At 47.6% G+C, this 72,089-nt stretch overlaps 1 protein-coding gene across 1 annotated transcript; it reads left to right on the top strand.

Moving 5' to 3' along the window:
* The first annotated feature begins 20,895 nt into the window (after positions 1 to 20,895).
* Positions 20,896 to 55,135, top strand: LOC146356440 (extracellular calcium-sensing receptor-like). The gene is made up of 6 exons (XM_084830116.1): positions 20,896 to 20,979; positions 39,052 to 39,082; positions 41,984 to 42,183; positions 49,198 to 49,425; positions 54,870 to 54,996; positions 55,107 to 55,135. The coding sequence occupies exons 1-6, from the start codon at positions 20,896 to 20,898 to the stop codon at positions 55,127 to 55,129; spliced, it is 693 nt and encodes a 230-aa protein (XP_084686242.1). The 3' UTR covers positions 55,130 to 55,135.
* The last annotated feature ends 16,954 nt before the right edge of the window (positions 55,136 to 72,089 follow it).

Raw genomic sequence — 72,089 nt, 5'->3', positions numbered from 1 at the left:
AGGCTCTTGAGATCCTCTTCGCTTTCTGCCATTAGGGTGGTATCGTCTGCATATCGGAGGTTGTTGATCATTCTCCCAGCAATCTTAATTCCGACCTCTGATTCATCCAACCCGGCATTTCTCATGATGTACTCTGCATATAAGTTAAATAAGCACGGTGACAATATGCAGCCTTGTCGTACTCCTTTCCCAATTTTGAACCACTCGGTTGTTCCATGTCTGGTTCTTACTGTTGCTTCTTGACCCTCGTACAGGTTTCTCAGGAGACAGGTAAGGTGGTCTGGTACTCCCATCACTTTAAGAATTTGCCACAGTTTGTTGTGATCCACACAATCAAAGGCTTTAGCATAGTCAATGAAGCAGAAATAGAAATTTTTCTGGAATTCTCTTGCTTTCTCCATGATCCAGCGAACGTTGGCAATTTGATCTCTAGTTCCTCCGCCTCTTCGAAACCCAGCTTGTACTTCCAGTAGTTCTCGGTTCGCATACTGCTGAAGCCTAGCTTGTAGGATTTTGAGCATCACCTTGCTGGCATGTGAAATGAGCGCAATGGTGCGGTAGTTTGAACACTCTTTGGCATTGCCCTTCTTTGGAATTGGAATGTAAACTGACCTTTTCCAGTCTTGCGGCCATTGTTGAGTGTTCCAAATTTGTTGGCATATTGAATGCAGCACTTTAACAGCATCATCTTTTATAGGTTATTAGAAATAGGAGAATTAAGAATCTCTGTAATGTGTCTCCAAATTTTGTCCGTCTGTACCTGTTAATATCAAATATATGGTGGCAGATCATTGGCACCAAGCTATGCCTCTTGTAGTATTAATAGATAGATCTATTTTTCTTTACTCCCACCCCCTTAATAGAACAAGGCTCAAGTCCATTAACATCCTTCATGCTATTAAGGACTGGTTAATGTTCCAGAATGGCTGAGTGGCTGGTGTGGAAATTCTTTTTATTTAAATGCTTGGTTAAAATGGGGTAAAAACCAACAAATACCTTATGGTTCTTCTGAGGCATGCATGACAGACTGTTTTCCGAGAGATGCTGAACAAAGAGGAGACATGATCCTCCAAAGTAGCACGTGTAAGTCTAAGGGGGAAAAAATCCAGGCAAAATCTGTCAAACTGCTGGAGCTCACCTATCAAAATTTAACCTCATAGAAAAACGCAATTTCTTACCAGTTCTACCTCAAAATGGCCACAGGCCATCCTCAAAGACACTTTTCCTCTGCTGCCAAGTTTCAGACTGATCCGTTGAGCCCTTTTCATAGAATCATAGAATAGTAGAATCATAGAATAGTAGGGTTGGAAGGGGCCTACAAAGCCATCAAGACCAACCTCCTGCTCAGTGCAGGAATCCAGGTCAGACCATGCCTGATGGCTGTCCAGCCTCGTCTTGAATGCCTCCAGTGTCGGGGAGCCCACCACCTCCCTAGGTCATTGTTTCCATTGTTTGCTCAATATGAGACATAGAATTTACTCCCCCCTTAAATATCTGGTTAAAATAGAATACGATTCACCCAATTCACACCTACACAACTGGGGTGGGACAGGAGAAAAGGCCCTTATCTTGGCATCCATCTACCTTGCTTCCTTTGGCAGGGGCTTCTGGAGTAGGACTGCTAAAGCTGATGTCAGGGTCTGGGTAAGTGTATATGGGAGGCGATGATCCTTCAGGTAGCATACGAAATAAAGTATTTTTTGGCGTGTATCAATAATTGAATTTAAATGTTGAGTGTGTGGCCTTTTACACTGGTCATGATTCACTGTTGGACACACTGGGTTGTAAAAGGGCAAATCCAAAGTCCCAGTAGGCTCCTGGATTAATGGAGGAAAGTGGTGTTTATTGGCTTATTCTCCTTCCAGTGTGAAGATGGAACAGTCAGGATCATCTGAGGACAAAGCATCCATCCCAGGCCTGGCCTCAGGGGTGGGCGAGCTGGGTGGTTGCCCATGGAGCTGAGCTGGGCGGGGTATGAGCTGAGGGGGTGCCAACTTGAGCTGAGGGGCTGTGTTTTTTTTAATGTACTGTCTGCAGTGAGCTAGTGTGGCAAAGAGCAAACGTCTGTAACCTTTCTTTCAAGGTTCTACAGGTTGTTTAAGTACTAACTACAAAGATTATCTTCCTTGTATTAGCTTTGAAGTGTGTTTCTTTCCGAATTTCCACTTTGATGTTATTTGTGCTAGGTAAAAATCAGTGGGACACAGCTTTACTTTGAGGCAGCAGTACTGAGCACTTCAAATGCTGTAAACAATATAAGCACTATGTAGGTAATAATAAAATAATTGTTATTTTTATTTATACATTCCAAAACAGCATGCATAGGAAGGCATTGTTAATCTATGACTCCCCCCTCCCTAAATTGGTTACTTTTAAACTTCTGTGGGTGATATTCGGTAACACAACTTTGCAAAGCTAAAAGAGAAATGATTTAAAGATAATTTGGGGGAAAGGAAAGATTGAAGCTAAACTCACACCAGAAGTAAAATCTCTTGCAACACAGAGAACTATGCAGGCAGGAAGAAGCAGACACGCAGACATTCTTCAAAGCATTTACTTACTTTTAAATACCCCAGCCTAAATACCTAACCAGTAAATGTCCCACCAGACAAATTTCCCAGTAGATATCCCTGGCAAATTAGGCTTTTTTTTTTTAATGGCGAAGGTCATTTTGATTCCCGCTGCCCCTGCAAACACCAGAAAACTTGGCATGATGCAGAAAACAAACTGACCACTGCAATGAAAACAAGGCGTACAATGGCTGCAGATTTTCTCCCCTTCCTCCGCAACATTCAAAGTCAACAGTGACAGGCACTCCTATTGACCTGCATACATGTTAAAAAGTTTTTTTAAAAAATTATATTCCACCATGGAAATCATCAATGTTTTAGACTTAAAAACCCCCAAAAGAAAACATTGTTTTTTTCACAAATTCTGGTAAAAAAAGGTTGCTGATATGAACTCTCAAAGTCACTTAGGACAGAGGGAGGGTTTTGTTTGTTTGTTTACCTGCCTTTTTCTTTAAACTGCTCTTTCTCTCTCAGTATTTCAGCAATAGATGGTGGCAATTTCATGCTATGTAAACCCAGCACTTCTTCCTGGCACCTGTACATTTCAAAAACATTGGTGAAACTGTTCCGAATGATCCCACAGCTTGTTTGTACTGATAAGCCTTAATGAAGGATCCAATTGTGTGTTTGAGTGTGTGTGTGTGTGTTCCTTGAAATCTGTCAACATCCCCTCTCAAGGAATGGGATACCAATATCTCCATCTTTCCTTTTATCAGGTAAATGGATACTCAATTCCTTGCAACATGGATATGTTCGCTGCCCCCTAGGAACTTCCAAACCATTATGCGATGATCGGCTCTTCTGAAATTTAAATTGCATGAAAAAAGATTATAGGGGTATAACAGAAAGAAGCATATTGGTTTTCGTTCAGTGGAGAATGGCAGTATGAGGCACAGAATATTATTTTTATTTATTGTTTTGCAGTTTGCACGGTACAAGGTACTGGCACATCCTGTCCTTCATGTTTGCCATTCAGGAGATCAACCGGAACCCCAGGCTCTTGCCCAACATCACCCTGGGCTACAACCTCTACAAGTCCTTCTTCGATGGAAGATCCACCTCCTACGCCATGCTGCAGCTCCTTGCTGGGGGCAAAAGCAACATGCCACATTACAGCTGTGGGAGAAAGAATCACCTGCTGGCCATTCTTGAAGGGGCTGAATTGGACCTCTTCCTCCACATTTCCTCCATGTCGAGCATGTACAAAATCCCTCAGGTGTGAATTGGGAGTGGACAGGAGGCCAGGCGCATAGATAGGGGAGATGAGCACTGCTTGGGCTCAGCTCTCACTCTACAGTGCCTGTGCCTGCTGGATATGCTTGTCCTCTGCAGTGTGTGTTGGAAGCGAGTCGTGGCAGCAGTGGAGCTCTGGAATGGGAGGCCGCTCAGGCTGGGCATCAAACAGTGAAGCTGGAGGAGGACCATAACCAGTTCTGGCCTCGAGAGTTGGAATGGTTGGGAGTTTCTGAGGGAGAAATGAGGCTGGAGAAAGAGTACAATCAGGGGTCAGCATGGTTGGACAGGTGCCAAGAATCCACAGGCTCAGGAGGTCCCATACCCCAGTCCTGGCAATCCCTGCTTCTTTTGGCAGGGATTGAATGGAAACAAAGCCAAACAAGCCCTTGGCCCTCTTCAGTGTCAGCTGCCAACCATGTTCAATGACACAGTTAGCAATCTTCGGAGAGAGCAATCGTGTGGCTACTAGACGTTGTCGAGGTGGCCATAGGAATTTTTGGCTTCTGGCAACCACACTCCTCTGAGCTCGGTTGCCAGAAACTGCACACCCTGCTCACTCCCCTGCCCCCTGTAGCTTGCACTGAGAGAACTGCTCTGCTCATAAGACAGAGCACGGAGGGGCAAAAAAAGGACATTCCCAGGGGCAGGGTTGGCAGGAGGCCACGGAAGCTGTTTGAGACAGCTTCCGATGTGATCTCCAGCCCTGTTCCTGCCGCCTTCCTGAAGCTGCACTTAGACATTTGAAAATGTCCATCTCTAAACCAAACTGCAGGGCTGCTGCAGCAGAGGGAATCCTCTCCTCTGCGCTGCTTCCACCCTGCACTGGAATGGAGGTCGCCTCCAACGTCAGAGGAGGTCAGAGGCACCCGTGTTTCTCTATTGGATTGCACCCTTCAGCATGTCCCAAAAGGATCTTCCATTCAGACATTGCAGAAAACACTAGTGGCTGACAGGAATGAGAACCCTCCCCAGAAATTTTTGCAGGACCCACATGAAGAATAGGCTGAAGATGAACCCTGACAAGACCGAGGTACTTTTGGAGGGAGACAAGAGGAGGCTGGGGGATGTTGACCTGGTGTTGAATGGGGTACGGCTACCCTTGAAAGACCAGGTCCGCAGCCTGGGGGTCATTTTGGACTCCCAGCTGTCCATGGAGGCTCAGGTGTCAGCTGTGAGCCAGACAGCGCTGTATCAACTCCATCTGATACGGAGGCTGCGCCCCTTCCTTCCCAACCATCTGCTCCCATCGGTAGTACATGCCCTGGTCTCCTCTCGTTTAGACTACTGTAATGCGCTCTACGCGGGGTTACCCTTGAAGACGGTTCAGAAGCTGCAGCTGGTACAGAATGCGGCGGCTCACCTGATTAAAGGCAGCCGCCGGTGAGATCACATCACTCCAGTGCTGAAGGAGTTGCACTGGTTACCAGTTGTTTTCCGGGCCAAATTCAAGGTGCTGGTTTTGACTTTTAAAACTATGGATGGACGAAAGTCCCTTACCTGTCCTCGAAGCTTGATTCACGGTGGGGGGGAGGTGCTTCGCTTATCCCCCGAAGTTCATGCAAGGGGGGGGAGGCGCCCCGCCTCGCCTGGCCGAAATTCAGGATGGGCGGGAGGCACCCCATCCCGCGGCGGCGAAATTCAGGCCGGGTAGAAGCGCCCCGTCTACCCAGCCGCAAAAAAACCCCCCAAAAACACCACCCCCGTGATAGGCTACGTAACAATTTACGTAGCCTATCACGGCTAGATTTCCAAAGTCAGCCATGATAGTCTACGTAAATCGTCACGTAGCCTATCACAGGTGACATTGAAAAAAAAAAAAAAGAGCACGTTCCCATAGGGAGCCGCCATTTGCGTTCCTTATTTGGTCCCTATAGTCTAGGTAAAGATTTACGTAGACTATGGCGAAAATAAGGGCAACGCCATAGTGTGACAATATGCAGCCTTGTCGTACTCCTTTCCCAATTTTGAACCACTCGGTTGTTCCATGTCTGGTTCTTACTGTTGCTTCTTGTCCCACATACAGGTTTCTCAGGAGACAGGTAGGTGGTCTGGTACTCCCATCTCTTTATGAATTTGCCACAGTTTGTTGTGATCCACACAATCAAAGGCTTTAGCGTAGTCAATGAATGTAGTCAATGTAGTTCTTGGTTCACATACTTAGGGATGTCAGAGAATTCCGTGACGGGTCTCGGTGAGCTGAATGCCAGTGCAATTCATCGCGGAACGGCCTACCCCCCCACCCCCCGCGGATCCCCCCAGGGATGAGACTTACCTGGGGCAGATGTTCCAGACAGCGGCAGCTCTAGCAGCGGCTTCGGCGCTGGTGGCGGCAGCAGCTAGTCTTCCAAAAGGCTGCTGCAGCTGCCATTTGCAGTCTCTCTTCCCTCCCCCCCATTGACGTGATAGGCTACGTAAAGACTTACGTAGCATATCACGTCTGGGTTTAAAAAAAAAATGCGTACGAAAATGGCGGCAGCTATGGCCGCTGCCATTTGCATTCCTTTTTTTTCGCCGTCTTAGTCTTTGTCAATATTTACGTAGACTAAGATGAAGAAAAGAAATGGGACGCAAATAGCGCCCACTATGCATTTTTTTTTTTTGTTACCCAGAGCCCTCTGTGGCCGGAAGTCTGGCTGTGGACGGCCCTGGCCTGGGCCTGGCCGGCTGCTCTGTGGAGCCACCGTGGAGCACAGCTGGCCATTGAGGATTCTGGGGGGAGGGACGGAACGCCTCCCCCGTCACCATGAACAGAATCCACGAAAAGGTAAGTCACTTTCGTCCATCCCTACACATACTGCTGAAGCCTAGCTTGTAGGATTTTGAGCATAACCTTGCTGGCATGAGAAATGAGCACAATTGAACGGTAGGTTGAACACTCTTTGGCGTTGCCCTTCTTTGGAATTGGAATGTAAACTGACCTTTTCCAGTCTTGTGGCCACTGCTGAGTGTTCCAAATTTATTGGCATATTGAGTACAGCACTTTAACAGCATCATCCTTTAGGATTTTAAATAGCTCAGCTGGAATACGGTCATCTCCGCTAGCTTTGCTGTTAGTAATGCTTCCTAAGGCCCACTTGACTTCACTCTCGTGGATGTCTGGCTCAAGTTCAGTGACCGCAGTATCATGGCTATCAGGGACATTCAGATCTTTCCTGCATAGTTCTTCTGTCTATTGTTTCCACCTCTCCTTAATCTCATCTGCTTCTGTTAGGTCCCTGCCTTCTTTGTCCTTTATCATGGCCATGTTTGCACAAAATGTTCACTTAATATCTCTGGTTTTCTTGAAAAGATCTCTAGTCTTTCCCATTCTATTGTTTTCCTCGATTTCTTTGCATTGTTCATTTAAGAAGGCCTTCTTGTCTCTCCTTGCAATTCTCTAGAACTCTGCATTCAGTTGGGTATATCTTCCCCTTTTCCCCTTGCTTTTCGCTTCCCTTCTTTCCTCAGCTACTAAAGCCTCATCAGACAGCCTCATCAGACATAATCAATCTGATTTCGATATTGACCATCTGGTGATGTCCATGTGTAGAGTTTTCTCTTGTGCTGTTGGAAAAGAGTGTTTGCTAGGATCAGCGTGTTCTCTTGGCAAAACTCTATTAGCCTTTGTCCTGCTTCATTTTGTTCACCAAGGCCGTGCTTGCCTGTTATCCCAGTGATTTCTTGACTTCCTACTTTAGCATTCCAATCCCCTCTGATGAAGAGGACATCTTTTTTTGGTGTTAGTTCTAGAAGGTGTTGTAGGTCTTCATAGAACTGATCAACCTCAGCTTCTTCGGCCTCAGTGGTTGGGGCATAGACTTGAATTACTGTGCTGTTGAATGGTTTGCCTTGGATTCGTACTGAGATCATTCTGTCATTTTTGAGATTGTACCCCAGTACTGCTTCTCCCACCATTTTGTTGACTATGAGTGCTACTCCATTTCATCTAAGAGATTCTTGCCCACAGTAGTAGATATAATGGTCACCTGAATTAAATTTGCCCAGGCTTGTCCATTTTAGTTCGCTGATTCCCAAGATGTCGATGTTCAATCTTGCCATCTCATGTTTGACCACCTCCAGCTTACCTTGATTCATTGATCTGACATTCCAGGTTCCTAAACAACATTGTTCTTTAAAGCATTGGATTTCTTTTCACCACCAGACACATCCACAACAATAAAAGATACAACATAAGGTGGAAGAATAAAACTCCATGTTAAAAAAAATAAAAAAATAAAAAGAGAAACAAACAGAATCCTGATACAACTGTGGCTGTTCAGCCAAGGAAGGCTTGCTGAAATAAAGATGTTTTCAGGGAACAGCAGAGTGTTGGCGCCTGCCTGACCTCCAAAGGCAGGGAGTTCCATAGAAAAGGGTTCCATAGAAAGTGGAGTGTATTGGCCCCAGGCCTGTAACCCCACGTTAACAGTAGTTTCACAGCGGCTTGGAGATCTATAGTGCTCTCTGCTTTGGTTCGTTTTTAGTGCAATTCTCTTGCAAGGTGGGCCTCTTGGCTGGTAAGATGAGTCAAAGGTCGATATCACCACCTCAGCACATCCCACGCTAATGAGCGCTGGTCTTATCAGGGTCTAGGATGTGCCTGGGAAGTGAAGCTTGTTTGTCTTAAAGCTACAGGCATCTGTGCTGGGAAAGTTCTGATTGTTTTCATTCTGACCAAGCACGATTAGTCTATGCTGGGAAAGTTGCAGATGAACGCTAATTAATGCTTGCTGCTGTCATGCTGCCCCAGTGCTGACATGTATGGTATAAAACCCATCTTACCCCATGGCTCTGGGTTCAGAGAAGCTGTCTGATCCAACCATTGGGTATGCCTGTGCGCTGTAAGTACTCAGTAAACTCTTCTTGTAAGCAAACTTGGACCTGGCTTATTACAATCTTGGCACCTCTAAATTAGGAGGCCTACTGCACAGGCAATACAGGCAGCTAAGGCTGATTCGGTCCTGTTACCAGGTCAAAACCCACAGTGGGCTGCTTTTGTACTCATGTTGCCCCCTCATGGCTTTAATTCTTGAATAAGGTTCCTGTGTGCTCCCCAAACAGCATCTAGAACATAGTTGGGGCAGGGCTAAATCTATCCTCTTCAGTTGGCTCACGCGAGGCAGCGAGCAGGTCTCACCTCCATCGATTGGTTCCTGAAGTGTATCACTCTACAGCATTTTGAATGCATGAAAAGGACCCCAGTGTTCCTCTTGGGCTGCACCACAAATGAGGACTGAGATATTTTTGCACTCCCCCTCCACGTATACCACTTCATAGTGACAGGCATTGCATTAGATACTAATACTTCCAGGCTAGTAAATATTTGACCTTCATGCTGAAAACAAACTGAGACTAAACTACAGTCTCTGACTTTACTTTGCTCCCTAGATCAGTTATGGCATTGCTACTCCTGTTTCTAATGACAGAAGTCAGTTTCCTTTTGTCTACCGCATGGCCCCAAAGGAAGAAACCCAGTACCTGGGGATCGTCCAGCTACTCCTGTTTTTCCGATGGACGTGGGTTGGTCTCTTTGCTCCAGACACTGAGAATGGGGAGCGGTTCCTGGGTGCCTTGACACCCCTGATGATTGGCAGTGGGATTTGTGTTGCCTTCTCAAAAAGGTTACCACGAAATATCTTACAACAAATATCCCAGATCGACCTATCCATCTTGGGGAAAGAAGTGAAGGTAATGGTTTACTATGCGGACTCCTACTATGGCTGTCTTCCATTTATGTTAATACAAAGAACACTGGAAAAGAGAGAAACTGGGGCAAAAGTCTGGATCACACCAGCTTTTCAGGACATCAACACGAACTTGTCTTATGAACCTAATTACTTCCATTTCCTCCATGGTTCTTTGTCCTTTATAATTAAGACTAAAATAATGACAAAATATGACTCCTATGAACCAGGCTCCTCTGCTCTGACACTGTTTTGGGATGAAACCTTTAACTGTTCCAGTTCAATGCATGTTTTGTCCATGAAAGTTTGGACAAGTTGCAGAGAGAAAGAGAAACAGGCAATCCTGCCCCAGGAGGAGATCGAGAGAGTCCTGTCTCAGGACAGCTACGTTACTTACAGCAGTATCCAAGCTATGGCCCATGCCTTGCATGCTGCATATTCATCCCGATCCAAGCAGATGTTCATGATGGGTGAAGGAGAAAGGCAGGAACGTCACATGCTGCAACCATGGCAGGTATTCCCCTTCCCTTCTGGAACATCCCCATAAAGACTCATGATGAAGATAACCAAAGATGTGTTTGGGCAGACAATTGTTCCTCCTGCGTGGCAGTGCAGGCAGGCAATACATCCTGTTTCTCTGCCACCATTACATCCCCAAGTAGCTGCCCTCCTCCAAAAATCCCTTACAAATGGAGACCCAGACCGATAGTGAACCAGTTGTTGTTGTTTTGTGAAGAACTTTAAGGATATCATCTCTTGACTTCGCAGTGAATCTAATGCTTTTGTTGTAGAAGATTCAGTGGGAGCCATTTCAGTTATTGTGGTCTGATGGAGTGCAGAAGTCATTCGCAGCAATGTGCCCAACTACATGTCCTCCAAATAAAAGCTAGTTTGGGGAGGGTGTATGACCAGGTGGGTGCAGCCTGTAGTATATAGGGGCTAGGGATGGCGGAGAATTTCTCCCCGAAACTTCGGGGGGCCGAGCGCCAACGTGTTGGGCCCCCCGAACAAATTTTGGGGAGAAATTCTCTGCACCCCCCCTCCCCCGCACCCCCCCCCGGGACGGGACTTACCTTTCCCAAATGTCCCTCCCGGCGGTGGGTCCGGCCGGCGGTTCAGCGGGTGTTCGTGTGGGGCAGGAGCGGCAGCCGGTCTTTCGACTGGCTGCCGCCCCCGCCATTCCAATTAAAGAAAGAAAAAAAATGCCCCCGTGATAGCCTACATGACGATTAATGTAGCCTATCATGGGTAGATCTGCAAAGTCAGCCATGATAGGCTACGTTAATCGTCACGTAGCCTATCACGGGTGACTTTAAAAAAAAAAATAGTGCGTATGGATAATGGCGGCCCCCATAGGGAGCCGCCATTCCCGTTCCTTATTTGGTCACTGTAGTCTACGTAAAGAATCTAATTGGAATCTAATTGACCTGTGGATGGGAGAGTCGCCATTAGAGGGAGGAGGGAGCCTTAGCGAACGGCAACTCTAGTTGAGAAATTAGGGATGAACAAAACCCAGCAGTCTCCAATCAGTTACACTGGTGGAGGGGGGCAATACTGGAGAGCATACATTGGAGAGATCAGCCTGCGTTCATTTCATTGTGACGGAGAGCGCTGATTAGGTGGCGGTTTTGGTTTACAACGTGTTGTTAGAGAGAGCTGGCTGGATCTATATGGAGTATGTGTGTTTGTACTTTCTTTGAGATTCTTTAAAAAGAACATTTAAAAAGTAGTGAGTTTGAGTTTCCTCCTTTCTGTGCCTAGTTCTTTACCCCCCCATTCTAATAGGTTTTACCCTTCATTCTTTTCTTGTTTATTTAAAAAAACATTAAATTCAAAACAAAACACGACTTTACATTTCCTTCCCTTGCCTCTTTCTTTCGCTTCCCCCACACTTCTCAATGCTCAACCATTAGTTTGCCCTTACTTCCATTCTATCTAGATTTTACACACACACACACACACATACACGTCTGTCTGTCTGTCTGTCTGTCTGTCATGTATCTGTCTGTCTGTCTGTCTGTCTGTCTATCTATCTATCTATCTATCTATCTATCTATCTATCTATCTATCTATCATCCGTCATCTATCTATCTATCTATCTATCTATCTATCTATCTATCTATCTTTCTATCTAATCATCTCTCTCTCTCTCTCTCTCTCTCTCTCTCTCTCTCTCTTATCCCTGTTCTTGGCTCCCCACCACCAACACCCTTCTCAATTCCTGTATTCCTTTCCTTCCCATTGTTTATCCCTTTTCCCTTAAAATCATCATCATCATCATCATCTAGGGATGGGGGAGAATTTCTCCCCGAAACTTCAGGGGGCTGAGTGCCAACGCATTCGGTCCTCCGAAGGTTGTTTGGGGAGAAATTCTCTGCCCCCCCGCCTGGGATGGGACTTACCTTTCACAAATGTCCCTCCCGGTGGCGGGTCCCGGCGGCAGTTTGGCAGGTCTTCGTCAGGGCCAGGGGCGGCAGCCAGTCTTTCGACCGGCTGCCGCTGCCGCCATTACAAGAAAAGTAAAAAAAAAAACACGCCCCTGTAATAGGTTCCATAACGATTAATGTAGCCTATCACGGCTAGATTTGCAAAGTCAGCCGTGATAGGCTACGTTAATCGTCATGTAGCCTATCACGGGTGACTTAAAAAAAAAAAAAAGCATTGCCCTTATTTTCACCGTATTCTACGTAAATCTTTACATAGACTACAGGGACCAAATAAGGAACGCGGAACTTTTCTTTTGAAGTTCACGGCTGGGGAGACGGGTCGCTTCTCCCCGTCCTGAATTTCGGCCTGGCGAGGCGGGAAGCCTCCCCCTGCTGGCCTGAACTTTGGGGGAGAAGCGAAGCGCCTCCCCCCCACTGCGAAGCAAGCTGCGAGACCAGGTAAGTGACTTTTGTACATCCCTATCATCATCATCATCAACCCCTTTCTTTTCTGTAGTCCCCCCGCCGCTTGTAGGTATTCCAGCGTTTGCTTTTCTTTTACTTCTCTCTCTCCCCCACTCCCTCCGTCTCTCTCTCTCTCTCTCTCTCTCTGTATGTGTGCTTGTGTTGTGTACAAGCAATCAGTGTGTGTCTAACCACTCCATAGTCCATATTTCAAAAAACATTGGGCAAAGCACTACAGACATTAACACCTATTATTTAAATAATTTAATATTACACTGTGTTGCAAAGCAAGCGAGCCCAATATGATGCATCTTCAGGGTCTCGTTGGCAGGGGCAGAGGTGGGCGAGGTGCCACTGGGATCAGCAGCTCTGGTAGGAGGGTGGCTCTACCCCAGTCCAGATGGTGCGTCTTGGTGGAGTAGGGCAGCCGAGTGCGGAGGGCAGTTGCAGTGCCTGGAAGTCACTGTCAGAGGAGGGTGGTGCAGGCAGCAGCAGTACCACTCTTGCCAACGGAGCAACGTCTCCTTCTGTAGTCGAAGTGGGGAGACCACTGATGGATGTTACGTCAGAGATGTCTGATGTCCTCCACATGGTGGAGGGTCAAGAGGAGGAGATCCTCCAGGTTGCGTGTGGGGGGGATGACCAGAAAGCAGAGACTCCAGCACCTGACCCCTCTTCCATTCTTTGCCCTGCTCATGTGGTGACCCCCGAGAATCAAGGCAGGCAGTCTGTGTCTCCACAGATAGGTCAGGGAAGCATTGTGTGGGACCACTTTGAGGTGGGAGTGGATCCCAGCACTGTTGCCTGCCACCATAGCAAGGTGTCTCTGAGCAGGGGAAACATCCAGGGCACGCCAGCACCAGCAGCCTGCTGCTGCACTTATGGAGGCAGCACCAATCGGTCTTGCTTGGGGAAGAGCTCCCCATGTCCCAGGCAGCAGGCAGCAGGGGCAAGGAGAAGGCTTGGGGTGCTGGAGCTCCTGCAAGCTCTCCATATCTCACTCCAAAGAGGAGGCTTCTAGCGATTTCCATGGAATCCACCGTGGACTCCAATGAGGCTGAATTCCAGTTAATTCACCCCCCCCCCCGAAGTCCGCGGCAGAATGAACGCACTTACCTGTGCCTCCCCGTACCGAATATCCCCCTCCCCCCAGGCTGGTTCCATCCCACCATCTGTGCAGAACCTGGAAGTAAGTGATCAGGTGCAAATGGCGTCAGCTACACCGTTTGAGTCCCCGTTTTTCCTCGCAATAGACTACACATAGGGATGTACGAAAGACACTTACCTTTTGCGGATTATGTTTACAGTTGAGGGGGAGGCGTTCCTCCCCCCCCCCCCCGGAATCCTGGCCATCTGGCTGTGCTCTATAGGGATTCTGCGGAGCTGCCGGCTGGATCTGCCAGCAGCCGGACATCCGACCACTGGCTAGCAGGGACGCAAATGGCGGCGGCCGTAGTCGTGGCCATTTGCGTCCCTGCAGTCAGCTGTGATAGGCTACGTAAATGTTTACGTAGCCTATCACAGCTGACTTAAAAAAACAACAGCAACGCGCGTATGCAAATAGCGGCGGCCATGGCCGCCGCCATTCGCGTTCATTATTTTGGCACGTCTTAGTCTACATAAACATTTACGTAGACTAAGACGACGAAAATAAGGGAACACAAATAGCGTAGACGCTACGCTATTTGCGTTCCCCTTATTTTTGCCATCTTAGTCTACGTAAATGTTTACATAGAGTAAGATGTGCCAAAATAAGGAATGCAAATAGCGGCGGCCATGGCCGCCGCCATTTGCATACACGTGTGTGTGTTTTTTAAAAAAAGTCAGCCGTGATAGGCTACGTAAATATTTACGTAGCCTATCACCATTTTTTGTTTAAAACCTAGCCGTGATAGGCTACGTAAATCTTTATGTAGCCTATCCCTTTAAAAAAAAAAACAAAAAAACCCCTGGAAATGGTGGCATTGGCAGCCGTTCGGAAGACCAGCCGCTGCAGCTGCCGCCGCTGAACCACCACCGGAGCCGCCGCCGGAGCCGCCGCCGCCGCCAGGAAGATCCGCCCAAGGTAAGTCTCGTCCCGGGGGGTGCAGACCGTTCTGCCACCGATTTTGGGGGGCCGAATGCGCTGGCATTCGGCCTCCCCGAGATCCATGGTGGAATTTTCGTACATCCCTAGCTACACGTCTCTATTTTCGTAGAAACTTACATAGCCTATTGCGTGAAAAAACAGCGACGCAAACGGTGTAGTGGATGCCATTTGCATCCCTGGTTTTTCACGCGATAGGCTACATAAGTATCTATGTAAATTGAAATGCGTAGCCTTTCGTGAAAAGAAACGAGGACGCAAATGGAGTAGCTGACGCCATTTGTGTCCGGAGAGCACCGTTCCGCACAGATAGGAGCTGAGACGGAGCCGGCCACCAACTGCATATATAAATATGAACCGGATAATGATGTGCACTTTGCTACACTCTCACTTCCTTATGTTCACTTACATCATTTTTTTAAAATTAAAAACTGTCTGAAATTTGGAAGGTGTGGTGTGGCTAGGGATGGCAGAGAATTCCTCTACGGACCCCAGTGAGGCCAGACTCTTTTGAATCCAGCCTCTAGAGTCCGTGGAGGAACAGATACTTACCTACGGCTCCCTGAGAAATCCTCCCTGGCTGGATCCTCCTTGCCACCATCTCTGGAGCACCAGCTATACGGCCGCCATTACCATGTCGCTCGCTGAGGCTGACTGACTCCAGATGCAAATGGCATCCACTACACCATTTGCAGCCGTAAAGCTCTTAGATTAAGCTAAATGAAGCCATTTGCAGCTGCACTGAGCTTAATCTAAGAGCTTTACGGCAGCAAATGGCATAGTGGATGCCATTTGTGTCCGGAGTCAGTCAGCCTCAGCCAGCGATACAGCAATGGAGGCCATATTGCTGGTGCTCCAGAGCTGGCCAGCAGCTCCATGGGATTGCCGTGGAGTGGAGCTGGCTGGAGAGGATTCCGGGGGGGGGACGGTTTGCCTCCCCCCAAGGGCGGATTCCCCAGAGGACCGGCAAGTAGGGAATCCACCCATCCCTAGGTGTGGCTAATTTTTTTTTTTTACTTGAACAAAAATATTCCTTTTGTGTGTCCTAAAAAAAAAAAAAAGCACATTAACACAAGAACTGCTCTTCCATGGTACATGGGTTGTGGATTCCACACTCAGCCAAAGAGAGCCTGGGCTCATCCATTGTGAAGCTTAATGGGAAGGGGGGGAGGGCTATTGCACTTCAAATAAATGTACAGCAGAGAGTAGGGATAGTGACCTGCACTGCTTCAGCACCTCACTTCCCTGATTATTAGCCCTTCTGAGTTTGGTATGAGTTTCTGAGAACAGCACATGCTCTCCCTAGCAAAAAACAAACAACTACTCAGCCAACCAGTGTCAGATTTGGCAGGTGGGGATGAGGGGAATCTCTCCAGGGCAGCTGATAGTTTCCCACATTTCATGCACCTCTGTGCAACCAGTGAAAAGTTATAGCTCTTTGCTTTGGGAGTTTTTGTTAAAAAAATCAAATTTCACCTGAACTTCGCACAAAAACTACTTGGCCAAAATGTTTGAAATTTGGCAGGTGGAATTCGGTCCACGGGGGATGCTAGGTTCCCAGATTCATGTGTTTGTCATGAACACTGAACACATGATGGTCATTTCTATTTCCCAATGAAAGGCCAAGGGAAAATATCATGTAAGAATGACTTGGATTTTGAAGGTCTGAAGTGGCATCCAAAGGGAAGGGGGGGGGTCTGTTCACAGCCCTAGGTTTGGATAACTACTGCCAGTCCTATTACCCCCTTTTTGGCTAATGGGCTCAAGAGGGTGGGAGCAGCCCAGTTGCAGCTCCTGATGCTTTAAACCCATTCCATTCGGATTTCCTCTCTCGTTTTGTGACTGATTCAGTCTTGGTCTCATGAAGGATGACCATCATCCAAAGAAACATGGGGAAAGACATGCCATTAATTCTACTGGATCCCACATCTGCTTTTGATACCATCAACCCTCGTACCCTTCTGGGCCGTCCACCCTGGAGGGGGAGGCACTGCACTCTAGTTCCTCTGCTACCTGCAAGGGTGGATTCAGAAATTAAACTTTGGTGATCATTCTTTGACCTCCTGAGCTGTGGCATCCCAGAGGGTATATGACTTTTTTCACCAATGCTATTTATATTTCCCCTTCATGGATCACTGCCTTGTTGTGGCAAAGGGGCTTGCGTGACTCAGTGAAGCCATAAGCTATGCCGTGCAGGGCCACCCAAGACTGACAGGTCATGGGAGAGAGTTCTGACAAAATGTGGTCCACTGCAGAAGGAAATGGCAACCCACTCCACTATTCTTGCCAAGAAAACCCCATGGAACGTCTCACAAGGCTAAAAGAAATGACGCCGGAAGATGAACCCCTCAGGTTGGAAGGTGTCCGATATACAACTGGGGAAGAGCAGAGGGAATTTCCAAGTAGCGCCAGAAAGAGTGAAGCGGCTGGGCCAAACCCGAAAGGACACTCAGCTGTGGATGTGTCTGGTGGTGAAAAGAAAATCTGATGCTGTAAAGAACAATATTGTCTAGGAACCTGGAATGTCACATCTATGAATCAAGGTAAGCTGGAGGTGGTCAAACATGAGATGGCAAGACTGAACATTGACATCTTGGGAATCAGCGAACTTAAATGGACAGGCATAGGCGAATTTAATTCAGGTGACCATCATATCTACTACTGTGGGCAAGAATCCCTTAGAAGAAATGGAGTAGCACTCATAGTCAACAAAAGGGTGGGAAAAGCAGTACTGGGCTCCAATCTTAAAAATGATAGAATGATCTCAGTACGAATCCAAGGCAAACCATTCAACATCACAGTAATTCAAGTCTATGCCCCAACCACTGATGCCGAAGAAGCTCAGCTTGATCGGTTCTATGAAGACCTACAACACCTTCCAGAACTAACACCAAGAAAAGATGTCCTCTTCATCATAGGGGATTGGAATGCTAAAGGAGGAAGTCAAGAAATCACCGGGATAACTGGCAGGCATGGCCATGGTGTACAAAATGAAGCAGGACAAAGGCTAATAGAGTTTTGCCAAGAGAACACGTTGATCATAGCAAACACTCTTTTCCAACAGCACAAGAGACGACTCTACACATGGACATCACCAGATGGTCAATATCGAAATCAGATTGATTATGTCCTTTGCAGCCAAAGATGGAGAAGCTCTATACAGTCAGTCAAAACAAGACCTGGAGCTGACTGTGGCTCAGATCATGAGCTGCTTCTTGCAAAATCTTGGCTTAAATTGAAGAATGTAGGGAAAACCACTAAACCATTCAGGTATGACCTCAATCATATCCCTGATGAATATACAGTGGAGGTGAGGAATAAATTTCAGGGATTAGACCTGATAGACAGAGTGCCTGAGGAACTATGGACGGGGGTCTGTAACACTGTTCAGAGGGCAGCAACTCAATCCCTCCCAAAGAAAAAGAAATGCAAGAAAGTCAAGTGGCTGTCTGATGAGGCTTTACAAGTAGCTGAGGAAAGAAGGGAAGCGAAAAGCAAGGGAGAAAGGGGAGGATATATCCAACTGAATGCAGAGTTCCAGAGAATAGCAAGGAGAGACAAGAAGGCCTCCTTAAATGCAAAGAAATAGAGGAAAACAACAGAATGGGAAAGACTAGAATTCTTTTCAAGAAAGTCGGAGATCTCAAGATCTTTGCATTTTGTGCAAAGACGGGCATGATAAAGGACAAAGAAGGCAGGGACCTTACAGAAGCAGATGAGATTAAGAAGAGGTGGAAAGAATACACAGAAGAACTATACAGGAAAGATCTGAATGTCCCTGATAGCCATGATAGTGCGGTCACTGAACTTGAGCCGGACATCCTAGAAAGTGAAGTCAAGTGGGCCTTAGGAAGCATTACTAACAACAAAGCTAGTGGAGATGACAATATTCCAGCTGAGCTATTTAAAATCCTAAAAGATGATGCTGTTAAAGTAGGGATGGCCGAGAATTCTCCCCGAATCTTCGGGAGACCGAGCGCCGAAGCATTTGGCCCCCCGAAAGTGTTGGGGAAATTCTCCGTAGGCCCCCCGCCCCCCCCGCCAGGACGGGACTTAGCTTCGCCGAATGTCACTCTCGGCGGCGGGTCCCGGCGGCGGTTCAGCGGGGATTCGTCGCGGGTGGGGGCGGTGGCCGGTCTCCCCACCGGCTGCCCCCGCCACCATTATAAAATAAAGAAGTAAAAAAAAAATAAAGACCCCGTGATTGGCTATGTAACGATTTATGTAGCCTATCACGGCTAGATTTCCAAAGCCAGCCATGATAGGCTACGTAAATCGTCACATAGCCTATCACGGGTGACTTTGGGGGGGGGGGAAACACATATGCAAATGGCGGCGCCCATGGGGCGCCGCCATTTGCGTTCCTTATTTTGGCACGTCTAGTCTAGGTAAAGATTTACGTAGACTATGGTAAAAATAAGGGAACACTATTTGTGTTGCCCTTATTTTCGCCGTAGTCTTCGAAAATCTTTACGTAGACTAGATATGCCAAAACAAGGAATACGCGCTTTTTTTTCCCCCCCAAAGTCACCAGTGATAGGCGACGTGACGATTTACGTAGCCTATCATGGCTGACTTTGGAAATCTAGCCGGATAGGCTACATAAATTGTTACGTAGCCTATCACGGGGTCTTTTTTTTTTACTTTTTGTTTCGTGGCCGGGGAGACGGGGCGCTTCTCCCCAGCCTGAATTTCGGCCGGGCGAGGCGGGGCGCCTCCCCCACGGCCTGCATTTTGGCTGGGCGAGGTGGGACGCTTCCCCCCCATCGCGTGATCTTCGCGGGGAGAAGCGAAGCGCCTCCCCCCCTCCGCGAAGCCAAGCTGCGAAAAGGTAAGTCCCTTTTGTACATCCCTATGTTAAAGTGCTGCACTTAATATGCAAACAAATTTGGAACACTCAAAAGTGGCTGCAAGACTGGAAAAGGTCATTTTACATTCCAATTCAAAAGAAGGGCAGTGCCAAAGATTGTTCAAACTACCACACAATTGCGCTCATTTCACATGCCAGCAAGGTGATGCTCAAAATCCTACAAGCTAGGCTTCAGCAGTATGCGAACTGAGAACTACCGGAAGTACAAGCTGGGTTTCGAAGAGCCGGAGGAACTAGAGGTCAAATCGTCAACTTTCGCCAGATCATGGAGAAAGCAAGAGAATTCCAGAAAAACGTCTATTTCTGCTTCATTGACTATGCTAAAGCCTTTGATTGTGTGCATCACAACAAACTGTGGCAAATTCTGAAAGTGATTGGAGTACCAGACCAACTTACCTGTCTCCTGAGAAACCTGTACGAGGGTCAAGAAGCAACAGTAAGAACCAGACATGGAACAACCGAGTGGTTCCAAATTGGGAAAGCAGTACGACAAGGCTGCATATTGTCACCCTGCTTATTTAACTTATATGCAGAGTACATCATGAGAAACGCCGGGTTGGATGAATCACAGGTCGGAATTAAGACTGCTGGGAGAATGATCAACAACCTCCGATATGCAGACGATACCACCCTAATGGCAGAAAGCGAAGAGGATCCAAAGAGCCTCTTGTTGAGGGTGAAAGAGGAGAGTGCAAAAGCTGGTTTGAAAATCAACAGTCAAAAAACGAAGAAAATGGCATCTGGCCCCTCACTTCCTGGCATATAGAAGGGGAAGAAATGGAAGCCGTGACAGATTCTATTTTTTTGGGCTCCAAGATCACCACAGATGGTGACTGTAGCCATGAAATTAAACAATGCTTGCTCCTTGGGAGGAAAGCTATGGCAAACCTAGACTGCATAGCAAGAAGCAGAGACATCACCTTGCCGACAGAGATCCGTCTAATCAAAACTATGGTTTTCCCAGTAGTAACATATGCTGTGAGAGCTGGACTATAAGGAAGGCTGAGCCCCGAAGAATTGATGCTTTCGAACTGTGGTGCTGGAGAAGACTCTTAGGAGTCCCCTGGACTGAAAGGAGGTCAAATCAGTCCATCCTAAAGGAAAACAACCGTGAGTGCTCATTGGAAGGACAGATACTGAAGCTGAAGCTCAAATATTTTGGCCACCTAATGCGAAGAGAAAACCCTCTGGAAAAGACCCTGATGCTGGGAAAGACTGAAGGCAAAAGGAGAAGGGGACAGCAGAGAATGAGTTGGCTAGATGGCATTACCGATGCAATGAATATGAACTTGAGCATGCTCCAGGGGAGAGCGCAGGACAGGAAGGCCTGCGTGCTGTGGTCCATGGGGTCACGAAGAGTCGGACACGACTGAACAACAAAAACAACAATTTATATTTGGGTGACCATCCCCTCCCCGTAGTTATATGGCTACCTTCCTGGTGTGTTTCCTGAGTATCCCATCCTCCATCTTACGAAAAGGCTCCTGGCGCTCACTCCTGGCTTCTGCTCGAGCATCTGAATTAGGCCCCCAGCCATAGAGAAAGTCCATGGAGGCTAGAGTGTTTCCCACAGTGGAGGATGCTCTACCCAGCGGCTCTTTGGTCATGGCCTGCAAGTCTTCTGGAGCCTGTTGAAACCACTGGGGAGCCTCCAGATGACACGGTGAGCCACCGCTGGCCCCTAACACGTTTACAGAGGGGTGGTTAGTCGGGGTGGCTTGCTAACAATGGGGAATGTGGTTTTCTCCCCCACATGACATGCTAAGCTGCCATGGTTAGCAGAAATTCCCAAACCATCATGGCTTATCATGATGTGTGCACAGGCCGGGTATCTGAATTATCAGTAGGAATGTCCAGATTTGGTTTAAAAATCTCTGCAGATTATCAGGCGTCCTTAGTTCTGCCATCTGTTCATTGATGGAACCCTTTTTTTTTTTACCAGAATTTTGCCCCCCCCCCAGTAAAAAAAAAAAGGTCTGCAAGTCCCTGGAATCTGTGCAGCTTGGAAAAAGTGCATCAACTGTTGAATCCAATCTCATCTGAATCAATTGAGGATTATTCTGACATCCCTAGTTGTGACTGTGAACACCCAAAGAATGGCACTCTGAGCCCAGATGGGATGTGCACTGACCATGGAACATTACAGCTCAAAGTGATGAGGCCTAAGATAATGACTATATTTTCATGACATCTATATCTGGGCTGTTTTCTCTGTCATTCCAGCTTCACACTTTCTTAAGAGAAATCCAGTTTTCTAATGCTTCCATGAGCGGACTGTATCTGGATGAGACGGGGGAACTGGCAGCTGACTTTGATATTGTGAATTGGGTGATGTTTCCCAATACATCCCGTGCTAGAGTGAATATTGGGAGTGTGCAGAGACAGGCATCTCCAGACATGAAATTCACCATTAACTGGGAAGCCATTGCATGGCCTGGCCATTTTAACGAGGTAGGGGAAATGATTTGTGTCCTATTATTGGCTTGTGACATCTCTTAAGCTCTAATAATATCTGTCCTATTTTTGTGATTTTTTTTCCAGGCATCTAAACATGTGTTAGGCTACATGGCTAAGTATCCAGTCAGTTAAACACAACTCCCAATTCATAGTGAATGCAAACATCAATGTAGGAAGCTGCCTCCAATAATATGGGTTCATCTAACACAGTATTGTTGACCCTGACTGGAGGAGGCCCTACAGGGTTTCAGGCAGGAGAAATTACATCCCTTTCTGGAGATGCCAGGGATTGAACCTGGGACCCTGTGCATGTAAATCAGGTGCTCTACTGCTGAATTAGGGCCCCAGTATGGGTGGAATTGGATTGAGTTAAGAGAGGTGGTATGGATTCTAAGTGCAGAAGGGGGAGACCATAAGGAGTAACACAACGCCCAGTGGGGGCAGTACACTCTGGAGCCAGAGTCAAGGTGAGATTTGTGAGGAGATGCCCATCCTCCCCATATGTTCTGGGGAGCAATCGATATTATGAAATCATTCTGGTTCAGCGTTGGCCTCCATGCCATGTTGTGATGCGTAAATTATGCTTCCCTGAAACAAGTACCTGGGTTCACCTCTCTATTTCACTTAGGGTCACTAGCACTAGAGAGCCTGTTGGGTCCTCTCTAAACTGTATGACTCATTTCCATAGGCACAACTATTCATAACACGGTTTCCTTGATGCTCCTTCTCTTTGCTGCTAGACCGTGCCTCGTTCCAGGTGCACTGAGAGCTGTCTCCCTGGATACGCCAAGGAGGTCCAGGAAGGAGAGCCACCATGCTGCTATGCTTGCGCTCCATGCGCAGATGGAACAATCTCCATTCTGGAAGGTGGGTGACATCAGAGGAATACACCCAATCGTCTCCACAACCCTATTTTGAGTCCATCTTCTTCTCTTTTAAACCCCTTGAGCAAAACATTCCATGAGTAGGTAAGAGAAGAAGGCTTCTTAAATGACTGTTGCTCCTAGTTGAAAATATCATGGCAATTCCATGATACCTGGGCGGTTCATGATTCCATGAACCGCCCAGAGAGCTTCGGCTATTTGGCGGTATAGAAATAAATAAATAAATAAATAAATAAAATAAAATTCCTTGGAATTAGACAGAGTGATGACGCAACGGGAGGGTTGGACATGGACTGGAGAGACCTGAGTTCAAATCCCTGCTCAGAGACGGGGCTTGTGGTCATGGGCCATTCACTGCTGCTCCGGCTAAAATAGCTCACAGTGCTGTGGTTTATTCACCCAGCCATTCCAGTACACAGCATGGTTTTAATGATGCCTTGATCGATTTCACAGAATGCTTATTTTATGTGTTATTAGTGGCTCTTCTTCTACAATAATTCTTCGGATGTGCACGGTCAAAAGCATTTAATTTCTACATTAAATATCCATACATCTTTGGAACAAATGGCAAAGACTTTTCTGAACTCTGTCCTCTTCAGCATTTTTAATCCCCACCATTCATCCCATAAGTGAGTGAAACAAAAATGAGAATGGGAGTCAATCTCTGGGTGCAAGGCAGGGGGGATGCTTAGTTTACACTTTTCCTTGTATAAATCATCCCCCCCCCCAAACTGCTCTGCTTTTTCCATGACTGAGTCAGGGCAGTATGTACAGACATGGTGAGCCTTTCTCCATTACACACAAGGAATCATCTGTACTCTGCTGCCATTCCGTGGCAGGCAAGCCGGGGGTCCCTGGCAGAAAAAGGATGTGAAAATGGTACGTCCCCTGCTTTCTGGTGATCAGAGCACTCCCCTGCCCAACCTTGATTCAGTCTTCTGTTCCCTCAAACCCCTTTAGTAAAACTGTAGTAAAAAAAAAGTGGAAGGCTTTATGAAATTTTCCTTCTCTGGATTTGAAACTTAACTAGGAGTCCCACGAGCACCACCTTGTTGTGGAAAGGAGCAACATAATTTGAGTAAATACATACATAACAAGCCGATCCTCTACCACGTAGTTTAACATGGCTTACAAGAATATTATGAAGATAAAAACAGGTTAACCACACAGAAACCCCCTTACCCTGAACAACGTTGGTATCAACACACTCACTTCTCCATATTTAAACAAGGTAGGAAGTTGTCTTTATTCCTTATCAACCCATCAGTCCATCTAGCTCACTCTTCTCTGTTCTTCTCTGACTGACAAAGGCTCTGTAATGTCCCAGAGATCCAGCTTTCCTGGCCCTGCTACTAAGGTCTTCCTTTGGTGATGAGGCCACAGATTTCAAATTCATCAAACTAGAGTTGCTGTGAATCCTGAAGTCACTCTCCTTCTTCTCAGATGCAGACCATTGCACCAAATGTCCAGAAGATCAGCATCCAAATAAGAACCGAGATCAATGTGTCCCCAAGGATGTGACCTTCCTCTCCTATGAAGAACCTTTGGGGATTGTCCTGACTTCCTTTGCTCTATTCTTGTCCCTCTCCACAGGCTTCGTATTAGGAATTTTCATTATATACCAAGGAACTCCAATAATCAAGGCCAACAATCGAGACCTCTCCTACATTCTCCTCCTCTTCATCATGCTTTCCTTCTTGTCCTCCTTCCTGTTCATGGGGCGGCCAAGGAAAGTGACTTGCCTTCTCCGACAAACGGCCTTCAGCATCATCTTCTCAGTTGCCGTTTCTTCAGTGTTGGCCAAAACCATCACTGTGGTGTTGGCTTTCCTGGCCACAAAACCAGGGAATCAAGTGAAGAGATGGCTGGGGAAGAGTCTTGCAACCTCCACTGTAAGTTCTTGTTCTAGTGTCCAAGTTGCCATCTGCACCATCTGGCTGGGGAGCTCTGCCCCATTCCCTGACTCTGACATGCACTCGCAGGCTGGATGGATCATCCTGCAATGCAACGAAGGATCTGTCGCCTTCTTTTATTCTGCCCTTGGCTACATGGGCTTCCTGGCTGCCATCTGCTTCACGGTGGCTTTCCTCGCCAGGAAGCTGCCTGGGGCCTTCAATGAAGCCAAGCTGATCACTTTCAGCATGCTGGTCTTCTGCAGTGTTTGGCTGTCCTTTGTGCCCTCCTACCTGAGCACCAAGGGGAAATACATGGTGGCCGTGCAGGTCTTCTCGATCTTGGCCTCCAGTGCTGGGTTGTTGGGCTGTATCTTTCTTCCCAAGTGCTACATCATTGTACTGAGGCCTGATCTGAATACAAAGGAGCATATCATGTTCAAAACAAACTAGGGCATCTGCTCCACAGAAGTGAGTCTGTGGAAGAATATTTGGCAAAGGTTTGGAGGAGATACTAGTATTGGTGAGGTCATAGTTAACAGAGACTTTTAATGCACTTATAGCTTCAGTTGCATTGTCTCCATGTTTCTGTCACAGCAAGTAGGAAAATCTGGGATTTGGGTCTCTCACGCTGCCACTGACAACCCTCCACATCTAAGGTAGTGGTGGAGCTGGAACTATACCATACCCACATTGTCTAAATAATGCTTCTGTTGAAGATGTGGCCCTTAACAGCTGCAGTGTACCAGCATTTTGCAGCTTGAGTGCAAATGGAAAGCCCTGAATGCAAGACTTTAAATGGCATTTTCTTTGTTGGTTAATGGGATTTGTGTATTGTATTTGCTTTGCTTGCTACGAAGTTTTCATGCACTTTTTGTCATTACGACATTCTAAGAGAATGCTGGATTTTAATATAGTGCTTCCATTTCCTTTCTTGTCATTGTCATTGTCATCTGTGGTCATCACACATCTACTGCACATAAATGATGTTTTTGATCGGAGGGAATTGTTTATCTCCGAGTGGACAGTCTCCCAAACAGAATGTTGTTTGATATGGGATAGTGTTATCCTCAGTTTGTGGTAGAGGGCTGTTTAAACTTTAATCCTGAAATTCTCAGCCTGAGATTTTGGGCAGCTGCCAGTGGAGGCTGGCAGCTCTGATTTCAGTGGAGCTGTGCAGCCAATCTGGGTTTCAGACAGAACCAACCAGAACTCTAAAGGAGGAATCCAATGTGCTGAACCAGCATGGATTCACAGAGTCACCAAAACTGGAGCCACCAGCCTATACTCAAAGCTCTCGGACTGTGTCGACACACATTTTTGGTCCAAGTTGTCTTGGCATTATGATTCAGTAGAAGAAAGATTCATAATGCACATTACTCATCCAGTCTGTTTTGTGTAGACATTCATCCTAAAGGAGTATCTTGGCCTTGTCTCTTATGATATTGCTTGTATATTAGTAAATAACTGGCCAAGGTCAATTGTCCATTTGTTGACTCCCAACCAGCATATGGAGTGGCATCAGTGAATTTGCACAAATGGGTTTTCCTCCATCCATGCACCTGCCCTTGGAGCAACACAGAGTTAACTGACACCTGTTCCCCTGAGATCCTGGGCTGAAAGATTGGTGGGAAGGCTGGACGTGGAGAGAACTCTGCCCAAGTGAGATTTTCTATCATCCCCTTTGGATCTGAAGCAATGGCTGGACTCCATCTGTGTCAGAAAAGGGAATGCAGTGGAGGACTGTGTCAAGGACAAGGCTGAAGTTGGGGACTAGCTTCCCACTTCCTCATTCCCAGAAAGTTTGAAATGTAGCTGAATGCTCAGCCCCAAGAACCCCTGTGCCCTAATAAAGCTTAGGCTATTCTATGTGTTATATCTCCATGACCGGGCGAATGCCCCCTTTGAGAGCCAGAACAATTCTCTCCAGTCCAAACCATTGGCTTTGTGTAACACTCTGTGACATATTAATTCTTATACCCTCTGAACACACACACTGAAAGATCCAGAAAGAGGAGTATACACACCATCCTAAGGTTTGGGCCACATGAAATCAACCACATGTCATCCACTGATACAACCAGACAGTGTCCTCAATGACAGACCCAATCTTTGTGTCTGGCCCAACATTTCTTTTGGCCTCAAAACACTGTCTTGGCCCCAATTAATAATTGCCAATGAGTGTCTTGTCCAATGGTTCCCTTTGGTACCAGATGTTGTGAAGCGTATGCCTCCCTGCCAATCATTGCTGAGAGAGAGAGAGAGAGAGAGAGGAATAAGGAACTGTAGTGTGCAGCCCAAAACGAAGTTTTGGGGACCTCTAATTACACACCACAGCTCTAGGAGTGTTTCATTCATGTGCCTCCTTGTCATCAGGAGGAAGGACTTCCTAATGGTTAAGAGTTGTTCGAAAGCGGAAGAGATGGTCTTGAGACATGGTGGGCTTTCATTCACTTTAAGTGAATGTAAGCAAAGGCAGCCCTAGAATCTCCCCTCCCCCATGCCAGACCACACTTCCATACCACATGCTTTGTGTTGGATAGTAGCAACAACTCCACATGCTTCCAGACACTGGGGGGTGATAGAGCGTGTGTCAAATCAACAGCCACTTGTCTTGTTCACCCCCTTGCTGTCCTGCAGCTTGAGCAGTTCCTTTTCCTTTTCCTGCCCCTCCCCTTCCTCTTCCTTCTTCCTCTTCTGCCTCTGCAACAAGGAAGCAAGGAACCATATCCTAGGCCTTTACTTCCTTCCACTCACCCCCGGCTTTAGAGGGTGCTTGTAGGTAAACAATGTGAGATAGCCTTCTCTGATGATGTGTATAAAAGCAGGGCTGTGCAGGGACCCCCCGATCCTACTCGGAAGCAGCTTCGTGGCTTCAGAAGTGGGCCCGATTCGACTCAGGCTGACTCGGGGAGGCCTTGACCTGACTTGGCCCTGAATCTGAAGGGGGATTCGGATGGCCAAATCCCGGTCCCCCCCCCGAGGCCCCCACAAAATCCCCCAGTTCGTTACCAAGGCCACTGCCTCTGTCGCCTCCCTCACTTCCGCCACCACCATTCCCTCCTCCATCCCCGCCACCAGATCCAAGCACTCTCGAATATCACTCATTTGCCCATCCATACAAGAGTGTAATGGATCCATGGCTTTAACATGGTAACTCCCTCCAAAACCATCATATCACCTCCCTGTGTCCACAGATGTGTTCTGTGATTACTGGAAATTCAAAGGTGGCTAGATCAGAGGTGGCCAAGTCAGGGGATGTCCTGCCCCTGCTGGACCCCTCCTCCTTCTCCAAGGACCTAGAAATCCCAGAGGTGGAGTGATGCCTTTGAACCACCTATATCAGGGGACTTGAGGGAGCCAGGGCCCTTGGGAGAGAGGACCGTGGTTCCATCCCCAAAGATTTCTGTCTCCTCTCTTGCCTCCTGGACCTTGCCCTGGGATTATGGTTTGGTGTTATTGGCCCTTGGATTTCTTCTTGACTTTGCTTCTGTACTGTGTAAAGTGTCTGACTGCCCAACTGTGTTTTGACCTCTGTCTGTTATCTCAACCACTCCAGCATTAGCCTGGCCCCATGTTTCTCACCGCTTATCTGCGGGGATTCCACGGAGCCGCCGGCCGGCTCCGCCTACAGCCGGACATCTGGCCGCTGGGCAGCAGGGATGCAAATGGTGGCGGCCATAGCGGCCGCCGTTTGCGTCCCTGTGCTTAACTGTGATAGGCTACATCAATATTTACGTAGCCTATCACAGCAAAGTAAAAAAACACGTACGCAAATGGCAGCAGCTACGGCAGCCACCATTTGCGTTTGCTATTTTTCGCCGTTCTAGCCTACATAAATATTTACGTAGGCTAGAACGACGAAAAATAGCGAATGCAAATGGCGGCCGCCATAGCCACCGCCATTTGCATAAGCTGTGCCCAGCTGCGGCCGGCCAGGAGACCAGCCGCTGCTGCCACGCCGCCGCCCCCGCCGCCCCCACTGCCGCCCCGCCGCCACTGTAACTGCCTCTGCCCTGCCGCCGCCACTCCCGCCGCTCCCGCCGCCCCCCCACCCAAGGTAATTGCCAGTGCATTTGGCCTCACTGGAATCCGTGGAGGAATTCTCCGCCATCCCTAGCAGGAAGTCCTTTCTGTTTCATGGGGCTTTTTTCTCATTGGAATGGGATTTCTAATCAGATCCCACTGGAACTCTAAAAGAGTTATCCAAGGTGCTGAACATATTTGGGGGATAGAAATATAGAAATTACAGCCCTTTCTGGAGATGCCAGGGATTGAACCTGGGGCCTTGTGCATGTAAATCAGGTGCTCTACTGCAGAATTATGGCCCCAGTATGGGTAGAATTGGATTAAGTTAAGAGAGGTGGTATGGATTCTAAGTGCAGAAGGGGGAAACCATAAGGAGTAACACAATGCCCAGTGGGGGCAGTACACTCTGGAGCCAGAGTCAAGGTGAGATTTGTGAGGAGATGCCCATCCTCCCCATATGTTCTGGGGAGCAATCGATATTATGAAATCATTCTGGTTCAGCGTTGGCCTCTGCAGGTTGCTCCTTTAACAGACCTGAATCTTCCTAAAAAGCAAAGGGTTGGAGTACAATAATGCCCCCCCTTTCACCTACATCTCATGCAGTTGTAGGATTGGTGGGTGATAACCCCTCTTGCAGATAAGACCCGCCTGGGCCAAAGGATCACCTCTATAATCTGAAAGAGCAAAATATCTCCCAGATCTGACGTTGGCCAAACAAGGGCAAATCCATCACAGAGGACAAAGCTTTTACTCTACTTCCATCCCAGCTCAATGCATTTATAACCCAGGACTGTCAGCACCAATCTCCACAGGCAATTTTGGTACAAGTTGGCTTGACATTGTGATTCAGTACAAGAAAGTTTCATAATGTACTGTACTCAACCTGTCTGTGTTTTGTAGATGTTCATCCTAAACGAGTACCTTGGCCTTGTCTCTTATGATATTGCTTCTATAGTAAATGATTGGCCAAGGCCAATTGTCCATTTGCTCTGCAGTGCACAGACCTATGTAAAAGCAGTAATAGACAGTGTTTAGAGTGCCATAGGATTTCTCTGTTTCTGAGGATGGAGGTGAGACCAGGGCTCCGAAACTACACTCTTCACCCTCTTCCTCGCTCCCTCATAGTTGCTTTGGTTCTCTCTACGCCTTCTGCTTCTCTTTTTATTTTAATTGTGTACATATATATGTATTATTCATTCATTCATTCATTTATTTATTTATATATCCCAACATTCAGAAATAAAGTCTGTGAGTCTGCTGAGGTACTAAGATGCCCCAGAGATCCATCCCTGCAAACCACTATCAAATCCTTCCCAGATCACACAGGACTCCATGGACTAAGCCCTAAACAATATGCATCCATCATTTCCAGCACCGCCATGGCAGAAAAACATGGCTCTATGGCTTTTACAAGGCAACTCCTTCCAAATCACAAAATGTGCATTTTTGCACACATACAAATATGTGCATTCACAAAATGTGCATTGTCGTGCTATGCGCATTTTGTGATCACCATTTTACAGGGATATACGAAAGTCACTTACCGTTTCCAAGGGTGACATTTGCGGTGAATGGGAGGCGCTCCGTCCCTCCCCCCGAAATTCTCTCTGGCCGGCTCCACTCTACAGAGATTCCGGGGAGCTACTGGCCAGGGCAACCCGCAGCTGGACATCCTGCCGCTGGTCAGCCTGCAGGGATGCCAATGTTGGCTGCTGTAGCTGCCGCCATTTGCATCCCTGTATTTTGCCATGATAGGCTATGTAAATATATTCGTAGCCTATCACGGAAAAAACAAACAAACAGTGGACATAAATGGCGGCGGCTACGGCAGGCGCCATTTGCGTTCCCCTTTTCTTTCTTTTTTTGCCATTTTAGCCTACATAAATATTCACGTAGGCTAAAACAGCAAAAAAAAAAAAAGGGAACGCAAATGACGGCCACCGTAGCTGCCGCCATTTGTGTTCCCTTAGTTAAGCCATGATAGGCTATGTAAATACTTATGTAGCCTATCACGGCTACATGGAAGAAACAAATGGCACCCGCAGACGCGGCCGCCATTCGCAAGTCAGCACGGATGGCAGCAGGTAGGTGCTCCGTTCCGGGCCCATTTCGCGGGGCGGGGGGGCTTCGTTCTGCCACAGATTTCAGGGGGGCAAATGCACTGACATTTGGCCTCACCGAGATCCGTGGTGGAATTCTCTGACGTCCGTACCATTTCATTTTTCAAAAAATGGTGACCACAGAGCTCAACAAGGCTGCCAGGGTGAGTGCAGGTTGCTTGCTGAGCATGGGAGGGGCTCAAGCGGCATCTGGGAACTGGTGAGTGGGGGCAGGGGATGGGCGGGTGCCCGGAAATCTGAGATGGGGGTGAGTTCGCACATCCCTTTAAGGTACGTTACAAGGCCAGCTACCACTTTGTTCACCTCCCGGCAGCAGGCAAAGGGGTCTTTATTCAGGGCAGGTTTCGGTTATAAAGCTGTTTGCAGAAGTGGGTTTGAAGTGGCGGGTGCGATTTCTTTTTTATTGATGTGGCTTTAACTTATTTGAATTTATGTTTTAATTATAGGTTCATATTTGATCTCATACTTTAGTGTTGTTCGTCACCTTGAGCACTATTCCAAATAGTTTTAGAGCAGCGAGGTGCTTGGCAGGGATGACAGGACAGCATCAATCCAAAGGGTACCTTAAATTCTCCTTGTCACTAAAATGTTGAAGGGTTTCACTCAATGGGGCTTCAAACAAATGGATTCAATGATGAAAGTGGGTAGATTTTGTGGTGTGCCAGTCTAAGAGAGATGGTCTCTTTGTGGGAAACCCGTTTTGTGGGATTTGGCAGATTATATTCTCAAATGTCAACTCTATACTGATATCAGATTGTGATTTAGATCCCTTCTTAAGGGAAATGAAATTTTGGGATGTAGAGAGGAAATTGGGTTTTCTGCTACAAGCAACTCCCCGGTGTGTGGCCTGGAGGGTTGTTTCTTCTACAGCCAAGGCTGCGAAATGTGAGTGAAACTACGTAGATCCCACTGTGGTGCCTGGCCTGGGAGACTGGAAAATATGAGAAATGTATTCTTATCTCAGTCTGTAATATGTACTGTAGATGTAAAGCTTGTTATTTTAAGAATCTGTTTTAATTCTAACAATTTCAACTAATAATTTCAATTAGAGATTACTGTAGTCTTATGTCACTTTCTGTATGTTCTGTGACTTGGTTTTGTGCTGCTGTGGTCTAGGGATGTACGAATTGTGTACCTTCCGTGCCTCTTGACTTCTGCAGTTTGCGGCCAGTGCTCCATACCATCATTTGCAAGCCCTCGGAATTCTCCTCTTTTTTTTCCACTCTGAAAATTACGAAGATAAATCCATACTGACAGCCATAATTCTGCATAACTTCCGTAAGAAAGGCTATTTTCGTAGATATTTACGTATTTTTTCCCCTGCCCTGAGACATGCAGTAATTACTTTCAGCCAAAACACTTCCTCCTCCTTGGGGCTTCCCAAAACAAGGCTGCCCTAGGTGTGCCTGAGCGATGCACCCTTTGTTGAAAGCAATGCTATTTGAAAGGAAGAAAAAACCTTTTAAAATGACCATGCTGGTCTGGAGCCCTGCACGAGGTATTATTCCCCCTGCCCGGTTTTCTATTTCCACATCCAGCCTTGTTGGTGACGTTGTGAGGCTAAAATGGAGAGGAGAACCAACTCTGTGCACGTCTACTCAGAAGTAAGTCTTACTGAATTCAATGCAACTTACTCCTACACATGTCAGCACTCCACTTCCCCCCAGCTCAGCTTTGTATTTCCACATCCAGCTCATTACAAACGTGTTAGTTATCTCACTGGGTGACTTTGGGCTGGACTCTAACCACTGCACCATACTTCTGTTATGAAACTCATGAAGAAAAAGAGACAGTATAATGGAAAGTTCTTTCTGACGCGGTCACACTTCACTTGTACAAATGCAGCATGAAGGGAAAGATCAGCAACCTTCTCTTTGTTTGAATAAAAAGCACACTCTGCACATGCTCAGAGAATGGACAAAATGGGGAATAAACATACCAGGGAATATGAAGAACTATATTCTTCGTGTGTGTGTGTGTGTGTGTGTGTGTGTGTGTGAATCTCCCTCAATCCAGCTGTTCCCTGGAACCCCCCCCCATTCACCCAAAGGTCTTCTGAGATAACTAACAGAAGGTTTGATAATGAACTAGAAGTGGAAATACAAAGCTGAGCAGAGAGGAGAACCAACTCTGTGCATGTCTACTCAGAAGTAAGTCTTTGTTCAGTCGTTCAGTCGTGTCCGACTCTTCATGACCCCATGGACCATAGCACGCCAGGCCTTCCTGTCCTGCGCTCCCTCCCGGAGCGTGCGCAAGTTCATATTCATTGCATCGGTGATGCTATCTAGTCATGTCATCCTCAGCCGTCCCCTTCTCTTTTGCCTTCAGTCTTTCCCAGCATCAGGGTCTTTTCCAGGGAGTTTTCTCTTCGCATTAGGTGGCCAAAATATTTGAGCTTCAGCTTCAGTATCTGTCCTTCCTACTCCTACACATGTCAGCACCCCACTTGCCCCCAGCTCAGCTTTATATTTTTTTACAAAGTAGTGCAGAGCGGAGCCAACCAGGTAGGATTCCGGGGGGAGGGACGGAGCTCCTCCCCCCACACAGCGAATCACATCCACAAAAAGGTACTTTCATATATCCCTACTCCCAACTTCTCGAAAAATTCCACTAATGCTGCGTCCGAAAAATTCTGCAAATTACTTGGGAGGACAGACGGATTAATGTGAGCATACTGGAAGAAGCAAAGACCACCAGCATTGAAACAATGATTCTCCAACATCGACTTCGCTGGATCGGCCATGTTGTTCGAATCCCTGATTATCGTCTTCCAAAGCAGTTATTCTATTCCCAGCTTACAATGGAAAACGGAATATTGGTGGACAGCAAAAGAGCTTTAAAGATGTTCTTAAAGCTAATCTAGAAAAATGTAACGTAAGCATTGAAAACTGGGAAGCTCTAACTCATGAGCCTTCCAACTGGAGGTCAGCCTATATTAAAGGCGCTAAAGACTTTGAAGAAGCACGAGTACAGAGCGAAAGGGAGAAGCGAGCTCAGCGGAAGGCATGTCAAGCAAACCCTCACTGTGACCGCCTTCCAGCTGGAAACCTACGTCCTCGCTGAGGGAGGCTGTGTAGATCCAGAATCAGCCTCTGTAGCCACCTGCAGACCCACTGCTAGAGATCAATGTGTTGATTGACCTATCTTCTATGAATGCCTAGTCCTTTTAAAGAGTTATCCACATAGATTCTAACTTTGGAAGACAACCTTACCCGGTCGCGAGTGATCGCCATGATGATGATGAGTAACCTATGGCTGCGAGAGCTGGACCATAAGGAAGGCTGAGCGAAGGAAGATAGACCCTTTTGAACTGCGGTGCTGGAGGAAAATGCTGAGAGTGCCTTGGACTGCTAGAAGATCAAACCAGTCCATACCCCAGGAAATAAAGCCAGACTGCTCACTTGGGAGGATGATATTAAATGCGAAACTGAAGTGCTTTGGCCACATCATGAGAAGGCAGAATGCCCTGGAGAAGATGCTGATGCTAGGGAAAGTGGAAGGCCAAAGGAAGAGGGGCCGACCAAGGGCAAGATGGATGGATGATATTCTGGAGGTGGCGGACTCGACCTTGGGGGAGCTGAGGGTGGCGAGGGCTGACAGGAAACTCTGGCATGGGCTGGTCCATGAAGTCACGAAGAGTCGGAAGCGACTGAACGAATAAACAACAAACAGTTAAAAGTAACCCAGTCAAAGTTTATTCATTGCTGAGAAAGGAAGTCTCAAGCTGTTACATTTAACAAAATGACCTTTATATACAGTAATCCACACATTACCAACATGCCTAGACATCAAATGCTTACTGGTAACAGAAAGTTTCCTGCCAACCTAGCAGTTCGAAAGCAAGAAATTGCAAGTAGATAAATAGGTACCACCTCGGCGGGAAAGGTAACAGCGTTCCGTGCACCTCGGTGTTCAGTCATGCCGGCCACATGACCACGGAAGCGTCTTTGGACAGCGCTGGCTCTTTGGCTTAGAAACGGGGATGAGCACCGCACCCTAGAGTCGGACACGACTGGTTGGGGACACCTTTACCTTTACCTTTTTAACAGAAAGTAGGTGAACCATGAGTCCCAGCATACCTTGTGCCACTGCACCAATTCTACCCCTCCAGCCCCCAGAGAAGAAGCTTTGTGGCCCAGCCAGGATGATTCCACCCCCGCCTCAAGAAGCTTGCATATGCAGGCAATCCCTCAGCTTTGGGAGTCAACAAAGCTCTGGCCAGCCTTGAATCCCTCAACAGCTGAAACCAGCCCAGACACAGGAGGCAGACTGCGCCTTTCATCCTGCATCCTGCAACCAACCTCGACAGGTTTGATATCGGCAACTGTGTTAAGGGTTGTGAGTGATGTGACACCTTCCTTTTCGAGTGTGAATTGTCAACTCTTTGCTGCCATGGCAGAAAGTTTTCACTACCACCACCCTTGGTTCCCATTTTCATCTGCAACATTGTCACCGATGGCTCCATTCTGGGCAAGAAATTCCTGAAGGACGTTCGCAAGGACAGCAGTACTCTAGGTTTTGCTTCCTGGTATGCACCCCTCAAGAATGCACAGCCACAAGCTCCCAGTCTGTTTGTGTTGAGAGTGCAAGGCTGACTTTACCATCCAAAGAGCACTGTGCAGTCAGATGCACCTCCAAGCTATGGCCAGCTGTACATCCTTGACACCGATGAGGCCACTATGGCTCACCTCGAGCGAGCAGAGAACAGCACACTGGGCTGCACCTTGCTGGAGTCACTCACTAACGTGCTACTCAGTGTTTACCCATGCACTACTGAGAACTGGCATGTCCATGAAGTCCTTGAGCACGAGAACTCTGCTGCATTTGCTATACCTATGGACGTATCATTGTGCCTCCATCATGATGGCAGAATGATGAAGTTTCTGGCTCAGTCTGTAAGATCTAATGTTCCCCATGTCTCTGAAATTGCTTCTGTGTTGTTAGCTTGGATGGCTTTCCTTTGGCCGATGGTTGTCTGCCTACACCTCTCTTCTGCCATGGACAATGCTATGTTGTCATGAGTTGCGTGTGCTCATTGGTAAGCCTTAAGAATCAAATGACCGATGGACCAGAACAAGGATGTTACAGGGGCATCCCAGGAGTCGACACCAAGAGGACTGTGTTTAAGGAAGTTTTGAAAAGTTCAAAGATGTAACACCTGGAATGTTTCAAATAATAAAGTTAGTTACCTTAAACCTATCTTTACATTTCATTTTTCTCTGCAAACTGGGTTCATAACTAACCAGTTTGTTGAACATAATTTACTTCTTCCCAACCCAGATGATGCACAGTTCTGATGAGCTCACTGGAAGTACTAGTAGGGAGAGATCCTTCCATTGTGTGGCGACCACAATTTGCTCTTGGATCACTGGTCATGCTGGCCTATCCAGCACACGAAGTGCAATTGGGAGGGTTGGCAAAGGGGGCAGGGCTGGGAAACGCCCCCAGGTAGTGTGCGCCTTCATGCGCATAAGGAATGGGGAAGATGTGGCCCTCCTGATGTTCTCGGACTGCGACACCCATCATTTTCCCCCATGGGCTAGGCCAGTTCAGGTACTGAACGTGCAGTCCAGTGCTATGTGGAGGGCCGCACATTCCCAAACACTGGTATGCATCCGAAGAGATTTTCTTGATCTTGGCTCTTCTGTGTGAGTTTTTCGCATACAGGCCAGGCCAGGCTCACCTTTCCCCCTGGACAACCAGAAGATGGAGCTGCCTGTGTGACTTCTCACAAACATATTTTTCCCCAGTTATGCAGCTCACCTTGAGGCACTCAGAGAATCCATGAAGTTGCAGCTGTGAACTTCCCCCTGATCATTATCATAAACATAGTGATCTATTCTGAGTCTTGCCAAAGCTCAAGAGATGTTTGCTTTCTGTTTTCCTTGGAGACCAACGATGTCAACATCAGAATGAAAGGCAGTTCCAGGAACCCTCTTGCACCATGCCTGTAAAGCTTGGTGCATAAAACATCTCCTGTGCTCCCGAGAGCCTGGGCTCAGATTTCGGACAGGCCAAGATGACCATGCCTGTGGTGTAGTTTAGTACACCACCTCCCACTGCTGCCTATGGCTCAGAATTGGATGTTGTTGGAAAGACACTGCAGCCTCTATCTTGCAAGACTTTTCTCACGTCTCCTGATTAGCTGGCTGTGGAGGTGAAAGGACACTCAGAAAGCAGAAACAGCAGGAGGGAGGCAGACCCAGAATGATATCATTGCTGCTGCTGCTGCTGCTGCTTCCTTATGTGGCCGGTCAACTGCAGAAGACAGACTGCTTGACCACTCTGAATAAAGAGCAAGAGTTAGGGTCCTATTATTACCAGCCAGGAGACTACCTCATCAGTGGAGTCCTGTCTTCACAGTATTTCATGTGCAACGAACCATACGTTTTCTCTGAGTCCCCTGTAACCAGGGTTGTCACGTAAGTGATGCTGATGATGTAATGCTTCCAAACAGGCACTCCGGTTGTCCCCATTTACAGGAGACTGTCCATCTTTTCTGGTATCTCTGGTCATCTCTGATAAATTGCTCTCCTGACTTTTGCCATTCTGTCCTTTTTGAAGAAGAATTCAGAGCTTCATTAAAGAGAAGGCACCATTTAGTTCAGTATGCTCACATATGACTGGATCCATGGGGTTCCCTTGCATTGTTTCAGCCAAAAGAACCAGCAGCCTCTTTGATAGTAGATGTTGTGATAAGACACAAGCTGGAGCTGGGGTGGTTCTTTCTTTGGAGTGGTCCAAATGCAAATGTCCGCACAGCGGTTCCCTGTCCAGAATAATTACAGGGCCATAGTTGTGGCCCTTTCTTAAAGCTGAGCACCTTTCTTCCTCATCCACTACAGTACTTCAATCTGTGGGATTTACTTCTGAAGAAGCCAGGGGTGTGTGTGTGTGTGTGTGTGTCTGTGTGTGTGTGTTTAACGGGTGTTAGATTCATTCAAGATAAAATACAAGACATAATATCGGGATACAGGGATACAGTTTCTTCAGTTTAGCTCATACAATCAGCTGAGTGCTCATATGCATGATGATTAGAAAATAATAAGCCACCTCTTTCTTGAGATAGCTGACTTTTCCCAGGACAGTGAGTGACCAATCTTTCCTCAGAATGCCCTGGGAAGTTAGTCAGCAGAGCATACAGCATACGGCCTCTCAAATCAGAATAAAATTACAAGAAAAGAGTCCTTGGGTCAGAGTTGCAGGGACTCCTGCCTTACACAGACACGATCTGCTTTGGAATGGAGTTTCCCAAAACCTCCCCTGAAGTGCTGCGCTTTTTTTTTCAAAGTCACCCGTGATAGGCTACGTTAATCGTTACGTAGCCTGTCACAGGGGCGTTGTTTGTTTGTTTTTTCTTTTGAAGTTCGCGGCCAAAATATTGGTGATCCTTCCAGAAGCGTTAAAGAGTGCTTCGTTTTCAGTTTCCACTTTGATGTGATTCCCAGTGAGTAAAAGTGAGTGGGACACAGCTTTTCTTTGAGGCAACGTTCCCGAGCCCTTAACACTTCAAACACTGTATACACTATAAGGTCTATGTAGGTAATAATAAAAAACATTGTTATTTTTATTCATACATACTGAAACAGCATGGATAAGAGGGCACAGCTAATCTATGACATCCCCTCCCCATATTACTCACTTTTAAGTCTCTATGGGTGATATTCGGTAACAAAGCTTTCAAAGCTAAAAGAGAAGTGATTTAAAGAGAATTTTGGGGAAAGGAGAGAGTGAAGCTGAACTCAAACCAGAAGTGAAATCCCTTGAAACACATAGAATGATAAAGGCAGGAAGGTGGAGACCCGTAGACCTGTGAACGCCCATGCCCACACACACAGGCGCACAGAGAAGACCTGAAATTAGCATTTCTTCAAAGCATTTACTTACTTTTAAATACATCAGCCTACTTTACTATCACTTCATTGGCCAGTACATACCCACTACATGTCCCTCCAGACATTTTTTTTCCAGTTGATATCCCTGGCAAATTGTGGAACTTTTTTTTTTTCCTTTAATGGCTGTGGCCGTTTTCATTTCCCTCTCAAACACCAGAAAACATGACATGATTCAGAAAACAAAATGAAAACAAGGCCTACAATGGCAGCTGATGACTTGCATACATGTTAAAAAGGGTTATTTAAAAAAAAAAAATTCCACCATCCCCAACACAGGAGGAATAGGTAGGAAATCATCAATGATTTAGACTTTAAAAAAGTTTGTTTTTCTTCTTCAGAAACTCTGATCCAAACACAGTTGCTGAAACATACTCCCCAAGTCACTTTGGACAGAGAGAGGAGATTGTTTGCTTGCTTGCTTGCTTTTTCTCTTTATAGTGCTGTTTCTCTCCCCATAGTTCACCAGTAGACCTGGAAACTTCATGGCAGGTAAACGTAACACTTCTTCTGGCACCTGTAATTTTCAATAACATCGGTGAAACCATTCTGAATGATACCCCACCCCTATTATGATTTTACATGACAGAACGATAGTTTTTACTGATAAGCCTTAACAAAAGGCATGTGTGTGTGTGTGTGTTTGTGAGAGAGAGAGAGAGAGAGAGAGAGAGAGAGAGAGAGAGAGATTACCTATCTAAATACAGACAGACAGACAGACAGACACATATATCCTTGATCCTTGCAATCTTCCAACATCCCCTCTCAAGGAATGTGGTACAAATATCTCCATTTTCCCTTTCATCAGCTAGATGGATACCCAATTGCTTTGCAACACAGGTATGCTTGCTGCCCCCTATGAATGTCCAAACCATTATGTGATGATCGGCTCTTCTGGGATTGAAAAAACATGAAAAAGAATTTGGGGGTATAAAAGAAAGAACCTGAGATATGTTTTCATTCAGTGGAGAACAACAGCACGAGGCATTGCATTTAATTTTTGTTTATTTTTTGCAGTTTCCACACTACAAAGAAATGGCACATCCTGTCCTTCATGTTTGCTGTTCAGGAGATCAACCGGAACCCCAGGCTCTTGCCCAATGTCACCCTGGGCTACAACATCTACAAGTCCTTCTTTGACGGAAGAGCCACCTCCTACGCCATGCTGCAGCTCCTTGCTGGGGGCGAAAGCGACATTCCACATTACAGCTGCGGGAGGAAGAATCACCTGCTGGCCGTTCTGGAAGGGGCTGAATCAGAACTCTCCCTCCACATTTCCTCCATGTCGAGCAACTACAAAATCCCACAGGTGAGAATGGGGAGCGGAAAGGAGGCAAGGTGCATAGAAAGGGGAGCTGAGCACTGCTTGGGCTCAGCTCTCGCTCTTCAGTCCCTGTGCCTCCTGGGCATAATGGTTCTCTGGAGTGTGTGGAGGTGAGTCATGGCAGTGGTGGAGCTCTGGGATGGGAGGCTGGGCATCCCTGGGGGCAGGGATGGCAGGAGACCACAGAAGCTGTATTATTCAGCTTTCCATATGATCCCCAGCCCGGTTCCTGCCCCTTCCCGAAGCCACACATACAGAAGTGAAAACGTCCATCTAAGGCAAAGTGCAACACAGAGGGAATCCCCTTCTTTGCACTGGTTCTGCCCTGCATTGGATTGGAGGTTGCCTCTGACTTCAGCGGAGGTCTGAGTGCCCATCTATCTGTATAGGATTGCACCTTTAATCATGTCTTCAAAGGCTCTCCGACGCAGATGTTGCAGAAAACAGTCGTGGCTGACAGGAACGAGAACCCTCCCCAGCAGTTCTTGCAGCCCCCACATGACCACTGCCATGATTCTGCCCCAGAAGTTATGATGTCACCCATCTCTCTCTTGAAGGCATGGCCCTGTAGGGCATTTATTATTTCTTTGTTTATTTCTGAATTCATTTCTGTATTTATTCATTTACATTTATATTTGACTCCACGTCTAGACAGATTCCGGAGTGGTGAACAATATTTATTTATTTATTTATTTATTTATTTATTTATTTCTATACCACCCAATAGCTGAAGCTCTCTGGGCGGTTCACAAATATTAAAACCAAACAGCACACAGTAAAACAATTTAAAATATATAGAACATTAAAACCACAATATAACAATACAACCACAATAAAACCTAGCAGCAGTGCAGGAGTTTAAAATACAGATTTAAAACAGCAAAGATAAAAGTTTAGAAAGCTAAAATGGTAAATTGCCTGGGAAAATAAAAAGGTCTTCACCTGAAGCCGAAAGAAATACAATGTAGGTGCCAGGGGAACCTCACCAGGGAGCTCATTCCAGAGCCGGGGTGCCACAGCAGAAAAAGCCCTCCTCCTAGTAGCCACCCGCCTCACTTCCTTTGGCAGGGGCTCACGGAGGAGGGCCGCTGAGGATGATCTTAAGGTCCGGGCAGGCACATATGGGAGGAGGCAATAAAAGATACAAGATAAGGTAAAACAGTAAAACTCCATGTTAAAAATTATTTTTTAAAGAAGATAGAGAGGGAGAAAGAAAAATATTTTCAATAGAACTGGATTGTATTGGTGCTCTGGCAGGTATCCTGTTCCAAAGATGTTTAGCTCTTTGTACACTAGTAAAAAATGTATGCATGTATTTTCTATCCTGCCCTTGTTCCTCTTTATGGAACCCAAGACAGGGTACATAATCGTCCTTCCATTTTAGCCAAAAATATTTGACCTTCATCCAGAAAACAAACTGATACTAAACTACCGTCTCTGACTTTACTTTGCTCCCTAGATCAGTTATGGCATTGCTACTCCTGTTTCTAATGACAAAAGTCAGTTCCCTTTTGTCTACCGCATGGCCCCGAAGGAGGAAGCCCAGTACTCGGGGATCGTCCAGCTGCTCCTGTTCTTCCGATGGACGTGGGTCGGTCTCTTCGCTCCAGACACTGAGAATGGGGAGCGGTTCCTGGGTGCCTTGACACCCCTGATGATCGGCAGCGGGATTTGTGTCGCTTTCTCCAAAAGACTAGGACGACATTTCTTAAATTACATATTCCAGATGGACCTTTCTTTCTTGGGGAAAGAAGTGAAGGTAATTGTTTACTATGCGGACTCCCACTATGGCTGTTTTCCGTTGATTTTTATTCAAAGAACACTCGAAAAGAACCGAACTGGGGCAAAACTCTGGATCACACCAGCTTTTCCGAACACTGACATCAACTTGTCTGTTGCACCTTCTTACTTCCATTTCCTCCATGGTTCTTTGTCCTTCAGAATGAAGACTAAAAGAATGACAAAATATGACTTCTATGAGCCACACTCCCCTTCTCTGAAACAGTTTTGGGATGAAACTTTTCAGTGTTCAAGTTCAATGCATGTTTTGTCCATGAAAATTTGGACAGGTTGCAGAGAGAAAGAGAAACAGGCGACGCTGCCCCAGGAGGAGATTGAGAGAGCCCTGTCTCAGGACAGCTACGTTACTTATAGCAGCATCCAAGCTGTGGCCCATGCCTTACATGCTGCATATTCATCCCGACCCAAGTGGACGTTGAGGCTGGTTGAAGGAGGAAGGCGGGACTGTCAAATGCTGCAGCCCTGGCAGGTATTCCCTTTTCCTTGGGCAACACCTCCATAAAGACTCATGATGAAGATAACCAAACATATGTTAGAGCAGATAATTGTTCGTCCTGCATGGCAGTGCAGGCAGCCTGTAGACCCTGTTTCCTGCCACCGTTACATGCTCAAGTAGCTTCCCTCCTCCAAACATCCCTTACAAATGAAGCCCCAGGCCCATCGAGAACCAGTTGTTGTTTTTTTGTGAAGCACCATCAGGATACCCTGCAGTCAACTGAATGTTTTTGTTTTAGAAGACCCATTGGAATCCATTTCTCTGATTGCAGTCTCATGAAGTGCACAGGGAGTTTGCAGCAATGTGCCCGATTACATGCCCTCCGAATAAAAGCTAGCTGTGGAGGATGGGGTATGACCAGGTGGGTGCAGCCTGTGGTCAACAGGGATGTCGCAAGCACCCACCTTCATCTGGGAGGCCAGCAGACTCCCCCCACCCAGCCCCTTTGACCCCGCTCACTGAGCCATGTGGCGCTGACAGGAGGGGTGTGCAAAACCCCGCTTACCTGGCACCGCCGGGTTCCACAGGTGGGGGGAGGTGATCCGTTCCTCCCCCTGGAATCCTCGATGAGGGGAAGGTGATCCATTCTTCCTCCCAGAATCCTGCCCGGTTGGCTCCGCTCCGCGGCCAGCCGGGACAACCCACAGCGGGGCCTCCAACCGCTGCTGGGGTGGTGCGGATGCAAATGGCGTCGTGCATAGGGGACAACATTTGCGTCCCTACGCAAGCCCGTGATAGGCTACGTAAATATTTACATAGCCTATCACAGCTAAAGCAGGGACGCAAATGGCGTAGGGGATGCCATTAGCGTCCCTGTTTTAGCCATGATAGGCTACATAAATATTTACATATCCTATCATGGCTAAAGTGGGTATGCAAATGGTGTAGGGGATGACATTCGCGTCCCTGCTTTAGCCGTGATAGGCTACATAAATATATATGTTTCCTATCACGGGCCGACATAGGGACACAGATGTTGGCCACTATGAGGGCCACCATTTGTGTCCACAGCAGCCCGCCAGTGGCTGGAGGCGCTGGAGCTGCGGCCAGGTCACCTCTGTTTCGTGGGGCTTTTGCGAGGCAGAGCGGCGGGGGGCTCCATTCCACCATGGATTCAAGGGGGCTGAATTCACTGGAATTTGCCCCCCCTCGGATCCGTGGCAGAATTCTCTAACATCCCTAGCTGACAGTGCTGGCCTCTGAGCAGCTGGGAACAGCCCCGAGTTCTCACCCCCCCAACCACTCTCACTCTCTCCTCCTTGCAAGGAGGAGATGGCATGTGTGGCTGGGCTATATACAGCACTGAGGCCTCATCTGGCCCTGTCAGCTGTCAAGGAAGCCCTTACCAGCTGGCATTGTCTGGATGAGGCCTCAGCGCACCACCCTCTCTAGCCATCTTCTCCTTGCGAAGAGACGATGGCTTGCTTGCTGGGCCCATGTGTGCTGAGGACTCCAGCAGTTAACCCCTGTGGAGGTGGGTGGGGCAGCTCTCTTGGATGACCTTGCGAGGCAAGCTTGGAGGCTGGGCGGGGGGCTCTTGGACCTCTCCCATGGCTTGGACAGAGGTGAGTCCATCCATCCATTCTGATGCCTTCTGAAGCACAGACAACCCATCTCCACAATGTAGCAACTTGCAAAAGATATGGGAGGGGGAGAGGAGGGGGAGGCGGGAGGAGGAAATGGTGAGCCTTGGTGAATGGCATCTCCAATTGCCCAATTAGGGCAGAGTGTAACCCAGCAGTCTCCAATCAGTGACAGTGGTGGAGGAGGGGGGCAGGATTGGAGTGGATACATTGGAGAGATCATTCTGCTTTCATTTCAGTGTGTGTGTGTGTGTGTGTGTGTGTGAGAGAGAGAGAGGGAGATGGAGAGGGGGAGAGGGAGAGGGAGAGAGCGAGCACTGATTAGGTAGTGGTTTTGGTTTACGGAGTGTTGTTAGGGAGATTTGGCTAAATCTATATGGGGTGTGTGTGCTTGTGCTTTCTTCTTCCTTCCCAATCAAACTTTTCTTTTCTTTTCTTTTCTTTTCTTTTCTTTTCTTTTCTTTTCTTTTCTTTTCTTTCCCTTCCTTCCTTCCTTCCTTCCTTCCTTCCTTCCTTCCTTTCATTTGTAGATCCTTTATTTGAAAAACCAAACACTCGAAAAGTACGGAGGTTGAGTTTCCCTCTTTCTGTTCCTTGTTCTTTGTCTCTCCCCTGCCCCTTCTCTAATAGGTTTTACAGTTCATTCTTTTCTTGACTGTTTATTTTAAAAAGGAGAAATACAATAAAAACTACTTTCCTTTTCCTTCCCTTGCCTCTTTCTTTCACGTCGACGACACCCTTCTCAATTCTCAACTATTTGTTTGCCCTTACTTTCATTCTCTCTAGATTTACACACACAGTCACACACACACACTACTCTCCTGTCCTTTTTCTTGGCTCTCCTCCCCCCGCCTCCACACTTCTCCATTCCTGTATTCCTTCCGTTCCCATTTTTGATCACATTTCCTTTAAACAACAGCAAGAACAACAAAAGTTGACAACTCCGTTGTCTTCTGTTGTCCTCCTGCCTTGCTTTTAGGCAGTCCAGCATTTGTTTTCTTTTGATCTTGTAGGCAGGGGCAGGGGTGGATGAGGTGGGGCTGGGACTCGCAGCCCTGGTTGGCAGTCACGCTCTCCCCTGGTCCAGAGAGTGAGTGCTGGTGTAGTGGAGCAGCTGAATGCGGAGGCAAGTTGCAGTGTTCATTTGTCACTGACCAAGGAAGCAGTTCACAGAAACCTACAGCAGAATTGGGGAGAGTGAATTCCTCCACTTCAATAACTATGTTCTCGGATTATTATACCTCCTGAGTGTGGTTTGTATTTCTGAGATGAGCACCACACCCTAGAGTCGGACATGACTGGTTGGGGACACCTTTACCTTTTTACCTTTAGCACAACAACTACTATGCCAGACTGTCTGAAATTTGGCAGGTGGAATCCGCTTCATGGAAGATCCCAGGTTCCCAAATTTCATGTGTTTAGCACAAAAACTGTAAACCTGACAGCCATTTCCATTTTTCAATGCCAGTCAATGAGAACATGTCATATCAGAATGATTCAGATATCCATTCCAAATTTTGCTTTGGATTGGGGTCTAAAGAGAAGTGGATGGGGTCAGAATCAGCCTGAAGCAAAGCAGGGCTGCTTCAAAAGGCCCAAAGTTGCATCCAAACCATGATGGGGACTTTGTTCACAGCCCTGGTTTTGGAGAACTGCTGCCAGTCCTAATACCCCCCTTTGGCTAGTGGTCTCAAGAGGGAGCTAGAGAAGACTCTTACGAGTCCCCTGGACTGCAAAGAGGTCAAATCAGTCCATCCTAAAGGAAATCAACCCTGAGTGCTCATTGGAGGGGCAGATACTGAAGCTGAAGCTCAAATATATTGGCCACCTAATGCAAAGAGAAAACTATCTGGAAAACACCCTGATTCTGGGAAAGATTGAAGGCAAAAGGAGAAGGGGACAGCAGAGGATGAGATGCCTAGATAGCATCACCGATGCAATGAATATGAATTTGAGCAGACTCCGGGAGAGAGTGGAGGACAGGAAGGCCTGGTGTGCTATGGTCCATGGGGTCATGAAGAGTCGGTCATGACTGAACGACTGAACAAAAACAACTCAAGAGGGAGGGCGTTGGCAGCCTAGCTGCATTTCCTGATTGTCTAGCTCCTTTCCATTTGGATTCCCTCTCTGGTTATGTGACTGAATCAGTCTTGGTCTCATGAAGGATGACCATTAAAAGAAACAAGGGAAAATCCACGCTGTTGATTCTACTTGATCTCACATCTCCTTTGATATGTCTGTTTCCTGTTTCCTACCTGAGCAGTGCAGAGGAAGCTGCTCCAGCTGGTCTCGGGACTATAGAAGCAAGCAAGCTCCCAGAGAGTGAGTGATCAGAGCAAGCGAACAGGGAGAGCAGATAGGAGTTGCAGGAGAGTTGCAGGGGAAGAGGCGATGAAGGCAAAGCAGTGAGTGGGATGGAGTAAGCCCAGGAGGCTGTTCTTTCCCTTCTGAGTCTCCGTGTGCTCACCATGTGCTCCTGAGAGCTCCAATTGTATTGAGGGGGTGTGGCCTGAGTGATCCCTGCAGCTGTGTGAGCAGGAAGTTTCAATCTGTTTCCCACCTCCCAGGTGAGCAGAGCAGAGGAAGCTGCTCTAGCTGGTCTAGGGGCTATGCAAGGAAGCCAGCTCCCAAAGAGCGAACGATCAGAGGGAGTGAACAGGGAGAGAAAACAGGAGTTGGCCAGAGGAGTTCGGCAGGGGAGGTCAAGGGGGAGGCAGCTAATGATGGTTTTTTTTTTCTTTTTAAAAAAATCTTTTTCTTGTAACACACACTTCCATACTAGTGAACTTCCAGTGAATAGAGGACAAAACACAGGCAATTTCAGTACAATCAGAAAACAAGAAACATAAAGCTAAGGATGGCGGAGAATTCCACCACAGATTTCAGTGAGGCCGAATGCACTGGCATTCTGCCCCCCGAAATCCGTGGGGTATGGCCTGCCCCCCGCCCCCCCCGTGGATGCCCCCCGGGAAGAAGCTTACCTTGGGCGGATGGTCCGGATGGCAGCGGCTCCGGCGGAGGATGGTCTTTTGACCGGCTGCCAAGGCTGCTATTTCCATCTTGGTCTTTGCCGTCATTGGCTACATAAGTATTTACGTAGCCTATCACGGCAAGCCAAGCAAAACACACACAAAAAAATGGCATACGCAAATGGCAGCGGCTACGGCGGCTACCATTTGTGTTCCCTATTTTTCACCGTTTTATCCTACGTAAATATATACGAAGGCAATTACGGCCAAAAAAAGGGAACCGCAAATGGCGTAGTGGGCACTATTTGCATTCTTTTTTTCCCTGCCATTTTATCCTACATAAATATTTACGTAGGCTTTTATGGCGAAAAAAAAAGAAACACAAATAGTGCCCTATGGGGGCCGCCATTATCCGTACACACTTTTTTTTTTTTTAAGTCACCCGTGATAGGCTACGTGATGATTGATGTAGCCTATCACGGCTGACTTTGCAAATCTAGCCGTGATAGGCTACGTGAATCATCACGTAGCCTATCAGGGGACTTTTTTTTTTTTTCTTTTATTGCAATGGTGGCGGCGGCAGCCGGTCGAAAGACCCCGCCCTGCTCGAACACCCGCCGATGCGCCAGCCGGACCCGCCGCCGGGAGGTACATTCAGGGAAGGTAAGTCCCGTCCCGGGGGGTGCGGGGGGTGCAGAGGATTTCTCCCCGAAACTTGTTCGGGGGGCCGAACACGTTGGCGCTCGGCCCCCCGAAGTTTCGGGGAGAAATTCTCTGCCATCCCTATTGTCGATCACAAGCTGAATATTAGACTTCCAAATCACATGAAGTACAAGTTGCCCTCTACTCAGCACTGGTTAGGCCTCATCTGGAGTACTGTGTCCAGTTCTGGGCACCACACTTTAAGAAGGATGCAGACAAACTGGAGAGGGTTCAGAGGAGGGCAGGAAAGATCATCAGGTGACTGGAAACAGAGCCCTAATAGGAGAGACTGAAAGAACTGGACATCTTTAGCCTTGGGAAGAGAAGACTGAGGAGAGATACAACAGCGCTCTTCAAGTACTTGAAAGGTTGTCACAAAGAGGAAGGCCAGGATCTCTTCTCGATCATCCCAGAATGCAGGACACAGAATCATGGGCTCAAGTTACAGGAAGCCAGATTCCAGCTGAGCATCAGGAAAAACTTCCTGACAGAGCAATACGACAATGGAACCAATGACCTAGGGAGATGGTGGGCTCTCCCACACTGGAGGCATTCAAGACGAGGCTGGACAGCCACCTGTCACGGATTCTTTGACTTGGATTCCTGCATTAAGCAGGGGGTTGGATGCAATGGTCTTATATCCCCCTTCCATTCATCCTATTCTATGATTCTATGATTCTACCATCAAACCTCATATCCTTTTGGGTCTTCTACACTGGTGCTGGAGGCACTGAACTCCAGTTCCCCTGCTACCTGCAAGGGTGGTTTCAGAAATTAAGATTCGGTGATCATTCTTTGATCTCTTGAGCTGTGGCACCCCAGAAGGTATATGACCTTTTCCCCCAATGTTGTTTTCATTTTGGTAACCATCCTCTCTCCATTGTTATCTGGCTATCTTCTTGATATATTTTGTGAGCATCCCAACTTCTGTGGCACGAAAGGGCTCCTGGCATTCAGTCCTGGTGGCCTCTCCAGGGTCCAAAATAGCACATGGCCATAGAGAAGGCCCATGGCAGTTAGAGCATTGCCCACAGCGGAAGAGACTCTATCCAGCAGACTCTATGGTCATGGCCTGGAAGTCCTCTGGAGCCTGTTGAAACCCTGGGGAGCCCATCAGATGACACGATAAGTCACCTCGGGCACCTTAACACTTTTGCAGAGGGGTGGTTAGTCGGGGTGGCTTGCTAAGCATGAGGAATGTGGTTTTCTCCCCCACATGGCACGCTAAGCCACCAAGGTGAGCAGAGATTCCTTAACCATTATGGCTTAGCATGATGTCTGAACATGCCTGGTATCTTCATTATGAGTAGGAATGGGCAGGATTTGTTTTAAAATCTCTGCGGATGATCAAGCATCTTTACTTCTGCCATCTGTTCATTGATGGGATGCACTTTTTTGTACGAGCATTTTGGTCATGCGCCAAGGTGCACGTTTTACTAATGTGCACTTGCACCTCCCCCCCCCCCCGGGTAAAACAACAACAAAAAGTCCTGCAGGTTTCCCTAATCTGTGCAATTTGGGAAAAGCCCTCTCTTAAATATGATCACTTATGAATTGATTGCAGATTATTCTGACAACTCTAGTTGTGACTGTGAACAGCCAAAGAATGGCATTGTGAGCCCGGATGGGATGTGCACTGAACATGGAAGTTCACAGCTCAAAGTGATGAAACCTAGGATATGGCCTACATTTTCATGACTTCTAAATCCGGGCTGTTTTCTCTGTCATTCTAGCTTCACACTTCCTTACGAGACATCCAGTTTTCGAATGCTTCCATGGGCGGACTGTATCTGGATAAGACTGGCGAACTGGCAGCTGACTTTGATATCGTGAATTGGGTGATGTTTCCCAATGAGTCTCGTGCTAGAGTGACGATTGGGAGTGTGGAGAGACAGGCATCTTTAGACATGAAACTCACCATTAAGCAGGAAGCCATTGCATGGCCCAGCCATTTTAATGAGGTAGGGGAAAGGATTTGCGTCCTATGATTGGCTTGTGACATCTCTTAAGCTCTAAGAATATCCAGCCTGTCTTGTGTTTCCCACCCCCACCCCCAGCTTCTAAATATTTATTTATTTATTTATTTATTTCATTTTATTTCTATACCGCCCAATAGCCGAAGCTCTCTGGGTGGTTCACAAAAATTAAAACCAAACAGCCCGCAATAAAACAATTTTAAATATATAGAACATCTAAACCACAATATAACAATACAACCACAATAAAACCAAGCAGCGGTGTAGGAATTTAAAATACAGGTTTAAAACAGCAAAGCTAAAAGTCTTGAAAGCTACAATGCTAAAATGCCTGGGAAAATAAAAAGGTCTTCACCTGGCACTGGAAGGAATACAATGTAGGTGCCAGCAAACCTCACTAGGGAGCTCATTCCACAGCCGGGGGGCTACAGCAGAAAAAGCCCTCCTCCTAATAGTCACCTATTCCTCCTTAGAGCACGACCAAAGGAGCCAGCAAGCGGGATCTTACAAGCTTCTCTGTTAGATGCCTCCTTCTACCCATGAGCAATGCCTCTCCCCTCCTCTCTCACACCAACCGGCTGACACATTCACAAGAGTAGGGGGGCTTCTCCCTTACCCAACAGGTGCTCGAAACATTTAGCCTGGGAATCTAATTGACCTGGGGACGGGGTTGGGAGAGTCGCCCAATCCTACTGTGATACTCAGGACAACTCACCTTCAGCTCTGTGGAGTTCACATTTTCTGCTCACAAACCAACTCACTACATATGCCAGTGCTAGAAGCCTTTGATTTGTTTATTTATTCCATTTCTATACTTCCCAATAGCCGAAGCTCTCTGGGTGGTTCACAGAAATTAAAACTACAAAGCGCAGCATGAAACAATGCAAAATATGAAAGCTTGAAACCACAACAGAACACTACAACCAGAATGAAACCTTTCAGCAATGCAGAGATTTTACAATACAGATTTAAAACACTGAAGCTAAAAGACTAGGAAGCTGAAACGCTGAAATACTGGGAGAATAAAAAGGTCTTCACCTGGTGCCAGGAGGAGTACAACGTAGGTGCCAGGCAAACCTCCCTAGGGAGCTCATTCCACAGCTGGGGAGCCACCACAGAAAGGGCTCTCTTCGCGCCAGCCACCAGCCTCACTTCCTTGGCAGGGGTGCACAGAGAATGGCCTCTGAGGATGATCTCAGGGTCTGGGCAGGAAGGAACCCATGGGAGGAGGCGATCCTTCAGATAGCCTGACCCCAAGCCGTTAAGGCTTTAAATTTTACTACCAGCACTTTGAATCGGGGCTGGAAATGGACTGGCGGTCAGTGCAGCTGGAAAAGTACTGGCGTAATATGATCTCGCAGGCCACTCCCTGTTAACACTCTTGCTGCCCTGTTTCAGACCAACTGAAGTTTCTGGAACGTTTTCAAAGGTAGCCCCACGTATAACGCATTGCAGTAATCCAGGAGAGAGGTTATTCATGACAAATTCTGAGTGACTTTATTTTCGAAGTGCCATGCAAACCCGTCACAGCATGCAACCGAGAATCCCACAGTTGTCTTTCCCTGGCCCAGAATGTAACAGGCCGCAAACCACTCAGAAAAGCTCCTCTGGATGACACTGAGAACATGCAATACTGGTGGAAAAGCACTGTCTCTTGGCCACCCTCACCGCCACAGAGTAGGCTTGATAGTGAGCTCTTACCTGTGTTTGGTCAGACTCAGCACGAGTTTTCCTGCATCTGCATTCTAGCCGTCTCCTCGCTTGCTTCATTGCCCTCAGCTCAGGCGTATACCAAGTAGGGATGTACGAAATGACTCACCTGTTCCATTTCATTTCATCTGGCTGCTTCTCGCCTGAGCAGGGATGAAAATGGCGGCTGCCGTAGCCACCACCGTTTGCATCCCATTTTTTCGCCATGATAGGATACATAAATATTTACGTAGCCTATCATGGCATCCCTGAGTTAGCCGTGACAGGCTATGTAAGTATTTACGTAGCCTATCACGGGAAAAATGGTGAAGCGAATGGCAGCCGCAGACCTGGCCGCCATTCGCAAAGCAGCGTGAATGGCACCAGGTAGTTGCTCCGTTTCACACAACTTTCGCGTGGTGGTGGGCCAGGGGGGGCTTCATTCTGCCATGAATTAAGGGGGGCTGAATGCACTGGCATTCGGCCTCACTGAGATTTGTGGCGGAATTCTCTGCCATCTCTAATACTAAGGAGCTGGCTGGGCTCTGCCCAGAGGGAGAGGGCGCTTGGGCACGATCGTGTCAACCGCCCGAGTCATCTCTGCATTCCCCAGAGTGACCTGGGCTTTGACAGGAGCACCAGCCATACCAGCAGAACCCCCCTGGGGGCCTTTGGGGGTGGACCATTTTAATAGGTCCCCCACCCTTGCAGAGGGGAAAGGCTGCCAGGAGTCTAAACCTCAACAGGAAGTGATCTGACCATGCCAAATGGACAGATGTTAATTCCTCCACTTTCAGATCACCATCCTCCTGCCCAGTCAAGTCAACCAGATCAAGCGTGTGTCCTTTTATATGCGTTCGGCCGATGACATATTGGGACAGCCCCATGGTTGTCATGGCGGCCATGAAGTCTGGAGTCGCCACAGATACAGCAGCCTTGGGATGGAAGTTGAGATTCCCCAGGACCATCACCTGAGGGGTCCTCAACAGCAACTCTGAGACCACCTGCATCAGCTCAGGCAGGGAGTCTGATGGGCCGTGGGATGGGCGGTACACCAACAGAATCCCTAATCTGTCCTGCGTACCCAACACAAGGTAAAGACACTCAAGATCTGCACTCGAATGAGCAGGAAGCCTAGAGAGGGAGATTGAATTCCTATAGACCAGGGCAACCCCCCCTCCCCGGCCCTCAAGTTGGTGTTGGTGCTGCACTGAGTAGCCAGGAGGGCACAGCTGCGAGAGAGTGACCCCTCCCAGTTCCCCCACCCCATTTTTTTTATTACATTTATAACCTGCCTTTTTTCCTCTTTAAGGAACCCAAGGCAGCATACTTAATCCCTCTCCTCTACATTTAGCCTCACAACAACAACCCTGTGAGGTAGGCTGGGCTGAGAGTCTGTGACTGGCCCAAAGTCACCCAGTGAGCTTCTGTGGCCAAGTGAGGACTAGAACCCGGATCTCCTGGCTCCCAGTCTAACACTCTAGCCACTACACCACACTGGCTCTCAGTGAGACCCCAGTCTCAGTAATACATATGAGGTCAGCCCCCTCATCCACAATCAAATCATGGATGAGGGAGATTTTATTTGGGGCCCACCAGGCATTCAGCATCAGCACCATCAGACCCGAGGGCAGACCGGTAAGGCCGTCAGGAGCCATCAGGTTGGGGGAAGAACCAGAAGAGGGGACAGCTGTAAGGTGTCTAGCCCCTCTTCTCCTCAACTGGCCTGTTAATCTGCCAAGGCCATACCTCCCCCTGCCCATGACCAGGGTTATGTTGGCATCTCCCCGAGCCCCTGGACAGACATGTGTTAGGCTACATGTCTATCCAGTCAGTTATTCATTAATCCCAATTCGTACTGAATTCAAGGGTCAAATTAGGTAGCTGCCTCCAAAAATATGGGCTCATCTAACCCAGTATTGTTGACACTGACTGGCAACACTCCAGGGTTTCAGGCAGGAGTTATTGCAGCCCTATCATGAGATCATGCCAGGGATTGAACCTGGGACCTTGTGCCTGTAAATCAGGTGCTCTACGGCTGAATTATGGCCCTACTATGGGAAGAATGGGATTGAGTTAAAGAGGTGGTGAAACCTGTGGCGGAAGGGCCTCCCACCCCCCGCCACCCTGCAGAATCGCCCAGCATGAAGCTTACCTGGGGCAGGTGCAGAGGCGGTGGGCCGGCGGCCGCTCCGGCAGTGGCAGCTGGTCTCTCAGCCAGCTGCTGCAGCCACAAATGGAGGCCGTCGTAGCAGCTGCCATTTGCATCCTTCCAGCTACCATGATAGGCTACATAAGTATTTACGTAGCCTATGACGGCAAAGAGCAGGGATGCAAATGGCCACCGCTATGCTGTTTGGGTCCCTGCTCGTTGCTGTGAATGGCTACATAAATACTTATGTAGCCTATCACGGCAGCCTGGAAGGACGCAAATGGCGGCCGCTACAATGGCCGCCATTTGCGGCTGCAGCAGCCCAGCCGTGGCCAGAACTCGGGCTGCGGCTAGGGATGTACGAAAGTCACTTACCTTTCCACGGATTATGTTTATAGTGTGTGGAGGGGAGGCATTCTGTCCCACCCCCCGGATCCTTGACGGGGGGGGAGGCGATCCGTTCCTCCCCCCGGAATCCTTGAATGGTCGGCTGTGCTCCGTGGCAGCTCCATGGAGCAGCTGGCCAGGCTCAGGCCAGAGCTGTCCACAGCCATATTTCCGGCCGCGGATGGCTCTGCGTAAAAACAAAACAAAAACAAAACCATGTACGCAAATGGTAGTGGCTACGGCCACTGCCATTTGCGCTCCTTATTTTTGACCGTCTTAGTCTTACCTTGGAGACCAGGTAAGGAGTGAGGGGCTCACACAGCTGGGTGGGGTTGCTGTCCTCATCGGGCTGAAGCACCCCCAAAGCACTTCAGAGTGATCCAACCCATATTGGAGTGCTTTGGCCTGATTCTGACCTGCTCCGGAATTGCATCGCTTTGCACCGCAGCACCCAGATACACTAGGGATTCAGGATGACATGGCTAACCGCCCTAGTAAAAATGCCCTCTTCCATGTGACTCTTGGATATGTCGCCTTAGAGCATCTGATGAGGCCTCCTCCAAGTGGCAAGGCCAGCTGAGATTTGGCTGGTGACAATTGGCAGGAAGGCCTTTTGTGGTGTGGCAACGCCCCTGGAGATGTTGGTCTGCCATGAGTCTCAGGCAGGAAGTCCTTTCTTTTTCAAGAGGCCTTTCTATTATTTGAATGGGATTTTCATGTTGTGATCCTTTTGTGTTGAATGGTTGGTATAAGGTCAAAGTGGGGAAGAGGAGAGGGCCTTTCCAATAGTAGTGCCTATCCTCCAGCAAAAAGCTCATCTCCCTCCCCCATCGTTCACCGTCATTGCATGCACCTGTTTTGAAGATTGCCCTTTTATTGCTGTTGCTTGTAATTTCTGTTATTCTGGGATTGTCTTTCAGTTTACTTCATTGCCGTACCTTTTCTCCTCCAGTTTTTATATTGGCTTGAGTACATTATTGTATAGGGGGCATATACATTTTGAAACAAACAGACCAAAAACTTCCATGCCATGTTGTGATGCATAATAGTGGTTCCCAGAAACGAGGACCTGGGATCACTTCTTTACTTCACTCAGGGTCACAAGAGCTAGAAACCCTGTTGGGTCCTGTCTAAATTGTAGGACTCATTTCCATAGTTTCATAACACTGTTTTCCTGGATGCTCCTTCTCTTTGTTGCTAGACCATACCTCATTCCAGATGCACTGAGAGCTGTCGCTGTGGATACTACAAGGAGGTCCAAGAAGGAGAGCCACCATGCTGCTATGCTTGCGCTCCATGTGCGGAAGGAACCATCTCCATTCAGGAAGGTAGGCAAGATCAGAAGAATGGGAGTTGCCTAGGGCAACTCCTTGAATATGCCGAATAGTCTCCACAGCCCTATTTTACTTTTCTCTTCTTTTCTCTTAAACACCTTTAGCAAAACAATCCATGAGTAGGTAAGAGAAGAAGGCTTCATAAATGACTGTTGCTCCTAGTGTAAAACATCATGGGAGTCCCTTATGGTCATGGGCCATTCACTTCTGCTCACCCTGAAATACCTCATGATGACCTTCTAGTACATAACATGATTTTAATGAAGGCTTGTTCCATTCGACTGAATGCTAATTTTATTTGTTATTGCTCTTCTTCTACAATGTTTTATTCTTCTGGTCTGTACATCATTGTGATCATTGTTCTGATGTGCAGTCTCAAAAGCATTTTAATTAACACATTAAATATTCATACATCATTGGAACAGATGCTAAAGACTTTTTGAACTCTGACCCCTACTTGGCTTTAGTTTATTTTGTAATCTCCACCATTAATCCTATGAAGTGAGTAGAAAGAAAATACGATGGGAGTGAATCTGTGTGGTGCAAAGCAGGGGGGATGCTTAGTCCACACTCTTCCTGGTATAAATCATGCCCTCCCCCCAAAAAAACACCACTCTGACTTATTCATGATTGGGACAGGGCAGCATGTATAGACATGGTGGGCCTTTATCCATTATACGCAGAGAATTGTCTGCACTGTGCTGCGATCCTGTGGCAGTCAAGTAGGCGGTCCCTGACAGAAAAGGGGATGTGAAAATGGTAGAACCCCCACTTTCTGATGATCAGAGTACTCCACCGCCCAATGCTGATTCAGTCTTCTGTTTTTTTAAACCTCTTTAGTAAAACTTGATTAAAAAATAAGAAAGCTTTATGGAAGTTTCCTACTCCGGATTTCAAAGGTAACCAGAAGTCCCTTGAGCACCGTCTTGTGGTAGAAAGGTGGGGCATTAGTTGAGTAAATAAATAAATCACAAGCCACTCAGCTACCAGGTACCTTGACATGCCTTTCAGGATTATTATAAAGATGAGAAGAGGATAACCTCAAAGACACTCCCTTACCCCGAACAATGATGGGATAAATAGACTCGCTTTTCCAAATTTAAACCAGGTAAGGAGCTGTGTTTATTCCAAGTCAGCCCATCAATCCATCTAGCCTACTCTTCTCTGTTCTTCTCTGACTGACAACTGCTCTCTAGTCAGAGATATTACAGTACCTTTCCTGGCCATGCTACTACTAAGGTCCTCGCTTGGTGATGAGGCCATAGACTGGTCTGGTCACAAAACAGGTCCTCTAAGAGGGAATGTTTCTCTCTCTCCCTGCTCAACTGCACATTTTTTTTCTGGAGGTACAGTTGATGTGAATCCTGCTGAACTCACTCTCCATCTTCTCAGATGCTGACCATTGCATCAAGTGTCCGGAAGATCAGCATCCAAACAAGGACCGAGATCAATGTGTCCCCAAGGAGATAACCTTCCTCACCTATGAAGAACCTTTGGGGATTGTCCTGATTTCCTTTAGTCTATTCTTGTCCTTATCCACGGGCTTCGTATTAGGAATCTTCATGAAATACCAAGAAACTCCAATAATCAAGGCCAACAACCGAGACCTGTCCTACATTCTCCTCATCTTCATCATGCTTTCCTTCTTGTCGTCCTTCCTGTTCATGGGGTGGCCAAGGAAAGTGACTTGCCTTCTCCGACAAACAGCCTTCAGCATCATCTTCTCAGTTGCTGTTTCTTCAGTGTTGGCCAAAACCATCACGGTGGTGTTGGCTTTCCTGGCCACAAAACCAGGGAACACAGTGAAGAGATGGCTGGGGAAGAGTCTTGCAAACTCCATTGTAAGTTCTTGTTCTGGTGTCCAAGTTGTCATCTGCATCATCTGGATGGGGAGCTCTGCCCCATTCCCCGATTGCGACATGCACTCCCAGCCTGGACAGATCATCCTGCAATGCAATGAAGGATCTGTTGTCTTCTTTTATACTGCCCTTGGCTACATGGGCTTCTTGGCTGCCATCTGTTTCACAGTGGCTTTCTTTGCCAGGAAGCTGCCTGGGGCCTTCAATGAAGCCAAACTGATCACCTTCAGCATGCTGGTCTTCTGCAGTGTTTGGCTGTCCTTTGTGCCCTCCTACTTGAGTACCAAGGGGAAATACATGGTGGCTGTGCAGGTCTTCTCGATTTTGGCCTCCAGTGCTGGGCTGTTGGGCTGCATCTTTCTTCCCAAGTGCTACATTATTGTACTGAGACCTGATCTGAATACAAAAGAGCATATCATGTTCAAAACAAACTAGGGCATCTGATCCATAGAAGTAGAGTTGTGGAAGAATATTTGGCGTAAGTTTGGAAGAGATACTAGTATTGGTGAGATCATAGTTAACAGAGCGTTTTGATGTGCTTATCGCTTCAGTTGCACAGTTTCAGTGTTTGTGTTACAGGAGACAGGCAAAGCTGAGCCTTGGGGCTATCACTCTGCCAGTGACCACCATCCGCATCTGAGATAGGGTGAGGCTGCGACTATGCCATACCCAGGTTGTCTAAAAAATGCATCTGTTGAAGGTGTGGCCCTTAACAGCTGAGTGTGCCAGCATTTTGCAGCTTGAGTGCACATGGAAAGCCCTGAATGCAAGACATAAAATGGATTTTTGTTTGCTTGTTAATGGCTTGTTTATTGTAATTGCTCTACTTCCTATGATGGTTTCATGCACTTGTTGTCATCAAGAACTATTCACAAATAATGCAGGATTTTAATTTGGTACTTCAATTTCCTTGCTTGTCATTGTCATCTGTGGTCATCAGAAATGATGTTTTTGATTGGAGGGAATGGTTTATCTTGAAGAAGACAGTCTCCTGAACAGAGAGATATTTGATATGGGATAATCCTATGCTCAGTTTTTGGTACCGGGCCATTTAAACTTTAGATCCTGACACTCTCAGCCTGAGATTTGGGGCAGCTGCCAGTGCAGGCTAGAAGCCCTGATTTCAGTGGAGCTGTGAACCCATTCTGGGTTTCAGACAGAATCAGCCAGAACGTGAAAGGAGGAGTCCAACGTGTTGAACCAGCATGGAATCTAGCCCCACCAAAACTGGAGCCATTAGCCTCCACTGGGAGCTGTTGACTGGGTTAACACTCAGTTTTGGTACACGTTGGCTTGACATTGTAATTCAACTGAAGAAAGTTTCATAATGTACAGTCCCCAACCAGGCTGTGTTGTGTGGACAATCAGGCTAAAGGAGTATGTTGGCCTTGTCTCTTATGATATTGCTTCTATAGTAAATGCCTGGCCAAGGTCAACTGTCGATTTGCTCTGCAGTGCAGTAATAGACAGTGTTGAGAGTGCCATAGGATTTCTCTGTTTCTGGGGATGGAGGTGAGACCAGGGCTCCGAAACCTCACTCTTCGCCCTCTTTCTCACTCCCTCATAGCTGCTTTGGTTCCCTCTACGCCTTCTGTTTCTCTTTTTATTGTAATTGTGTATGCATATATGTATTATTCTTTCATTCATGCATTTATTTATATATCCTAACTTTCAGAAATAAAGTCTGTGAGTCTGCTGAGGTACTAAGATGCCCCAGAGATCCATCCCTGCAAACCACTATCAAATCCTTCCCAGATCACACAGGACTCCATGGACTAAGCCCTAAACCATATGCATCCATCATTTCCAGCACCGCCATGGCAGAAAAACATGGCTCTATGGCTTTTACAAGGCAACTCCCTCCAAATCCCAAAATGCGCATTTTTGCATATGCGCAAAAATGCTCATTGTGGCAAAAATGTGCTTTTTTGCACACACACAAATATGCGCATTCACAAAATGTGCATTGTCGTGCTATGTGCATTTTGTGATCACCATTTTATTTGTCATAAAATGGTGACCACAGAGCTCAACAAGGCTGCTGGGGTGGGTGAGGGTTGCTTGCTGAGCATGGGAGGGGCTCAAGTGGGATCTGGGAACTGGTGAGTGGGGGCAGGGGATGGGCGGGTGCCCGGAAATCCGAGATGGGGATGAGTTCGCACATCCCTATAAAGTAAGTTACCAGGGCAGCTACCACTTTGTTGACCTCCCGGCAGCAGGCAAAGGGGCCTTTATTCGGGGCAGGTTTTGGTTATAAAGCTGTTTGCTGAAGTGGGTTTGAAGTGGCAGGTGCAATTTTTCTTTTATTGATGTGGCTTTAACTTATTTTCATTTATGTTTTAATTATAGATTTATATTTGATTTATGCTTTAGTATTGTTCGTCACCTTGAGCACTATTCCAAGAGCAGTGAGGTGCTTTGCAGGGATGACAGGACAGCACCAGTCCGAAGGGTACTTTATATTCTCCATAGATGTCCGCCAACTTTGGCTACAAAGGATGTAGTCAATCTGATTTCGATGTCGACCGTGTGGTGAAGTCCATGTATAAAGTCATCTCTTAGGTTGTTGGAACAGAGTGTTTGTTATGCACAGTGAGTTGTCTTGGCAAAATTCTATCAGCCTATGTCCTGCTTCACTTTGTACTCCCAGACCATGCTTGCCTGTAATTCCAAGTGTCGTTTGACTACCCGTCTTAGCATTCCAGTCTCCTGTAATGAAAATAACATCTTTGTTTGGCGCAATATCCAGTAGGGGCTGCAGATCCTCATAGAACTGATCTACTTCTGCTTCTTCAGCATCTGTAGTTGGGGCATATATTTGGATCACTGTGAGGTGAAATGGCTTCTCCTGAATTCGAATTAAGATCATTCTGTCATTTTTTGGATTGTATCCAAGCACTGCTTTAGCCACTTTATTATTAATTATGAGGGCTACTTCATTTCTTCTGTGGTCCTCTTGTCCACAGTAGTAGATCTGGTGGGCATTTGATGTGAAGTGGCCCATTCCAGTCCATTTCAGTTCACTGCCACCCAAAATGTCTATCTTTAATCTTGACATCTCCCCAATAACCACATCCAATTTGCCCTGGCTCATCGATCTTACATTCCAGGTTCCTATGGTGTGTTGATCTTTAGAACATCGGATTCGTCGTTCACCACCAGCACCATCGGCAGCTAGCCGCCCTTTCGGCTTGAAGCTAGCTGCATCATCACATCTGGGGCTAGTTGAAGTTATCCTCTGTTCCTCCCCAGTAGCATTTTGACCATCTTCCGACCTGGGAGTCCCATCTTCTGATGGAATACCAACATATCTCTGGTTGTACTGATCCACTGAGTTTTCATGGCAAGAATATTGGGGTGGGTTGCTGTTTCCTTCCCCAGGGATTGTATTTAGTCTGACCTCTCTGCCATGACCTTCCCATCTTGGGTGTCTTCACGGTTTAGCTCATGATGTCATTGAGGTGCTCAAGCTCCAGCACCACGACAAGGTAACGATCTCCTTTGCTAAAGATACTGATATTAGAGATTGTGATTTAGAACCCTTCATAAGGGAAATGAAATTTTGGGATGTAGAGAGGAAATTGTGTTTTCTGCTACAAGCATCTCCCCAGTGTGTGGCCAGGAGGAGTGCTTCTTCTACGGCTAGGGATGGACGAAAGTCCCTTACCTGATCCCGAAGCTTGCTTCGCGGTGGGGGGGAGGCGCTCTGTCCCTCCCCCCGAAATTCTGGCCGGGGAGGGAGGCGCCCTGTCCCTCCCTGCCGAAATTCTGGCCGGGGGGGAGGCACCCCATCCCTCCGGCTGCGAAACGTCATCTACTGCCAGGACGCAAAGGGCGGCGGCCATAGCCACCGCCGTTTGCATCCCTGCAGTCAGCCGTGATAGGCTACGTAAATGTTTACGTAGCCTATCACGGCTGACTTAAAAAAAGAGGAAGAAGAAGCACGTACGCAAATGGCGGCGCCCATGGGCGCCGCTATTTGCTTTCCTTATTTTGGCATGTGTAGTCTACGTAAACATTTACGTAGACTACGACGAAAATAAGGGCAACGGAAATAGCTTTGCCCTTATTTTCACCGTAGTCTACGTAAATGTTTACGTAGACTACACATGCTAAAATAAGGAACGCAAATGGCGGCGCCCATGGGCGCCGCCATTTGCATACGCACTTTTTTTAAAAAAAAAAGTGAGCCGTGATAGGCTACGTAAACATTTACGTAGCCTATCGCAGCGTTTTTTAAAAATCTAGCCGTGATAGGCTACGTAAATCTTTACGTAGACTATTATGTTTGTTTGGTTTTTTTACTTGGAAATGGCAGCGGCGGCGGCAGCTGGTCAGAAGACCGGCTGCTACTGCCGCCAGCTGGTCGGAAGACTGGCTGCCGCCGCTGAACCGCCACCAAACTGCTGCCGGAGCCACCGTCGTCAGGGACATTCGAGCAAGGTAAGTCCCATCCCGGGGGGGGGGCGGGGGGGCAGACCGTTTCTCCACCAATTTCTGGGGGCCAAATGTGCTGGCATTCGGCCTCCCCGAGATTCGTGGAGAAATTCTCTGACATCCCTATTACTGCCAGGGCTGCAAAATATGGGGGAAAATACGTAGATCCCACTGTAGTGCCTGGCCTGGGAGACTGGAAAATATGAGAAATGTATTCTTATCTCAGTCTGTAATATCATGCTTTGCGTATGTAAAGCTTCTTATATTAAGAATATATTTTAATTCTAACAATTTCAACTAATAATTTTAATTAGCGATTACTATAGTCTTATGTCACTTTGAGTAAGTTCTGTGACTTGGTTTTTTGATGCTATGGTCTAAGGATTAATGCAGTAAATGCTATTCATTCATATTTCAAATAGCCTGATTCCAAGTCATGCGTGACGTTCTAAGTAATAACTAGCACCATAAATTTTGTCTGGAAATGGACCAGTAGCGAACAGTGAAGCTGTTGTAATTTGGGAGTTCCATTTTACCTGTAAATAGCCCTGGTCAGTAGTCTGGCTGCAGCATTCTGCACCATCTGCAGTTTAAAAACACTTTCCAAAGACCAGGGATATATGAGAATATTGTTTTTGCTCGCAAACCACGCAAGTACCGCTAGAATGAAGTTCTGAATGTGATCATGAGCATACGTCTGGCAAAAAGTTTGCAAATGGGCAGATGTGTGCTCGTGTTCAATTTGTGCAACTTCCCCAGTTCGATTTGTGCAAATTTCCCTGGAGACTGATTCAGCCCCACTTTAGTCTATGGAGGAAAGTTTCACAAATCAGGAAATGGGTACAAATTTTGGAAAATGTGCACACATTTCACATTCAGTTACTGCTTGAATTGTGCAATTTTCCTTGTTCCTGCAGAGTGAGCAGACATCGTGAACAGGAAATGTGATGAGCAATGATACAATATTTGGAAGATCCTAGCACTCTCGTATCTCACTCATTCACCCGTCCTACCAAAGGCAGCCCCACATACCGGATGTTACCACAGCCCAAACAGGGTGTCACTTAGGCGTGTGTCACCTTGATCAGATCTGACATCTCCGGAATGGGTGCATTTGGTACTCTAGCCTCACCCCTGGCCATTGCCCAAACCTGGACACCTGTATTTTGTGACCATGTTCTCCCATCCCTGCCCCTTCCCAGCAGTTATTTTTAAAACTTTTTTTGACAGGCTGGCAGAGAGACTTCTGAGTAGGGATGTTGGAGGAACCTGCAAGAGAACTAATTGAGTTCAGATTTTTTTGAACCCTACCAGCGGATGACCTTTTCCCCTGGCGGGTGGATTCTGCAGATTTGGGGAACACTGTTGCTAACCTTTAACTGTTTTGCACAAATTTTCTTGTAAAAAAATGAAACAATTAAAAAAAACCTGGCTGAAAATGCACATTTTCCCCATAGGCTAGGGAGTTAAAATGTATATTTGGGGGGAATTTATGCTTTTGGGGAGAATTTTGCCCATGTAAATTTGCAGAAGTTCAGAAACTAAGAAAAATCAGACTCTGTCGATGGGAGGATGATGGAATAGAAGGTGCCTGACAATCCGCAAAATGAACAGGCTTTTCACAATCCCTAATTTCCAACCTGGGAACGGGAGTTGTGGTGGTCAGGCAGCGACTGGGCAAAGAGGGTGCAGAGTACAGAACAACCAGTGACAAAGGCTGATGGGAGAGAGAGAAGGGTGGTGCAGGGCTCAAGAGAGAGAAAGGGCACAATAAGAGAGAAAGGGGCCACAAAGATAGAGAATGGAATGTCAGAGGGAGGGAGAGAGAAAGGGCAACCAGAGAGGCAAGGGGTGCGAGAGGCAGAAATACAGAAAAATGCTCTTGAGAGAGCACAAGGTGGCAGAGAGAAAAGGTGTGTCGGATCATGGGATCCCTTCCAGGGAAACTACTATCAAATCCTTCACAGATCACACGTGATTCCACAGACTGAGCCCTAAAAATCATGCTACCTAGCTGGATCTTTGTTGTTGCTGTTTATTCGTTCAGTTGCTTGCGACTCTTTGAGACTTCATGGACCAGCCCATGGCAGAGCTTCCTGTCGGCCGTCGCCACCCCCAGCTCCCCCAAGGCTGAGTCCGTAACCTCCAGAATATGATCCATCCATCTTGCCCTTGGTCAGCCCCTCTTCCTTTTGCCTTCCACTTTCCCTAGCATCAGCATCTTCTCCAGGGTATCCTGTCTTCTCACAATTTGGCCAAAGTACTTCAGTTTTGCCTTCAATATCATTCCCTCAAGTCAGCAGTCTGGCTTTATTTCCTAGAGAATGGACTGGTTGGATCTTCTTGCAGTTCAAGGCATTCTCAGAATTTTCCTCCAGCACCACAGTTCAAAAGCATCTATCTTCCTTCACTCAGCCTTCCGTATGGTCCAGCTCTCGCAGCCATAGGTTACTACGGGGAATACCATTGCTTGAACTATGCGGACCTTTGTTGTCAGTGTGATGTCTCTGCTCTTCACTATTTTATCAAGATTTGTCATTGCTTTCCACCCAAGAAGTAAATGTCTTCTGATTTCCTGGCTGCAGTCAGCATCTGCAGTAATCTTTGCGCCTAGAAAGACAAAGTCTGTCACTGCCTCCACATTTTCTCCCTGGATTTGCCATTAATCAATCAAGCTGGTTGCCATAATCTTGTGTTTTTTTGAGGTTTAACTGCAACCCAGCTTTTGCACTTTCTTCTTTCACCTTCGTCATTAGGTTCCTCAGCTCCTCCTCGCTTTCAGCCATCAAAGTGGTATCATCTGCATATCTGAGATTGTTAATGTTTCTTCCAGCGATTTTAACTCCAGCCTTGGCTTCATCAAGCCCAGCATGTCGCATGATGTGTTCTGCGTACAGGTTGAATAGGTAGGGTGAGAGTATACAACCCTGCTGTACTCCTTTCCCAGTTTTAAACCAGTCCATTGAACCGTGGTCTGTTCTTATCGTTGCTACTTGGTCGTTATACAGATTCCTCAGGAGGCAGACAAGATGACTTGGTATCCCCATACCACAAAGAACTTCCCACAATTTGTGATGATCCACACAGTCAAAGGCTTTAGAATAGTCAATAAAACAGAAATAGATGTTTTTCTGAAACTCCCTGGCTTTCTCCATTATCTAGCGGATATTGGCAATTTGGTCTCTAGTTCCTCTGCCTTTTCGAAACCCAGCTTGTACATCTGGCAATTCTTGTTCCATGAATTGCTGGAGTCTACCTTGCAAGACCCCTTCATGGACCACTGCCTTGTTGTGGCAAAAGGGCTTGCGTAACTCAGTAAAGCCATAAGCCATGTGGACCTTTGTAAACATCAGGGAAGCTGGCTCTAGACACCCTTTTAATCTCCCCCAATGCCCCAGAGAAATGGTACTGTGGGGACATGGTGGGGAATGTAAAGGTGGCTAGATCAGAGGTGGCCAAGTCGGGGGATGGCATGACCCTGCTGGACTTCTCCTCCTCCTCCTCCTCCTCCTCCTCCTCCAAGGACATAGACCTCCCAGAGACAGGGTGATGCCTTTGAACCATGTATATCAGGAGACTTGGGGAAGCCTGGGACCTGTGGGGAGAGGACCATGGGTCCATCCCCACAGCAAGAGGGGAGCTCTGCTTAGAAACAGAGGCTGAGCAACAACCCCCCCATCAGTCACAGGGAGTATCATCACCTAAAGAGGGCAATCAGCAGGGCTCCTGTAAGAAGTGCCCAACTGCAAGGAAGGTCTCCTCAGGAGAAAGTGCCTCCTCATCAGTAGATCTCTGACCAGAGAGCTCTAATGTACTGCAGCTGAGCTCTGGGTGGGGCTCAGCAGGCTTTGCAGTTAAAAGACTTCAGTGTCTGCCTAGCCAGTGCTAGAATCAATGGTGTTCCTTCAGGTTCTGTGGCTTCTGTCTTGCCTCGTGGACCTTGCCCTGTGATGGATGCTTGGTGTTACTAAACCTTTGCTTTTTTCTTGACTCTGCTTATGGACTGTGTAAGATATCTGACTGCCCAACTGTGTTTTGTCCTCTGTCTGCTTATCTGTGCTTTCACCGTTGCCCGTTTCATAGCGTTGCCCTTATTTTCACCGTAGTCTACGTAAATCTTTATGTAGGCTACCTGTGCCCAAATAAGGAATGCAAATGGCGGCGCCCATGGGCGCCACCATTTGCGTATGTGCTTTCCCCCCCCCAACGTCAGCTGTGATAGGCTACGTAAAGATTTACGTAGCCTATCATGGCTGACTTTGAAAACCTAGCCATGATAGGCTACGTAAATCTTTACGTAGCCTATCATGTTGTTGGGTTTTTTTACTTTGTAATAGCGGCAGCCGGTCGGAAGACCGGCCGCTGCTGCACCGCTGCTGCACCGCCGCCAGGACCCGCTGCCGAGAGGGACATTCGCACGAGGTAAGTCCCATCCTGGGGGGGAATGGCAGGGGGTGGCGGAGAATTTCCCCACCAATTTGGGGGGGCCGAATGCGTTGGCATTTGGCCTCCTGGAGATTCGTGGAGAAATTCTCCGACATCCCTATGACTGACCGCCCAACTGTGTTTTGACCTCTGTCTGCTTATCTGTGCTTTCACCTTTGCCCGTTTCATTACCTTTCTGCATGGTTATTCCATCCACTCCAAAATTGTGGAGGCCACCGCTGGACAGGAGGGAGATTGTGGGGGGCTCAGGGTGGGCATCAGAAGTGGACCAGGACAGGGCACAGGGACTGGGCAACTGCCCATGGACACCATGTACTGACACCAGCTCAGAAGAATGTGTGTCCGTGTGCATGTATCTCTCCATTTGCAAGTTGGGAGTAGGTTTGCCATCCCTTTTCGACTGCCTTCCTGTTGCGAGATTCCCTTGAAAAACACTTCATTGGACTGCTCTTGACATGCGGATTCCACGGATACAATACTGTACTATAAAGGTTTATATTTAATATCAAAACAGTCAAGTTTAATTAATCTATTGCAAATTGGAGTGAAAGCAAATATGAACACACACAAAAGTCTTTGAACACCTGGGTAAGCAGAGGTGCAGGCCATAGTACCATGATGTGCCAGTAGGGATGTCAGAGAATTCCGCCATGGGTCTCGGTGAGGCCGAATGCCAGTGCCTTCGGCCCCCCAAAATCCATGGCGGAATGAAGCCCCCACCCCCCCAATGCATGAAAGGCGCGCAATGCATGAAAGGCGCAACAAACAAACAAAAAAAAAGCACGTACGGCTAATGGCGGCCCCCATAGGGAGTCACCATTCACATTCCTTATTTGGTCGCTGTAGTCTATGTAAAGATTACGTAGACTACAGCAAAAATACGGGCAACGCTATTTGCGTTGCCCTCATTTTCACCGTAGTCTACGTAAATCTTTACGTACACTACAGCGACCAAATAAGGAACGCGAATGGCAGCTCCCTATGGGGGCTGCCATTTGCGTACGCGCTTTTTTTTTTTTTTTAAAGTCACCCGTGATAGGCTACGTGACGATTTACGTAGCCTATCATGGCTGACTTTGCAGATCTAGCCATGATAGGCTACGTTAATGGTCACGTAGCCTATCACGGGGGCGTGGTTTTTTTTTTACTTTTAATTTCGCGGTCGGGCGAGGCGAGGCGCCTCCTCCCCAGCCTGAATTTTGGCCGGGCGAGGCAGGAAGCCTCCCCCCCGGCCTGAATTTCGGCTGGAAGAGGTGGGAAGCCTCCCCCCCCTGGCCTGAACTTCGGGGGGAGAGCAGCGAAGCGCCTCCCCCCCACCGCGAAAAGCTGTGAGACCAGGTAAGTGGCTTTCGTGCACCCCTAATAATTCCTGAATGGTTAGTGCCCCACTTTTGTCATACCCCTTGAATTACAGCTGAAAGTCCTGACTTTGCTCCCATCTGGGTGTGGTTCCTAATTAGAGATGTACGAAACTCACTTACCTTATCACGGAATCTTTCGCGGTGGGGAGGAGGCGCTCCGTCCGTCCCCCCGGAATCCTCAATGGCCGGCTCCACTCCACGGCCAAGCCGCAGAGCAGCCGGCCAGGGTCATCTGCAGCTGGATTTCCGGCTGCGGATGGGGTGCTGCGGATGCAAAAGGCGGCCGCCATAGCGGCCGCCATTTGCATCCAGCCAAGCAGCCATGATAGGCTACATAAGAATTTACATAGCCTATCATGGCTAACCCCCCCCAAAACCCCCAGCGTATGCAAATGGTGGCGGATACGGCAGCCGCCATTTGTGTTCCCTATTTTTCGCCGATTTATCTTATGTAAATATTTATGGATTTCTAAAGAATCCAGCCTCAGTGGAATCCGTGGTGGAATTCTCAGCCATCCCTAGTTTCCTTTCAACTTCAATGTGGTGGTGTACAGAGGCCAGCAGCCAAAACAGTTATCCTTGTCCCAGTATTTCTGGCCCTGACTGTATGTTACAATGGCTGAGAAGGCGGATGAAGGCTGCAGCAGATAAAGGACCACCAATTGTCATGATATTCATGCCACTGGATTAGAGCCTTTTCTGTGACGACTGTGTGTTGATCACTGTATACTGATCTCCACACATAAAGCAAATTCACCCACAGGCATCTTCCAAGCTAAACCCAACCAACCAAAAGTCCCATGGCGATAGGTGAATGGCAATGGGGGCAGGTCTGTGAAATCCAAAAGCCTCTAGTCATGGACCGGCACATGGGTGGTGGATACAGATTCAGTCATGCTGACTCAAGGACCGAGGCTGTTGAGTAGTTCGGCAGCTATATCCACACCTGAGCAGTCCTATTCAGGATCCACTCTGCTCACCCCGTATGGGGAGGAGGCTAGAAATGGTGCTCTAAACACAGTCTGCCTCATCTTCTCCCTGACTGGGTTACCGCATCCAGTGGGGTCACCATTTAGCGGTTGCAAAAGACAAATGAACTTTGGAACATGGAATATATGGACACTGCTGGACAAAACAGATAGTGAACACCCTGAACGCAGGACTGCCATCAATGCAAGGGAGCTGCGACATTTTAACATTGACATAGCAGCACTCCAAGAAACTTGAAGAGCAGGAGAGGGACAACTGAAGGAAGAAAAAGGAGGTTACACCTTCTTCTGGAAAGGACTGCCTGAACAAGAACGACGAATACATGGAGTGGGCTTTGCTATTAAAAAATGATCTTATGAAGCTCTTGACAGAAGTTCCTACTGGCATTAATGAACGACTCTCAACCCTTCGAATAAAACTCACCAAAACCAGCAGGCAACTATTCTAAGTGCCTATGCACCATCATTAGATGCTGATGAAGACATCAAAGAAAAATGTTACTCCCATCTGGACACCATCTTATCAGAGATACCTAAGGAGGATAAAATCATCATCCTGTGTGATTTTAATGCAAGAGTTGGGCGTGATTTTGATTTGTGGCCAGGGACCATTGGGAAAGAAGGAGTCGGCAATAGCAACCAGAATGGAATTCTACTTCTGACTAATTGTGCAGAGGATAACCTCGTCATTACCAACACACTTTTTCATCAGAAAAATAGTTTTAAAACATCATGGATGCACCCCCAGTCAAAGCACTGGCATCTTCTAGATTATGTAATTATCCATGCCAGAGACCACTGCGATGTACTCTTCACTAGAGGCATGACAAATGCTGACGACTGCTGGACAGACCACCGATTAATTCGTTCCACGATGGACATTAAGATTGTCCCTTAATGTAGGCTCCAAGGAAGAAAACCAAGGCGTAAAATGAACACCCAAGCTCTTCAAGAGCCTATTAACTGAGCCTGCTTTCAAACAACCCTCAAGGAACATCTACCTATGGAATCCCCTGAAAATGTCGAGGAACACTGGAATAAACTGAAGACTTCCATTATCGCAGCCTGTGAAGAAACTATCAGATACCAAACTAAGAAACATCAGGACTGGTTTGATGAGAATGATAGGGAGAGTGAACATATTATTGATAAGAAAAGGAAAGATTTCCAGGTATGGCAAAAAGACATCAACTGTGCTGCTAAGAAAGAAATCTATGCCAGTGCAAAGGCTGAGGTCCAAAGAAGAACTAGAGAACTTAAGAAGAACTGGTGGATAAAGAAAGCTCAAGAAATCCAGCATTTTGTAGATGCCCATGACTCACGGGGCTGTTTTAATGCTGCAAAGGCCATTTATGGACCAACAAACCATGGTACAAACCCCTTTTTCAGTAGACTGAAAGCAAAAAGTAAGGTAATTAGATCCTGTGTCATAGAACGTCAATATGCTGTAGGAGTGTACGAAACCCTGCTTACCTGGCTCCGCAGGGCTCCACAGGTGGGGGGAGGCACTCTGTCCCTCACCCCAGAATTCTCAGCGGGGGGGGAGGTGCTCTGTACCTCCCCCCGGAATCCTGGCCAGCTGGCTCCGGCTGCCCACAGCTGGACATTCAGCCACAGGGCAGCCCTGCAGGGACGAAAATGGCGGCTGTCGTACCCACCATCATTTGCGTCCCTGTAGTGAGCCATGACATCACCTTGCCGACAAAGATCCATCTAATCAAAGCTATGGTTTTCCCACTAGTAATGTATGGCTGTGAGAGCTGGACTATAAGGAAGGCTGAGCGCCGAAGAATTGATGCTTTCGAACTGTGGTGCTGGAGAAGACTCTTACGAGTCCCCTGGACTGCAAGGAGGTCCAATCAGTCCATCCTAAAGGAAATCAACCCTGAGTGCTCATTGGAAGGACAGATAATGAAGCTGAAGCTCCAATATTTTGGCCACCAAAATATTTGGCGAAGAGAAAACTCCCTGGAAAAGACCCTGATGCTGGGAAAGACTGAAGGCAAAAGGAGAAGGGGACGGCAGAGGATGAGATGGCTAGATAGCATCACCGATGCAATGAATATGAACTTGAGCACGCTCCGGGAGAGAGCGCAGGACACGAAGTCCTGGCGTGCTATGGTCCATGGGGTCACGAAGAGTCGGACACGACTGAACGACTGAACAACAACAAAGTGAGCCGTGATAGGCTACGTAAATATTTACGTAGCCTATCATGGCAGGGGAAAAAAAAAACCCAACGTACGCAAATGGTGGTAGCCGCCACCATTTGTGTACGTTGGGGTTCCCCCCCGCCGTGATTGGCATCCCTACGTTAGCTGTGATAGGCTACGTAAGTATTTACGTAGCCTATCACAGCTGAAGAAGGAGGAAGCGAATGGCGGTCACAGGACGGACGCCATTTGCACAGCAGGGCGGATGGGACCAGGTAAGTGCTCCATTTCGCGCGCCTTTTGTGGGTGGGGATGGAGGGCACATCATCCCACGTGCTTTTCGTGGGTTGGGGGGGCGGGGGCTTCATTCTGTGATGGTTTTCGGGGGGCCGAATGCACTGGCATTCGGCCTCATCGAGATCCGTCGCGGAATTCTCTGACATCCCTAATATGCTGATGATAACATAATCTGCGCACATTCAGAGGAAGATCCAGGGATGGACGAAAGTCACTTACCTGTCCTTGAAGCTTTTCGAGGTGAGGGGGAGGTCCTTCGTTGCTCCCTCCATGAAGTTCAGGCCGGGGGGGAAGGTTTCCCGCCTCGCCCGGCCGAAATTCAGGCCGGGGGGGAGGTTTCCCGCCTCGCCCGCCCGAAATTCAGTCCGGGGAGGAGGCGCCTCGCCCGGCCGCGAACTAAAAAGTTAAAAAAAAAACAAAAACGCCCCCGTGATAGGCTATGTGACGATTAACGTAGCCTATCATGGCTAGATCTGCAATGTCAGCCATGATAGGCTACGTTAATCATCACGTAGCCTATCACAGGTGACATAAAAAAAAAAGCGCGTATGAAAATGGCGGCCTGCATAGGGAGCCGCCATTCGCGTTCCTTATTTGGTCGCTGTAGTCTACGTAAATCTTTACGTAGACTACGGCAAAAATAAGGGCAACGCAAATAGCGTTGGGACACAAATGATGGCCGCTATGATGGCCGCCATTTGTGTCCACAGCAGCCCGCCAGTGGCTGGAGGCACTGGAGCTGCAGCCAGGTCGCCTCTTTTTTGCGGGGCTTTTGCGGGGCGGAGGGGCGGGGGACTCTGTTCCACCACGGATTCCAGGGGGCCAAATTCACTGGAATTTGGCCCCCCTGGGATCCATGCCGGAAATCTCTAACATCCCTAGCTGACAGTGCTGGCCTCTGAGCAGCTGGAAATAGCCCCGAGTTCTCACCCCCCAACCACTCTCACTCTCTCCTCCTTGCAAGGAGGAGATGGCAAGTGTGGCTGGGCTATATACAGCACTGAGGCCTCATCTGGCCCTGTCAGCTGTCAAGGAAGCCCTTACCAGCTGGCATTGTCTGGATGAGGCCTCAGCACACCACCCTCTCTAGCCATCTTCTCCTTCCAAAGAGACGATGGCTTGCTTGCTGGGCCCATGTGCACTGAGGACTCCAGCAGTTAACCCCTGTGGAGGCGGGTGGGGCAGCTCTCTTGGATGACCTTGCGAGGCAAGCTGGGAGGCTGGGCGGGGGGCTCTTGGACCTCTCCCATGCCTTGGACAGAGGTGAGTCCATCCATCCATTCTGATGCCTTCTGAAGCACAGACAACCCATCTCCACAATGTAGCAACTTGCAAAAGATATGAGAGGGGGAGAGGAGGGGGAGGCGGGAGGAGGAAATGGTGAGCCTTGGCGAATGGCATCTCCAATTGCCCAATTAGGGCAGAGTGTAACCCAGCAGTCTCCAATCAGTGACAGTGGTGGAGGAGGGGGGCAGTATTGGAGTGGATACATTGGAGAGATCAGTCTGCTTTCATTTCAGTGTGTGTGTGTGTGAGAGAGAGAGA

Source organism: Heloderma suspectum, chromosome 2 (assembly GCF_057233095.1).
Source record: "Heloderma suspectum isolate Gila_16-S chromosome 2, 16-S_ref, whole genome shotgun sequence".
Taxonomy (NCBI): domain Eukaryota; kingdom Metazoa; phylum Chordata; class Lepidosauria; order Squamata; family Helodermatidae; genus Heloderma; species Heloderma suspectum.
Note: the sequence above shows the minus strand (reverse complement) of the source record. Positions and strands in the feature narration are given on the sequence as shown.

Excerpts from the sequence above, each read along its gene's own strand:
- LOC146356440 (XM_084830116.1), top strand. The coding sequence starts at position 20,896 with ATGCTCTACCCAGCGGCTCTTTGGTCATGGCCTGCAAGTCTTCTGGAG. Across the intron at positions 20,980-39,051 it reads GGGAGCCTCCAGATGACACG|TTCACCAGTAGACCTGGAAA; the intron begins GTGAGCCACCGC and ends CTCTCCCCATAG. Across the intron at positions 54,997-55,106 it reads AACCATCTCCATTCAGGAAG|CAAAACAATCCATGAGTAGG; the intron begins GTAGGCAAGATC and ends AAACACCTTTAG.